The 72,089-nt window shown below is 32.7% G+C and overlaps 2 protein-coding genes across 2 annotated transcripts; one reads left to right on the forward strand and one right to left on the reverse strand.

Moving 5' to 3' along the window:
• The first annotated feature begins 2,761 nt into the window (after positions 1-2,761).
• On the forward strand, positions 2,762-7,601 carry LOC106708401 (4-coumarate--CoA ligase 3). The gene is made up of 8 exons (XM_014499896.2): positions 2,762-2,959; positions 3,940-4,150; positions 4,422-4,778; positions 5,259-5,444; positions 5,741-5,862; positions 6,204-6,365; positions 6,604-6,774; positions 6,928-7,601. Exons 1-8 carry the CDS (start codon positions 2,762-2,764, stop codon positions 7,216-7,218), a joined length of 1,698 nt encoding a protein of 565 aa, XP_014355382.2. The 3' UTR covers positions 7,219-7,601.
• A 1,104-nt stretch (positions 7,602-8,705) lies between these two features.
• On the reverse strand, positions 8,706-13,432 carry LOC106708416. The gene is made up of 3 exons (XM_045681019.1): positions 13,256-13,432; positions 9,718-9,838; positions 8,706-9,076 (listed from the first exon to the last, which is right to left on the reverse strand). Exons 1-3 carry the CDS (start codon positions 13,365-13,367, stop codon positions 8,959-8,961), a joined length of 351 nt encoding a protein of 116 aa, XP_045536975.1. The 5' UTR covers positions 13,368-13,432; the 3' UTR covers positions 8,706-8,958.
• Between the last annotated feature and the right edge of the window lie 58,657 nt (positions 13,433-72,089).

Raw genomic sequence — 72,089 nt, forward strand, 5'->3', positions numbered from 1 at the left:
TTATAAAATATATCATGTATTTTTTTTATAAATTTTTGATAAATGTTAAATGTTTTGAGTAGTTATAAAAAGGCAATTAATAAAAAACTAGTAATAAAATTAGTGGTTTAATTTAAGATGTTTCAAACAAGGTAAAGCTGAGTCGATTTTAAACGCAATTATCTTCACCTGTATGTGAAAAATAGCGCCAAAAATAATATTTCTTGTAGTTTATTTTACCTTGAGTGTACAATAACGAAATACTTCTTCCTTTTCATTTTCTTTGGAAAAAAGATAGCATATATTTGTACAGATTTGACGGTGAAACTCATGGTTCCTTCTTCATTAGAAAAAGCTAGTATTGTTATTAAGGTGGGTAAAGACTAAAGCATTTACATGTAACAAAACAACGAGCCGCTCTATGATATGTTGTTGTGTATCACTCTTTGACGAACCAGACGTGCTTTGGAAACTATGCTTTTACCTGTATCATATCATTCGTTAAAACGTTACATTATATAGAAATGCTTGAGAAAACGCTGTAGTGTATATTCACCTTTAGAAGTATTTATACACCTATTTACTTTATATCAAAGTAACAAATTAACTTCAAACTATACAATTATAAATCTAAAAATCTATATATATAAAAGAAAGTCGTGTTAGTTACACTATTTATAACTCAAGAACGGCTGAATCGATTTGACTGAAAATTGGTGGGCAGGTAGCTTAGAACCAGGAAACGGACATAGGATAATGTTTACCCCGTTTTCTATTTTTTATTCCGCGCGGACGGAGTCGCGGGTAAAAGCTAGTATAAACTATAAAAAAGCACACCCAATGTTTTGTTTTATTTTCTGACGTTGATATATTAAAAACAATGCCCACTACTGGCAATTAATAGGCAGAAAATCATACAGGTCTTTTTTCCTTTTTTGACCTGTTGCTTTATAAAAAGGAGCTGTCGCAAGTCCATCAACTTTATTTATTTTGGTATCTACCCGGACCCTAGTTCTTGTAACATGATATAAAATAATCTAATTTGGGTTGTCAAATCTTACTAATATTATAAATGATTTGGATGGATGGATGGATGGATGGACGAATGATTTTTGTTTGAAAGTATCTCCGGAACGGCTTAACAGATCTTGATGAAATTGAGCATAGACGTAGATCATAGTCTAGAAGAACACATAGGCTACCAATAAAGTTTTTTTTTTAATTCAGTACGGTTGGAGTCGCGACAGCTTGTGTATAATAAATTTCTGAAATTGATTGGTACTTCCTTAGAATACATAAAGTACATAATAAGTTCAACGAAATGTGCTTTATATAAATACGAACTGTCGCCCGCAACTCCGTCCACGAGTTACAAAAAAAACTTAATATGTAGAACATAGTCTGGAAGAACACATAGGCGTTCTTCCAGACTATGTTCTACATATGTTTCAAATTTCATCAAGATCCGTTCAGCCGTTCCGGAGATACCGCATTTATAATATTAGTAAGATTGAATACATGTTCAAAGCTCAAAGACTTTCCATTGCCAATAACTAACTGAAATACCCTAGTAACATACTATGAAAAATAGTTTATAAATCTAGACTGTTAAGCGTCTATAGATACCCTGTACAACACACTACTTTGTTTCCACTTTAATTATCTATTTAGTTGTACAAAAAATACGTTAGCTGTTTTGTAGCATAAAGATGATTTGCAGATATAAAAGGCATTTGTGACTAGACAAATATTCCGACATATTATATCTGCCACCAATATAACGACAAAATGATATGATAGCAACAAAAAAACTAACTCGTCGTCAAATAATATGCCGTTTTTACAAATCTATTAAGTACGTTTGTACGTACTCTTAAAAATTGTTGCGGAACTAGAATTTCACGTACTCGTACATATTTTAAACATTACAAATGTATTTTTTTAAACTATTACCCCTTGCCTCTACAAAACAAAACGCAGAAAGCCAATTGGAAGACAATTTCGTTAAAAGAAAATAACTACTGTCACAAATACCTGTGACAGTAAAAGTTATTTTCCACTGTATTTAAGTCTTTTACTTGAACTGTTGCTTAGTGTTTTATTACACCAACTCTATACCAAAGTACTACCTCAGTAGCCACTTCATCATTCTTAGTTAGCAACTGGCCAGTAACTATATGGCATTTTATTAAATTGAAATATTATATGGTTACAAAACAAAACAAAATAACATTGAGCTTTGAATAGCCACGTTGTGCGGTGTTATCGAAATCGTCCAAAATTATCATTTAATATTGATGTATACAAGTATGATAATTGGTAGCACTGTCCTCATTTACACAGAAGCGTAATCAGAAACCGTTTAATTATTTTAAAATGTTTAAATAATTGCAACATAAACTATAAAATTATTTTTGTATCAAGTATTGGTAATATGGGATACGAGCTAGAAAGAGAAAAAGAGGATTTGCCTTTTTGTATCCGTACTTAGATGTATGGATTTGGAAGAGGCGAGAGAAAACCGCCAAATGAAAATCTATTTGTTGGTTTTATAATAGGGTTAGCTAATATTTAAAAGGCTGTATCAATTTTTTAATGGCAAAAGACTGTCGCGTTCGTTTTGAATGATCGTCGTTATTGTACAACGCACACCGTGTAGTCACGGTCAGTGTTGTTTGATTACTTCAGTCATTGGCTGACTTTGCGTGAGTGACGTCTATAACATTGAGTTGCAATTTAAAACAGTACTTTTATTACGTATTCCATATAAATACAATTTGACATGTTTAGAACGCAATTGCTAAATAAAACATTTAAACCTGAGTATAGAAACTTACTTGGTGTATTAATTAAGAAGAAACATGTATGGACAAGTGATAAGGTTGCTAAATCTCCATTTAAAGATATAGAAATTCCAAATATAAGCGTTGCTGAACATCTGGTGAACAATTTGGAGAAGTGGGCAACGAGAACTGCAGCGGTAAAAATATTTTTTATTTACTAATTTAAATAATGTGGAATATTTTGGACTAAAATATTGATTAAAGAAGTTGTTTATTAAGAGAACAACTCTATTTACTTAAGTAAATACGAGTAAAATATTTTGGGACATGTGTGTGTTTATTTTGTGGTCCGGTGACATTTATATTCTTAGAAAGGGAAGTGGACTTGGCGGGTGAGGGGATAAATAGGAAGAGAAAATGTTTCCATTCTATTTGTCGTGTTATCTATTAAAAGTAGGACATACATCAAAACCTTTTAACTTCTATGAGCATCGGTCAATTCGTTTTTTGCCATATTTAATTGTAAAAAATGTATAATAAAAACACAAAGTAACTTATAATCCGGTATAATTTTTGATACAGCATTAGTAATCTTAATTACTCTGATATCATTATCAATATTGAATAAGTAAAACAAAACATTATTTTTGAGACTACCAGTTATCTGCTTAATTTTCAACGCTGCATATAAATAAAAGAGTGTGTTGACTATATTTTTTACACAACCAAAAGTCGAACGTCATCTTTTAAAACAGCGCAGCGTTTAAATCAGGTTTACCTTGAAGACGTCGACCTTGAAAGAAGACATTAAGGACCTAACCATAATCAATTTTTCAATTACATTTTGGTTATACAACAATGTTTCAATAACATTTTGGTTTGTGAATTTAAAATGAGACTAAAATATTCGAATATATAGAAATTAAAAAGTAAATATGCTAAGGTATGATGGGCATTAAAAATTCGATTGTCTTAAAACTTTATTTTTACAAAACGGGTCTTGCTTTTGACCTAGTGAAACTCAGAAGCGCTTTTCACAAACACTTCTGAGGAGAAAGTTTCATAAAAATCTAATAAATGGTTTAGTAATGGTCATAATATTACTATTAGTAAGTTACGTTGTAATGTTCGTTCAGGTTCAGTATTATTTATACAGACTTGTCAATTGACCTTCTAGGTATGTGGAATTACTGGTCGGAATTACACGTACGAGCAAATACATAGGCAGTCGCAAAGACTTGGAGCGAATTTGAGGAAGAAATTAAAAATAGAAAATGGAGATACAATCGGAGTTTTATTGCCGAATATGCCGGAATACCTTACGACCTTAATAGGTTCACTTAACGCCGGAGGTGTCATCTCTACTATGAATCCAAACTATACAGCATGTAAGTATTTTTATTAAATAAAACAATTATCATTTCAGATCACTGAAATTTTAAATCTGAGTCACGAATGAATGATGGTTTAGGTCTTAATTACCAACAATATAAAATTGAAGAATTTACATCATTAATCTCTCTGTCATTCGTCCTTTTTGGTAGAAAGAAAGTGTTTACACGTTGCCATGACAAAAAATAATAGTAACATATGACAGGCGTATACTAATCGATGCACACCACAATAAAAATAATGTAATGATATTTAAATAAATTTCAGATGAAATTCAACGACAATTAACTATGTCTGATACAAAATTAATTTTCACCGTCCGCGAAACTGTTGACACGGTCAAAGAAGCATTGAAACTAAGCCAAAGAAATATACCTATTATAGTAATTAATTTAGACGGGAAACTACCAGAAGGAACAATATCTTTTAAAGAATTAGTTGAAGACAGTCATGTAGACGTAAGCATACTAAAAGAAGTTAATAGTAAGGGAGAAGACCTTGCATTTCTACCTTATTCTAGTGGAACTACTGGTCTACCAAAAGGGGTTGAGTTAACTAATACAAATATTGTAGCTAATCTAATACAACAGGATACAGAATGTAGGCAATACGAGTATACAACAGGTAAGATTTTTATATTATAAGGTGACAAACAAAAAAGCGGCCACATGAATTCGCTGAAATAGCGAAGCGACCACTGGCCAATTACAGATGCGTTGCCTACTTTTAATCGACGTAGAAGGAGGTACACAGAATAAGAATATTTCCTATCCTTTGGTAAAAAGAAAAGGGTGGAAAAATACAGATAAAATTAGGCCTCGGGCATGCATATTCATCAGACGAAACACGGAATTATTTTTTTTAACGCCTGTCGTCTACGTGGTTGTGGTATTGCACTTGTTGAGCCAGTCTATTCGTACAATAGATGTTGTAGGTGTGTACCACTGTTAAGTCTTTTATCAAATTTTAAATTGAAAATAGGTCCAGAAAAATCAACTACAGTACTTCAATTGTAGTTATAAACGTCATGACCGATATTTATAATTAGACTAAAATATAATTTATGGACCTTGGAGAACACAAAAAAAATATACTTTTCCACAGAATCACACCAAGACAGTGTACTGGTCTCTTTGCCAATATTTCATTGTTATGGATTAACAGTTGTCACTCTTCATAAGTTCTCAGTCGGATTGAAATTAGTGACTGTTCCACAATTTAGACCTGAAACATTCGTCAATATACTCTCAAATTTTAATTTGAACTTATTCTACTTGTCTCCACCAACAGGTATGTTTTTATTATTTCTTAAGATTTTTTAATTCAATTATTTAAAAATAATAATAATTTTAATAACTTTAAATTTTATCATAAATGCATCCAGCAATATTAAATTTCAAGATTATGCAATAAAACAAGATTATGTGTACGAAAGTATTTTAATCTTATCGCACTTTTTTTTCGATTAATATTTCATGAATTTTATCGAAGAACGAAATTCTTTCGTTGAGAATATGACAATCAAATGTTTAATGATTATCATTGAGAAAAAAATGTTTGGTTATTACCAATAATATTTTTTACAGTATTATTCATGGGTTCATATCCTCAAGTGCTACCAAAATATTTAGAACACTTACGATGCATAACGTGTGGAGCTGCGCCTTTGCCTGTGGCAGATATTGAGCAATTCTTAAGCAAACTCAAAGTAAGGGTTTTTCTAAGATATGTTATTTTTTAATTCTACCTACGCAAGTTAACTGGAAGCCAATGCAAAATTGTGGTTCTTTATTCTATGTAATAAAAACTGCAAAAAAATTATCCTCAAAATAAAAAAGTACCTGAGCAGAGAAAGCAAAACAAAGAGTTGCGGAAGAAATTACTGAAAGGGAGTTTGCCATACGGTGTACTTGTAACATTAGTGGAATTTTCATTCTATTTTCTGATTAAATAAATAAAATACAAATCATCTATTCTATTCCAGTTACATAACATATGTAGCTACAAACAATAAGACATGTATTTCACAATAAATTTGTTATGTTTCAGCCCAGTGCCCACTTCGTCCAAGCTTACGGTCTAACGGAGACCAGTCCGCTTGCGACTTGTAGTCCAATTGGACAAAAGGACTACACAAAAGTAGGGTTCGCTTTACCTAACAGTTACCTAAGGATAATTGACGGTAACAATAACAATCTGGGACCCAATGAGGTAAGAAATTATAAATTACAGTTCTCTTCATGTGAAAGAACTATGACTATAACCTTGACATTGACGTTTAACAAAGTTGTTGAAAGCTAAACCAAATAAAAATTTCTTGTGATCCAGACTTACGCTACAATCATATGTTAAACATACCACTTAAAGGATAATTCGGAATTAAAAAAAAAGGCCAAATGCCTTAAACTTGACATTAATCCTTTTTAGAACTGTAATGTAATCTTTATAGGTAGGAGAATTAGTTATAAAAGGACCAAATATAATGAAGGGTTACAAGAACAATCCAGAAGCCAACAAACAAGTATTTTTAGAAGACGGTTGGCTGAGGACTGGAGACTTGGCAAAAGTAGATGAATTTGGAGCTGTGACAATAGCAGACAGGCTCAAAGAGCTAATCAAGGTAAATGTCCCCATAAATTTAGGCTTGGATGCAGATACAAAGTATGATATTTTTTTACAATTCCTGGTGTAATTGGTGAAGTGATTAACATACGGTGTGAACAACTACTGATTAAATGAAGACACTAAGATTGGCAAATACAATATATTTCAGGTAAACGCGTATCAAGTCCCACCAGCTGAGCTTGAAAGCGTTTGTAAAGAGCATCCTGCAGTTTTCGATGCAGCTGTTGTTCCGATACCAGATGAAAAAACAGGAGAAAAACCAAAAGCATTCATCGTTGTAAAAGATAGTGCTAAAGTGAACGAAGAAGATATAATGTCGTTTGTAGCTAAACGAGTAGCACCTTATAAAAGGTTAAAAGAAGTTACATTTATAAATGAAATACCAAAAAATCCTTCCGGAAAGATATTGAGGAGGGTTTTAGTAGAAAAATTTTGTTGATTTATATAGCTTGTAATTACAATTTGTAAATCTGTCATTATCATTGTCACTGTTAAAGTACAGTGAAATAAGGTTTATTAGTAATCTAAGTACATTTTTTTTTAATATTCAATTTGGTTTCTAAGACATTGAAATGAAATTGTGAGTCAAATCTGGGATAATAACGTAAAGCCAAATTTATAACCTGAAGTGATAGCGGCGTCGTAAATTCTTGAAAGTTATGGTTTTATATAAAATCTCGTATTAAATTCACGATTGAACTTTGGCGACATAATTTTTCTTAGTAATGATAATATGATGTATGCATAAGTGTATTTGAAACTTAATTTTTAAGTTCACTAGATTCACATAAAAATTGTTTTTTGTTGAATTTTTGGGTTAATGTCGACACATGTCTATTATATATATTGTAAATGTAAATTTCTTTATAAAAAATAGTTTTTTTGATAATTTCAGTTAAAAGCGCCTGAGGAAATAAAGATGCAAATAATTATAATTGTTTTTTTAATAAGTGTTATGTGTATATTAATTTGTGATAACTTATGTAAAGAGAATTTGGTCTTGTACATACACTTCTGGTTGCAAACATTACATCACCAGACCAAAGTATTCAATATATTATGTACTGACATTTACTTACATGATGTATTCATCATCATCAGGCTGTCAGTTCACTGATTTAATAGTATACTCGTATCTATACAATCAATAAAATTCGTGCGTCTGTAATAAATATCGAAAAAAAATCGCGAACATGGTATATTTGCGTTGCAGTTTTTTAAATTTTTGCCGAAACGGCCTGATTTTGACGGGACTTTGAAGAGAAGCTGATGTAAGAGGACATGTTCTTGCCTACTTTTTTCACTTTTTCAGTCTTTGTCTTTTTATTTAATATTTTGTAACAACAACTTTTATTATATAGGTAATTTAAATTATAATAAAAACGAAATTGCAAAAAAAAATTTTTAATTAAAAAATAAATTATTTTATAACAATTTGGCGGCAAGATAGCTTCTCGAGTATGAATTACGTTCAAACTCTTCTACAAGGAACTAAAGTATTCAAGCAGAATGACTAATGGCGTAATGTCGGGAACAGGAAATCGTTTATATGTTACGATAAAGTGTATGTTATATTCTTGTATATTCAGATTATAATACAAACATACAATTTCTATCACAGATATGTTTATATTCTTACCGTGAATTTACACTGTTGACATATCTGGTTGAAAACATATCTCTTTTTTATTCATATGGAATAAGAGTAAAAGATACGTTTTTGTACAAGTCTATAGACAATGAAAACTGACGGCAAAAGCACACACAATTCCATCAAAAAAAAAGTAAAACATAATTCCACACAATAAAAGCTTAAAATTTTAAGTTTAATATAATATTTTTTTAACAATGATGTAAGAAATCTTTAATAAATTCATTTAACTATTTTGCTTATTAAAAATTTTGTATAAATTTGTACAATTGGTAAAGAGCAAGTTATTTTAACATTTTGATTTGACATGTTCAGTTTTTGGTATTTTCCAAAACTATTTTTTCAGTTCATAGCCTTAAAATATATTTTGTTTGCCACACTAAGAGTCATTGGTAACTGCAGTCTTTCAGTGTAGATTTCGCATTAACAATCTACATTTAGGGGCTCTTATTGTCCACTGGACGTCTCTGAGTATGACAGTCAATTAATTGATTTAATTCCCAACATATAACACCACGTCTTCTACATTTAAACAAGATTATTGTCCAGTTCACATTTGATGTCTGGACAACAATCGGGGTAAGGTCTATGCAGGTCTATCTCCGTGATATGACATTTAGGGTCATCGGTCGCAACTACGCCGCATCTGAAAAAAAAAGATAAATATTAGTATTATCTATATATATAAAAGAAAGTCGTGTTATTTACTCTATTTATAACTCAAGATCGGTCCAACCGAGTTAGCCGAAAATTGATGGGGATGTAGCTTAGAACTAGGAGACGGACATAGGAACTGTTTTATCTTGTGTACATTTTTTTTATTCCGCGCGGACGGAGTCTCGGGGAAAAGCTAGTCTATATATATAAAAGAAAGTCGTGTTAGTTACACTATTTATAACTCAAAATCGGTCGAACTGATTTAGCTGAAAATTGATGGGGAGGTAACCTAGAACTAGGAGACGAACATAGGAACTTTTTTATCTTGTGTGCATTTCTTTTATTCCGCGCGGACGGAGTCGCGGGTAAAAGCTAGGTACAAATATTTGTGGCCTAACTTATATTACAAATTCCAAAGTTTGGATAAATAAGTATGTGTGTTTAAAACCAGTACAGTCTGAACGAATGTGGATGAATTTTAAAACAAATATATCTATGTTACAGACTGGTATATGTTACTAGCTTAGTTTTTTACGTTTTATATGAAATATTTAAATTTCATTTTACACTTTAAATATTCAAATCTGACGTATTGATTAAATTATTAACAAGTTTAAAAGAAATACTTACGATGCGTAATGTATCAAGTCCTTCCCACATTCGATTCTGACGCAGTAGCCAATAGGTGATATTTCTTGACCATATGGTATAACATCGTTTATCTCCCGAATGTAACAACCCTCTTTTTTTTCTGTAAACAAATGAAAATGAAGTTAATTAATTATATGCATAGAATTTGATATCCTTAAAAAAGGAACGTAATGTTACAGATGTATACGTTTTTTCAAAGTAAATGAAAAGGGATGACTATCAATACAAGGGGCACGACAGTGGCATTCTGCGTTTCTTGCATAAAATTATTATAATATTTAAAGCCAACCGAAACGACTAGAAAAAGTTTTGTTTTTGTATTTGAATTAATAATTCGACAACTCAAAATGCATGGAATGTAGACCGACTACTCGTATTTTCTATTTTATGAATGCGTTGAACTCTTTTTGTTGGAAAGACCTTGCATTTATAAATATTAAATCCGAATTTTAATATTTTTGTTCAACGATATTTACAAGTATTTTATTTTTAAATAAATATGTACCTATATTTTTTAAATTTGACATATCCTCTTTGTATTCGTTAGTTTAACTGAACTGAAATGAAATAATTTAAACCACGAACTAGAAATACGTAAAAATCGTTATAATTCGTCGAGTAGCAAATTTTGACTGTTTATAATATGCGTAGACACATGGACACATGTGTACAAGTACGGTATATTACAAGTGTGGGATTCAAAAGATATAAACAATTATGACGTGTCAATATGTTTGAATGATATCATCGTAAGGTAAACAAAATGAAACGATGTGAAGAACTCTTCAAAAATAATTTGACCTTGTATCATATTTACAATTGAGAACTTTGACCCTGTAGAGTCGAAATAAATAATATATATTTTAAATATATAAGTGCAGAAATTAATATTTCTATTATAACATACATCTAATTAATTTAAGTTACTTTAAAATTGTTTGTTCTAAACGAGGAGGTGAAAGGAAATCTTTTTTGATATTTTATTCCGACCTAAAAACTACCTGGACTTAAAACATTATCTGTCAATAATAAAAAGCTTTTCTAATCGCTATTATTATTTTTACTATGTACTGTGCCTTATTCACCCATGTGAAATATAAAGTTTCAAAGCATCGGAGGTTAAAGTACATATGTCTCTGTAGTTAAAAAATCTTGTCTCTACTCCATTTGGCAAAAAGTATGAGACTGGAAGTTGCGGAAAAAATACATTGTTTTATTTGACCTTATTGTTGAATCTGTGACGTCAGAACGCGGTAAATGTTTCAAAAATTCTTTAAGTTTTGATAAAAGCAATAAAACAAAAAAACTACTTTATTCAGACCTTCAGTTAAACGATTGTCAGATGTTTGATTTTACGACAGTCGTGTAAATTTAATGTTTTGTAATTTTTAATACACACTTAGACAACATATAAGTACAGCGTTTTTTAAGAGCATGAGGTGAGCGAGCGACGGGAACACCGATCATCAACCCTATGGACATCCGGAACACTCTAGAAACTGCTTATATGTTGCCGGCCTTTAAGGAGATGGTTAGCTCGCTTCTTGAAGGATACTAAGTCGTATTGATTTGGAAATACCGCCGAGGGCAGACCATTTCATAACGGTGCTTTGCGTGACAAATAGTTACGTAAAACAGCACTTTAAAAAAAAATGGTTAACTTATTCTGTACAATATACATCAAGCTTGTTGGTTTATTAATTATCAATTTTATTGTCATAATTAGGAAGCGGATGTGCTATCCAATTAAAGAAATATTCCAAGACAATATGAAGTAAACACTTCGATTAATTTGTTAATCGGCGCCATCTTGCCGGCGACTATTCCGATATAATTCGAGTATAATGTCATCTTGGCGCCGTCTGACATCTCGTTCACTGAATGAATGATGAGATTGAGGATTCTTTCGAAAACAAAACAGGTTTAAACGAAAACAATAAAAACGCGATTTGTGTCTGCTTTATCAATTAATAAACTGAATTGATTTATTTGCATTTATTATAATATTAATAATTTGGAAATACAGCTTTCCTTTTACAAAGTCAAATTTTTGTATTGGTTTACTAATACTTCTTTTCACCATCCAAACTAAGATTACAACCTTGGACATGATCGGATTTTCATACTCTTATTCACTAGGATATATGCGATTTGTTATTCATATGATGTTTGCATATTTCCGTAGTCATTTATAAGCCATTGAATAAAACTTACTGGCATTCATTCTATGTTTATTTTCCATACAAATATGTAGGTATTGTTAATTGACCGCACATCATTACTATGTCAGAACATTACACATTATCTGTAAGGTTATCTAATACAGTTGATGTCAAAACATAATTACGGTTATTATGAGAAAACTGTGTTACTCAGAACGTCAGTGGCTCAGGGGTTAAGCACTTGATTTGTAATATGCAGATCCTCGGTTCGAATCACGCTATGTTCCTATGTGTTTTTTGATTAACATATGTACATTTACCGTTCTTACGGTGAAGGAAAACATCGTGCAACCTGCACATATTTGAGACGAAATTCAAAGATATGTGTGAAGTCAACCCGCACAGGTCCAGCGTGGTTAACTATGGCCTAGTCACCCCTAACTTAGAGTTGGCTCCGAGCCCAATGTTACTATGATGATAAATATATGTGATTATATTAATAAACATAACGAAAATTATAAAACATTTTTATCGACATAGAAGTCAGTTAATCTTGAAAAAAAAAAAACTTCACGACCATGTACCTATCAAGTATCATGTATCTATCAAGTACTTACATATACTAAAATAATATGAAAATAGGTCAAGGCATTTCAAAGGAGTGCAAACAACAAACAATGACACAAGATTTTTATATAAAGTACGTATAATTTTATAAATAAGTTAATCAGAATGACCGTGAACTAAATATTACATTACTCGTTTCTTTACCTCAGTTGGACGTGAACTTAAAAATCGAATTTTTAAATGCTTTAATGATGTGCTGTATGACTACAATTATCGAGTTACTTAAATATACTCTTCCTTTAGTTATGTCATAGTTTTTTTTACCTCATCTTCATTAAAATTTCACTTTTTTGTCTGAGAAGTGTATAAAGATTTCCGCGAGTTTATACATTAATCATAAAAAGAATATTAAATTTAAATTAAATATTAAAAATATTAAAATTTCAATATTAAATTTTGAACTTTCTAACAAGTAACTGGTACAGTTTGAATTTGCAATTTGAACACAAGACATAAAAATATTTATGTAAATAAATATAATTTCTGATAATAAGCAATTACATTATATCTTACTAATTTTATAAATGCGATATTTTAGATGCAAATTATCGTAAGATTTAGCTTTAATTTTTAGCACTTTTTTCCATAAACTTTCACTATTTCTCAAAAAAAAATCTTTAAGTAATAATTCTTTTACACATATGTTATTCAGTTGAACTTAACCACATAACATAGTACAATAATATAAATAGAAATAGGTTAAACGGTCATAAATAAATTTGACATACCTAAATTATGGGGTTTCTTTGGAGGCTCTCCTAGCCATACTGCAGCACACGCCAAACCCACGGTCATCAGAAATACTAACGTCTTCAGTACCATGATGAGAACACTTCTCATTAGCGAATGCTCCACGAATATATCCAACACCGTATCTCGATGCTGACTGACTTGTTTGTTTGACGCACACTTGTTTTTATTTCTAAACGGCGACCCGTAGACTTGCGATGCGTCTTATCATTTGATAGCTATCGCCCGCGACTTCGTCCGCGTGAAATACAATCTCAAACCTCCATTCTTTACTTTAAACTTTAAGACGATAATTTAATAAATACTGAAAGAGAAATTAGGCCCAGTGATTCGGGACGTGTGTTGTTACCTAAAGCAGTCAACTAGTTTTTTTTTTTTTTTAATTTTATTTATTAACAACCATTTAAGTATCCTTACGAAATAAACACAATGTGAATCTATACGAAAGACAGTTTACTATGTAGTATATAGTACAAAGTAAATAATAAAATAATTAAAATAATTATGAATAATATAATTTCGCCTATTCTATTTCTGTGCCAAATTTCATCCAGATTCAACAATTTTCAACAAATTTTCATTCATTCAATCAATCATATTTTAAATAATTATTTAGAATGTTTATATATTTAGAAATATAGATATCAAGAAACCATACAGTAAATATATTGTTGAACACAAAAACATTGAAAGAAAAAAAAATTAAGGAAGTTATTAAAATTCATAATATTTTATCAACGCAAAAATAAAGTGGATTCGATATAAAATTAGAATATTAAATGGATATCCTTATTGTAGATGGTTTTCTAATTTAGGAAATCACATCAATCATAATATTATATAGATCATAATTACCAATTTAATATGTATTTTTAATAATATTAAACCTGTTTTCATAAATATTATGACTGTATATTTTAAAAAGATTATTATTTTAATATTTAGGCTGTTTAAGACGCTTTTAAGGGTTCATTGAAAATCGGCATGCGGTACCTGCCGCAGTACATGTCGAATGAACACCTTTTCTTTTGAATAAATGTATTTCTTTCTTTCTTTCCTTCTTTCTTTCTTTCCTTCTTTCTTTCTTTCTTTCTTTCTTTCTTTATTTCTTTCTTTCTTTCTTTCTTTCTTTCTTTCTTTCTTTCTTTCTTTCTTTCTTTCTTTCTTTCCTTCTTTCTTTCTTTCTTTCTTTCTTTCTTTCTTTCTTTCTTTCTTTCTTTCTTTCTTTCTTTCTTTCATTCTTTCTTTTTATTGCTGACAAAATATGACAATTTACAATGGTAGGTATAAGCTCAAGCTGTCATGGTCGGAAGACTAGCGGCATTTTTACAAAGCTGGAACTTTTCAGCAAAAACACCTAGATGAGTGAACGTTGGTCAAGTACTAAAGTTAGATAACTTTATTTAGAAGTTACGAGGCCCAAGTTTGTGAATAACATCACCTTACGAAACTGAACTTTAGCGGTAGAAAGCCCTTCGTTGTCAAGTGTCAGCTTTGCGTTGAATTCACGTAAGTTCGCCTAAAATGATAGCTTGGCCTATAATTTTATCAGTAATGTTAATATAGTTGTCAATTTCATATGAACATAAGTTGAAAATAACCTCGACATATATTGTTAATTTAACATTATTACAAACTAGCTTTTTCCCGCGACTCCGTCCGCGCGGAATAAAAATATAAAAAAAGGGGTAAAAATGATCCTATGTCCGTTTCCTGGTTCTAAGCTACCTGCCCACCAATTTTCAGTCAAATCGATTCAGCCGTTCTTGAGTTATAAATGGTGTAACTAACACAACTTTCTTTTATATATATATAGACTAGCTTGTACCCGCGACTCCGTCCGCGCGGAATAAAAAATAGAAAACGGGGTAAAATTATCCTATGTCCGTTTCCTGGTTCTAAGCTACCTGCCCACCAATTTTCAGTCAAATCGATTCAGCCGTTCTTGAGTTATAAATAGTGTAACTAACACGACTTTCTTTTATATATATAGATAAATGTGTAAGATAACAAAAACATTGTTAATTTTCTATAAAAATGTACTATTTTGTTTAAAATTATTCTTAAACGTATTGATGAAAATATATTTTTAGTTTATTTTAATATAAATATATACAGTAAGTTTTTTAGTCAACATTTTTCTAGTATTATAAATGCGAATGTTTATATGGATGTTTGTTTGAAGGTATCACCGGAACGGCTGAACGGATGTTGATGAAATTTGGCACAGATGTATAACATAGATTGGAAGATCACATAGGCTACTTATTATATTTTTTAATTGCGCGCGGACGGAGTCTCGGGTGATAGCTAGTTGCTTATAAATTTGAAACCATTTTATTCAATGTCAGAAATTTTAAAAAGTGCTAAAATAACGAAAAAAGAAATAATGTCAATGTAATAAAATAATAATAGTGTAAAATAAAAAATGAAATACATCACAACGTAACGTAATAACGTGTTAATTTTTGTAAATAGTATCGTTTGCGGGTGTCCTTATGAAGGACGTTTCTTTGAAATTTTTGTCATCATGGGATTTACATGTGATTCATCATCAACGATGTAAGCAGCCGCCAGTTTTTTTTAAACATTTTTGTGTACGTCAACGTTAGATCCGCATACTAATATTTAAAGAATTTTGTTTGTAAATTCTCGGCGTGATATTGCATTAGGTGGTTCACCTTGTTCAAGGATTTAGACGTGCACAAATGGTTAGAGTAGCGTATTTACGTATCAAAGATTGTATAAAAGGTTTGTATATATTTTTATCTTTTAAAATTTATACTTTTGTTGACAAAATAAGGGATAGAAAGACTGTCTTGTTTTCCATTATGAAATTTATATCTATCCATGTCGATAACGGTTTTGAATACATTTTATTTTAAATAATATTTCTTCTGTCATAGAGCTTATATATATTTTGTCTTTTATCATATCTTGTCACTACGTTATTAATCAATGGATTTTTTTAAACATTATTAAATATAACCTAAATAGTAAATCGAAGTATTGTGAAGCATTTAAATAATATTATTCAGACGCTACAAGAGTCAAATAATTTCTCGAAACGTGTAACATAAAATTTCCAAAAAGGGAATTAAGAACGTCGCAACCGGATCCAAACGGATTTCTATAGGGGTCAGTGCGGCGCCGCTTTATGGTCTATAAAGATAACTAAGAATTTAAGGAAAAATCATGTATGTGTTACCGGCAAATCGTGTACGCTGCCCGTGTGTAATTTGCCTAGACAAATTGTAATAATTCGCGAATGCATATCGAACGAATTAATTCACAAATTGACGTATTATATTTCACTACTTTGTTAAGGTTAACTTCATTGGCTGTAATTTTTTGTGCCCATTAAAAATCTCGGACTGGAGGGCACTTTTGCCATTGCAGCCAATGAAAATTCAGTTATACTATTTGTCGAAATATAAAAGTTCAATTTTTTTTCTATAAGTGGCAAACCACCTAAATTTTCCGAAATAGCGAAGTGACCGTTGCCCATGAACACATGCAATTGCAGATGCGTTGCTTACCTTTAATCAACGGAGGAAGGGACGCACAGAAAGAGAATAGTTCCTCTTCCTATTCATCCCCTCCTCCGCCAAATCAACCACCCCACTGCATCATTTACTCATTAGAAGGTGGGAAGGAACCGTGAACTAAAATTAGGACAATTTGAGAATGAATTCGTTCAAAATGCAATTTGTCGAGTCTTAACGATTTGCCTAGGCAAATTATAAATGGGCCTCTTACACTATGCCGGTAACACACATAAATCACTTAACACAACTTGTTATGTCCTCAACGATTTCCATAGATTCCAGTAGATAAATATTAATTATAGTTACGAGCTTTTTTCGTTTTGTTTTTTACTGTCGTAACAAAGAAGACGCGAATATATTTTTATTCGCATTCCTTTAGTTTTGGACTATCGTAAATTGCTAAATATAGAACTGTCCAATAAATATAAATTTGCAATTTTTGAATCCACTTCTAATAGATGTGTAATTCTGTTTTCAACTTTAACCCCACAATTATTGTATGTTACTGGAGGTATTTATTCTCAACTTTAAGCTGTAGTAGTCTATTATGCGTTTCTTAATTGTTTTTTTATATTCCATCTTATTGAAATCGTAACACATTTTTAAAAAGATTTATTCATCAGATGACGTGCACAGCCATCAATTTTTTCCTGCACTTAGTATAGTGAGATTGTACTTCCCAAATATGAGGGCACAGTCTGCCGGTTATAGCCATTGGTCGAGAAAATCGGTATAAACGATGTAATTGATATAGAAAAGTAAAAAAAAAAGTTAAAGAAAAAAAAAAGAAAAAAGAAAAGTAAGTAGCTGGTTAGTCTTATTTTTTTTTATAACTTTAAATATGTAAGTACTAGAATATGTAGGCATATAATAACTTTAAACTGTACAAAATCGATATTTAGCATAAAATCAATTTTCTACGAACTAATTCATATATGCACCGAAATAGAAATAAAAACTTAAAATGCAATAAGCGTTAAATAATAGTAATGTTTCCAAGTAAATTTAAATATTTTAACAGTCACAGAAAAAAAATCCAATAAATAATTCTTTTTTACTTTTAAAATATTTTTGCGTATCACCTAAAAGCAATCCATTAATATTTTACCACGGGCTATTTCTTCTCTCGACTTTGTTTCGTAAAAATCTCTAGTAACAATTGTTTCTTTGGTTTCATTTTAGATTTACTTAAGTAAAAGAAAAATGAAATGATTTTATGAATACAAAACTAAGCCTGAACAAAAAAATCACAACCCTGTCATGAGGACGCCACAGTCTCCTTTGACATTCACAACAGACCATTCTATGGTAAAGGCGCATTTTCACTAGTCGATAGAGTTCGCATGGGGGGTGCGAGAAACTTTGTATAAAGCATGCCATAGAGCCAGCATGCGAGTACATTCATTGGTGGTTTGAATGCTCTGCGTGATATTCTTTACCGCGCATTAATACGAGTACTTGTCAACTGAATTCCCACACGACGCTTGCTTAACATCAACCAATGAATTTCATCGGTTGCTGGGAATAACCGCGTACCGTATACATGCCGAGAAAAAGCAATCCGATAACGACTTGGTTTACGACTGACGAAAATCCCTCTTTAAGCGTTAACGAACTAAATTATAACTCAAAAATTATACGGTTACAATAAAAAAACTTTGACAACTCTACGATAATCCACAACGTTAATGCCATGGTATCGATTTTTTTAAATTATATTATCGTTTGCCATTACAAGAAATTATTTACGTAGAAACAATTTTGTAATGTACGAGTATATTTTGCGCGATGAATTTAGTCAAAGACCTACTTTATTTAGAAGAACAAAGACTGTCAACGGTCCGAATACAAAATTGGAAACTCAAATGGTCGTTGAACGAAAAAAATACGCTTTAAGCAATAGCTTACGTTATCCTTTGTACTCGAAAGACTGGCTTTGTATCAAAAGTTCTCTTTAAAATATAAAGTAAATACAAAGCACACTGCCTCATCGTTTGCAGATTCAGTTATTTGTGTGACATTTTTACGTTTTAAAAAGTAGCTTGTCCCTTTTATAAACATAGATTACTTTGAGTGGCCTATTTTTACCCAAGGAGGATTTTTTTTACTTTGATGTAACTATGCAAGCGAGTTCGCATTTACAGTTTTGACTGTAGGTCCTTGGAGAGGCTACAGCCTTAGCTTTTGAGCTTATTTAGACAAGTGAGTTGTCATTCAATTTGTATTTTCTCGGAATGTTATAGGGGAAAAGTCCAAGTTTGGGGGTGGTCATAATCTACAGACTTTGAGCAGCTGATCTTAAGTCCTTGACACCTCTCCCTTACATTATAGACAACTGACTGTGTTAGAAATCAGATTATTTTTTAGAGGTAAAAGCTCTTTGATGTTTTCGAAATTATCAACAAATTTTACATACAAATGTTTAGGCAGTGGTAACTCATGATGGTAACAAAGAACAGAATTGGAGTAGGGGAAAGAAAGGTGTGGGTTTATTGACATTTATATTACCACTTGTTGTTATTAATTTCAACTCATAAACAAAGGAATGAAAAAGCTTTACATCATCTTGTCACAAAACAACTACGAGTTAATTACTTCTATATTTTGTTACGAGCGACACAATCAGTCGCACTAATTACTGTGATTACGTAGAATAATTTGATTTTCCGCGGTCACCGTGGATTTATTTTTGTAAGCATTAAGATGTAAAAGTTATAGATTTCATCTTTATAGTAATAATCTCAGCGAAAAGAAATCATATCCTTGTTTTAAAAAGTTACAGTACTTACTACTGAATTAAAAGAGACACACAATTGATTAAACAATTTAATAAGAAATATATTACGAGAATATTAGTGCATTGTAAATTCTCGTTAATTTTTAAAAGGTTCATATTGTCAGGAAATTTTTACTTTAAATATGTTTAATTTAATGAAAATTCAATTTAATTAGCGAACGTAGCAAAATTGTAAGAAACATTAGTATTTTGTACTACATTATCCACGTTCTATGAGAGTCTGGTAGGCTCGACCGCAAGCTTTTCTGCCTCTAGGAGCTGCCTCAAGAGCATTATCAACATAAGATTGTTTTAAAAACAGCGCCGTTCATTAGTGAAATAATAATTTAATTAAGATCATTTTCTTATTTACCTCTCCAAACTATTTGTATATAAACAACCTTTTAAACAAATAAAAAATGTTTTGTATAAACATATGACTGGAATATTTTTATTATATTCACGAATAGCAAAGATATAAAATAAAATAACATAGATATATAAATATTATACTACTGAGAAATGCCATTATCTCCTCATAACAGACGTAGCAAAATAAAAATATAGTCAATAAATCGTCGCTATCGCTTATGTTAATTTGATGTATACAAAAAAGTGGCGCCTAAATCTCTTACATAAGTGGGTGTTGAGAATTCCAAATATTTTGCGGTCTGTATCGCACCGGATCTTTTGCATATAAAACTAATAAAAAAATAGTCTTATTTTTATGCATTTATTTTAGTTTATTAGCTGACGTCCGACACGGGAAAATAACAAAATTTATATTAATTTCAGATCTAATTTTGATGTGGGATATTATGAGTGGATTGGATACAAAGACAGAGAAAGAGTTTGGTTGAATTATGAAAAAGAAGAAATGCGGAAAAAGAGTGAATTCAATTGGTGAAGGAGACGTACAAGAAGGGGAAATATCTTCTCTGTGCGTTATCCTCTGTCGATTAAAAGTAGGCAACGACTCTACAAATGCGAATGTCTATGGGCAGCGGCCACTTCGCTATGTTTGGCGAATTTATGTGCTATCTCATTTGTTACCTTATAAAGGGTGTCTCAGTAAGAGTGCACTTTTTCATTTTAAGATAAAAACAAGTATTTTATGACAGAGTTGTGATATTTTTATTGTATTGTAAAGAAGACATGTTCCGATTAAGTATGGAATTAAAAATCTGGCAAATGACCTCCACGGCTCCGATGACAGGCCATTACTCTTTTCATGAATTTTTCCATGACTTTTGCACATATATGTGGCTGTATCTCACCGATGACGCGTTGGATTTGGTTGCGCCGTCCTGCTGAAACCACATGTTGTCCAGATTCATACCGTTCAGTTGAGGCCACAAGGAGTCCGTAATTATATTCCTATAACGAATGCCGTTTACAGTCACTGCAATTTCGGCCTCATTTTCAAAAAAGTAAGGTCCAATCACGCCGCCTGACAGAAATCTGCACCAGACAGTTACTTGTTGTGGGGTGCATTTGTTTCTCATGGATTACATGAGAATTTTATGAGTCCCAAATACGACAATTTTGTGTATTCACGAAGCCATTCATGGATCCATATAGATCATCGGAGAAAATGACTTTTTTCGAAAAATTGTGAAATTTAAAGTTGTTGAGAAAACGATGTTGTATTGATGTTTTCGGATTTTCGGCGATACTCTCGTTTACAGCAGCAATGTTTTCAGAACCGACCGGTACGTTGACGCAAAGGATTCTTATTATCATATCAATTTTTTGATCACTCTTCGAATGGTTGACGCATTAGGTGCACTTTCTCGGCTGTAATTTTTCCCATTTTTGTAATAAGTTTTCACAATTATAACGCGTTGTTCTTTCGAAAAGCGCACCTTTTTTAATAATCGGAATAAACAGAGGTGACAACTGTAAAATTTCAGACTCGCCACTTGCACGAAAAAAAAAATATTCCAATTTTAAAAAGTGCACTCTTACTGAGACACCCTATACTATAGAAGTATTAAGAAATAAAACTATACCATTTGAGTACCTCATTTCATTTGATGGCATTTGATTGTAAGTCGTTTGTAAATCGTATAAAAGGCAGTAAATTCTAACAATAGCATTGAAGTTAACAATGCTGAGTACATTGCTATTATTAGAATTGCAATTTTATATTATCACGTTTATACTTAAAATAGTCTTACTTAAATACTTAAAATCTAATATATAAAATTCTCGTGTCACAGTTTTCGTTCCCATACTCCTCCGAAACGGCTTGACCGATTCTCATGAAATTTTGTGTGCATATTGAGTAGGTCTGAGAATCGGCCAACATCTATTTTTCATTTTTTTTTTTTATCTGCGCGCGGACGGAGTCGCGGGCGACAGCTAGTAGTCAATAAAATTGCGATCCAATAAATTTGCGAATGAAACAAGAAATAAAAGGATAAATATAATTAGAATTGTAAGTATTAATCTATATATATAAAAGAAAGTTGTGTTAGTTACACCATTTATAACTCAAGAACGGCTGAATCGATTTGACTGAAAATTGGTGAGCAGGTACCTTAGAACCAGGAATAGGACCTAGGATAATTTTTACCCCGTTTTTTTTTTTTTTTTATTCCGCGCGGACGGAGTCGCGGGTAAAAGCTAGTATGTAATAAAACTCTATACGAATAAAAACTGCTTAATAATAAATAATAAATAATAAATAAACAACTGCTTAATTGTAACACTCATATAAACAATTATGTTGGAGCCTTGGTTTATGAACTAGGGCAAAGCCCTGTGTTTTAGGAAAACAAAATCGATACCGCTATCTGTCTATCCCTGTAGAATTATACCGTGATTATTTACTTAATTAAAAATAGTGTATATAATTAATGATTCACAATAGATCCAAGAAGAAAGACATGGTGATATGAAAAGAATGTTAAAACAAAAGTTCTTTATCCGTACAGAAACTTATTCTTTCAGTATTGAAAATTATTACGGAAAACAATTTATTAACACGAGTATTATAAGAATATTTAAATACTCAAGAAAAATACTAAATACTCATGAGTAAAATATCTATATCTATATATATAAAAGAAAGTTGTGTTAGTTACACCATTTATAACTCAAGAACGGCTGAATCGATTTGACTGAAAATTGGTGGGCAGGTAGCTTAGAACCAGGAATAGGACATAGGATAATTTTTACCCCGTTTTCTATTTTTAATTCCGCGCGGACGGAGTCGCGGGTAATAGCTAGTTATTTAATAAATGTGACGTCAAAAATGAGAATGTGAAATTCGAAACAAATGAAGGAGAAATTAGTAGTCGACTTAATGTAGCCACTGAAGTGTACTAGGATCTTTTTAATAAACAAAACTCTATAAAAGACACTATAGATACATATATACTAACAAAAATAGGGATCGGGCAAGACAAGATATGCTTTAATATAACGGAATAAACTAAAACATATAATTAATGGAAACATTACTGATATGTTTAAGGTTATATGAAATATGTTATCATATTGACTAAGCTTTTTTCCGGATTCTCTAAGTTTGGTGTTTAAATCTTTAGATCGTAATAATGAAATATGTAAATACCTTATGTCTTGTTAATATAGTGTCGATGACTCTCTAACAGTTTTGTTTGTTTTGTACATATTAGTGTAAATTATTATACAAAGGCTACAATATAGTCGTTGGACTAGTTGAGAAAGTGAGAGAAAATTTTTACGTTAAAAGTGATAAGTAACAACTGCAATTTATATTTTAAAAAAAAAGTAAAAGATGCATTAATAATATAAATTCAAGAAATCATCATTTTAAATGGGGATTATCAAAATTAGTAGAAATTTTCAGATTGTAGCAAAAACATTAAATTAGTAGTTTAGTATGTTATTATGTATGTAGTATTAGTAATAGTTTAATAATACTTTTTTAAAATTTTGAAACATAGTCTCGGAGCCAACGTTCAAAGTTTTTTTGCTAAATTATATTGAATGATAAGTTATAGGAAATACCCAGCTATCCTCCTATAATAACAAGTATAACCTACTAAATACGTTAATAAGTCCACAGAGCAAAGTTCTTTACGGAAAAACTTTATTTACTAAGTTTCTCGGTAAACATTTCTATTTCAACAGTCATCGTTACTTATAAGGCAATAGACATTACTTGTATTTCGTCTTACTTTACGTATGACAAAGCTTCCCTTTTATGGTCAGTCTCAAATATTTCTTGTTACTAATCTGAGTAATATGAATAGGGAGTTTTATTTTTATAAATTCAGGGAATTTGAACTATGAATAACTAAACCTCAATTGAAAAATAAAATAATCAGACTAAAGCTCTTGTGTATGATATAGCGCCATCTATTAGCTGCATTTGTTACATTTTGTAATTGTAGAATATACGACGAAAAAATTATTCAGTTATGTTCAAAAATTTTTGAAAAGTGAAATTCAAACTAGAGTTCTCCCTTAATTTCTTCCCTAATTTGCCTAACTTCCCTAATTAGTAGTTGTGTATACTATGTGATTTGAGCCGATGTCACTACGGAGAAGAAGACATAAATGACAAAAACCCGTTCAATTCGGTTCAGTCGTTTAGGCTCTTGGTCGGCGCAATGGAATTTAAATACGTACCCTCTTTCAGTCAGAAGCGTCCCTTTACATTTGTTTATATGGTGTACATGATGCTTTAATAAAATAAATTAAATCGTTTGATTTTATTCCATACTATAAACTAAACGGTATGATGAATCATCATTTACATCATCAATTACAATGACATAAGGAGTATAAAGTCCAATAAAGTCATGAAGCAATTTTTACGTCATTATTCCATTAAGTTTTATCATCGTACTGCAAATTGAAGAATCAAAAGTTTTATTTGCAAAACAATTATAGGTTATTTCTTCAATTTACTTTATAATTATTTGTACGAATAACTAAAAATTGCGTAGTTTTAAAATGACGTCATATGTCGTCATTTTATTTAGATAGATTTAATAGTGGTAGTATCGCGTTTTGTCTGATAATTGTGTTTGTCGGAGTCCATGCTTAAGCCTTCTTTCCTTGTTCACCCTTTTCTTATATACGAAAGGGAAATACATACTCTTTTTATGTACATCATCTCATCTGAAATCTTTTAACTTAGAGCAATACTGGGCAGCGGTTGGCTATTTTAGATATACCAGGTGACCGATTGCTAGTTTGCCACCTTTTGCTTTGAAAAAAATAGGCATGTTATTTTATAATTTTACTGTTTGTGATTATTAATTGTAATGCTCTATTCGAATATTAAAATGTCTCGGAAAATTTTAGTTAAAATTCAAGTTGTAATAAGCATTACTTAAGTATAATTTTCGTGTGACATTAAACAAATGTGTTATCAAAAATGAGCTTCAGCATAGAATACGTTAGGTAGACGTGTTATATGCAAATGTAACCAACTCTGATAACGATAAAGCCCCTTTTATTCGCAGTAGCGACTGTGGAATGATAATGAAGTGAATTCACAACATTTATCCTCTATAAAATCATTTTTAGTTCGTCTATTTTGTTAGATTTTGACTAAAACCTTACATCTTATTTATCAATATAAAGTAGAGTATTAAAATATGATTTTATGAATCCTGATTTATGTTTCAAACGTCTGTGGCTCAAGGGTTAAGCACTTGACTTGCAATCTGCAGGTCCTAGGTTCGAATCTCGCCATGTACCAATGTGTTTTTCGATTTTCGATTTACATAGGTATATTTATCCCACATTCTTATGGTGAAGGAAAACATCGTGGTGCAACCTGCACATATCTGAGATGAAATTCAATGATAGGTATGAAGTTAACCAACCCGCACTTGGCCAACATGGTTGACTATGGCCTAGTCACTCCTATCTTAGGATAGGCTCCGAGCCCCTCAGTGGAGACGTATAGTAAGCTGATGATAATTTATGTTTATGCAAAAGTTTTTGGGCCATAAATTAAAAAATAAATATACATTGTAGTTACAGTGTTCTATATCATACGATAACTCAGACGAAATAATCAAATGAAGCTTCAATACTCTATAGAATAGAGCACGAACTATCGATCAAAATTTTATCGGTTCGAGACCTAACAAGAAGTATTTAGAAAACCAGACAATATTACTACTATTTTTACAGTGGTAGACGCCAGCAACAACAACATCTATTGCACGAATTGGCCTCGCTCAGTGAAATACCACAACCACTCACAAGACAAACGTCAAGTGGAAGTAATTCAGCAATTCGTCTGATGAGTGTGGTGCCGGAGGCCTAATTTTAGTCCTCTTTCCCCCCATCACGGGAAGCGGAGGTGGATTTTATGGAGGAGGAGATGCATAGGATGGTTAAATATTCTCTTTTTGTGCGTCTCCTCCTTCGTCGATCGAGGGTAGGCAACTCATCTGCAATTGCGAATGTCTATGGGCAGCGGTCGCTTCGCCATTTCGTCGAATTCATGTCGCCGCTTGCTCGTTAGCCACCTTGTAATATAAAAAAATATATAAAAAAAAAAAAACTAGCACTCAATAAAATAAATGTTTCATCTGTTGTTAATCTTTACCGCATAAGTTTTATGAACCACGCCGTCGCGGGAATCTCGGCTGGCAATTTATCAAACGTCGCTATTCCTAGCCGGTTCATTTACAAGCAGTTATTCATTGTTCGGTATAACGCTGTTCCTAGATTATTCTCTTGCTTTCGTTTTGAATTATATCATTTGTTAATTTTATAGATGGAGTAATCTTTGGTAAGGTTACGGTAAAGGTCAAAGACGACGGTAAAATGTGAACTGGGCGATTAATATTAAAGTTATCATTGATAATATTATTTAAGTTTGGATAGTCAAATAGAACTCACTTCCGCGGCTTCTTTTCAAACTTTTGCCCTTTATACAAAATAACTCTTAAATATTGCAGGAGGGCTAGATCCTGGACATAAAAAATATTTTACCTTTAATTTACGAATGTTAGTAACACAACGATTTCGATGGTAATTGCATTGACATATCATTGATAAGAGTAATAATTCCAGGAATAGAAATTGGTGCAGAAATATAATACGATTGAACATCGTATTTTACTCCCATTTGACTATCTTTAGAGTGCGATCAAATATTTGCAGCATTTATAAGTAAAATAAATTTTGCTATGAATAAATCAACAGGAGTTTTTAATCTTTAAGGCATTTTTATAAGATTTTTATTTAATTAATGCAAACTATTTAAAGGTATTAAAATAATAATAGAAGGCGCGTTAATATAGTAAAAAATTTCTTGTATCTAATATTTGATGTTTTTGGCGGAAGCTATATTTAAGCACATAATAATCGTAAACTTTATTGAGCATTACGCTGAATCAAACCTATTTCTTTTTTACGAGATAAAAGTAAAATGGCGTGATAAAGTAATAAAAATTGTGATTTATTCGAATCTTAAGTGAAATATTTTTTACCCTTTGCCAAATTTTAGCACTTAATGGTAAGTTATAATATTGAAATAAAAAGTTAATATTTCATACATTATTTACACGTATATCTTTTATTTCTAATAGAAAGGACCAAAAGATAATTAGCAAAATCAATGCAACTTATCCATTTACAATTTACTAACTTCGGGCTTCACTTGATGATTTATAATAGTTCGACATTATAACATTACAAAAGCGTCGGTGGCTCAGGGGTTAAGCACTTGACTTACAATCTGCACATCCTGGATTCGAATCCCACCATGTACAAATGTGTTTTTTGAATTTTCCATTTACATATGTACATTTATCCAAATGCAACCTGCACATATCTGACAAGAAATTCAAAGACATGTGTGAAGTCAACCAACCTGCACTGGGCCATCGTTGTTGAATATGGCCTAGTCATCCCTAACTTAGGGTAGGCTCCGAGCTCCTCAGTGGGGACTTGTAGTGAGTTGATGATGATGATGATTTTAATATTAATATTATCAAAGTGAATACTGATCAGATACTGTTCACTGAACAATCGTAAATATGTTAATTAAATTTCAGTCCTAAAACAGACCAGTACTAGCTAGCCAATAATAGACGGCTCTGTAACTTAGTAATTTTTTGTAATAAATATAAATTTGAATGATAAGTGATACATCAAAGTTTGTAATTTGCGAGGGAAATATATTTGTGTCACATCGGGTGACACTCTGACGCATCTGTGACATTATTGCCAGAACGCAGCGCCTAGCGCCTACACTGCCAACCATTTGCGTTATGATGAACCATTAAAATTGCCCCTCTGGTTATTGCCAAATATTAAATCCTGAATTGCTGATTTTTGGTTATAAATTTTTACATCATACTTTTATCTGTCATAATGAAATAAAAATGATTTACAAATATATTTATTAAAATCCTACATTTTTACAAACATTCTCGTATCATTTCGAACTACGTACGCAAAAATGTTTTGTCATAAAAACTTTCTTAACAATCCTACTATATTCAAACCAACTACGTTTTTTTAAATCTTACATTTTTAAAGCTTTTTTCAACTCAATCACTTTCAAGGGTCATCTTAATGCTTAGCAAAAATGTTAAATTGACATTTTTAAACGAAAACGAAATAAAGTAATTTTGTTGCGGTCCGTTTACCGCTTTCCAATTTACACAATCCGCTCGTAAATCTAAAGGGTTTTGGGCGAAATTTTAAAATATTACCGGAGCGGCTTACAAGTCAATTTGTCTAAGATACTCCCCGGATAACAATTTAAAGGTTGAGTGATTTATTAAAGAACAGAAGTATTGAAGGAAATCAGATCGAAGTAATGGAATATTTCTGCTGTCTGAGTAAATGTCAGCAAATATTTCAAAATGTTATAGTTGCTAACGTAATAACCACTGCAATAAAATTTCTTTCTTTACTAACGACTAAGATAAGAAAAATCGTGTCATGTCTCCAGTAAAACTTTTAAGACTAAAAACGTATGTCAATATAAAAAAAATGTTTTCAGACAAAAAATCTGTAGGCTTCAGTAGTAGGTTAAGGCCCTTCTTACTCAAGGAGATGTAAATTTTCGAAACCTGGCGATTTTATATTTACGCAATACAAGGTCATAGAGGTACAGGGATGCTTAATTTCTATTTCGACATATCTATTTGTTATCGTCAAAGCCAGTTGCTTGCTACCTGTTGTCAAGATCGTTGTGAGAAAAGTCGTTGCGATTTTAAAAATGGCGGAACAAATCTATACAGTTGACATTTTGTAAATAGGCGTCAGTCGTGTTTTCGCAAGGCCTGTACTGACTAAATAGAAAACTCGCGTCAATATTATCTTTGTGTGAACAGAGCGACCGCAACGCGATACTCGCGACACAAGGACACAATTTTAGTTCCAAAATATTTACGTTGTGTACGAAGGGCTTTAGTAACACAGCGTACTTATTTATTAAATGTCATAAAAATTTGTATTCAATTTAACAAACTTAAAGTAACGAAATGTAAGACGTATTGCTAAAGAATATAATATTTTGTTACACAAACTAAAGAACGCAATTCAACGATCCCATTTAAATTTCCCGTTCTTAAAAAATTAATTTATTGAAATATTTTTTTAAAATTTCTTTTGTATTTTAATAGATTTATTAAACATATCCTATTTAACGGTCAATGACCTCACCGCCTTCAATATTGGTTTTCAATTGGAATCAATTCTTGTTGTTTTCAGTTCTTATTTATTACCTTTGTACTACTTCTACGATTTCTTAATAGGAAAATTTTATTCAAAAGAGGAAGCAAAGTAATAAAGATAAAACCGAAACTCACCTGAAATTAATCGCCTTTGCCGAACAAAAGATAGTTACAAAAAAAAAAAAGAATGTTATACTTTGGCTATAAAATATTAAAATACAGGCAAGAGAAATATTTCTATGGTAAAACCGTGTATGTTTTATTTGAACTAATACAGTAAATATTATAAAACACGTAACCACACTTCGAATATTATCCTGTGATAAGTTATTTTTTAAATTTCCTCTTTGCAGCTATAACTCTATTCATAATTTTAACGCGACTGTGAGAGCGGACGAGATAAGCTTCGAGAGTATTAAGTTAGTTAATTTACTCCCTCGACTAGGGAATTGTAAAACCTTGGGTTTTGAAATAACTTTGGAACAGACAGACTTCATATTCGTTTTTGTTCTAATAAAACTTTATCTTTCTATTTCCGACGAATACTTGCATTAATTTCATGAATAGATTTTCCGGAACTGCATATTATTTAACGCATTTTATATGTTGAAAAAAACTTAAGTAGCCTATATGTTGTTACAGAATATGTTCTACATAAATGCCAAATTTCATCAAGATTCATAAAGCCCTTCCATTTATACCTTTTAACATCCATGGTTATTGGAACGAAGTTCCTTATCGCGCGTTGTGAAAGGGGGCTAGACGGAAAAAATTCTTACGAAAAGTTGTCACGACACTTTTTGCTATAGTAACCATGGCAACGACGTGACAATATATAACGAAAATTCATAGAAATAAAATGTACTTCTTGTGAAGACTTAAGTCTTTTATGCATAGAATAAACATTGGTTCCTTCACTAATTAATTGAAAGGAACTTCGTTCCATCCGGGTGTCCCTTGACACCTCTCAAGTTTTTTATTTTTTTCAGGTTAAATTTAATTTACACGTAATAATTTTACGTAAACTAAAACGTACTTTTTGATGTCAGATTTAGTTGGGAACACCATTACGTTCCTATTGTGAGGATCACGTGTCATTGTTAATAAAAACTCTCGTTATAAGCAAACTTACCCAAAACAACATAATCCTAAAACTTTCTAAAAGCTCCCGAGAGATTTGAGAAGACAACCCGAAACTTTGCACTTGAAAGTTGAACCATTTCTTGTGCTCTTGACAACACAAAACACTATTTAAAATGAAAACATTTTCTTTCTTGGGATGTTAACATATGAAATGTTTTTTTAAAAAGCTATTCAGGGATTTCTGTTCAAATTGTGATGATTTATATTTACATTGAATATTATTGTAACCCTTCGAAAAGAACAATTTCGAATAAGGACTTAAGAAATGACAGAGTAAATCCTGACGAGATAATCCAGGTAAATTCCAGTTTTATCTCTTTTCTACATTCTCCAAAGTGTAATGTATGTTTTTTATGTTACCATATATGTACGTTATATGTATTATTTTATGTTGAAATAAGCATTTACTAAGAATGTTGACAGTAAATTCTGTGTTCGTAAGTTAATTGTTCGGATTTCTTTACATTTTTGAAAATTCTCTTTATTAAAATCTATCTATATATATATATAAAAGAAAGTCGTGTTAGTTACACCATTTATAACTCAAGAACGGCTGAATCGATTTGACTGAAAATTGGTGGGCAGGTAGCTTAGAACCAGGAATAGGACATAGGATAATTTTTACTACGTTTTCTATTTCTTATTCCGCGCGGACGGAGTCGCGGGTAAAAGCTAGTAGGAGATAAGATAAAAGTAAAGGTAAGTGATACCATTGCATTAAAGCCGGGTATATTAATAGTTAGTAGTATAGTTAGTTGGTAGTAATTTTAATTAAATAGTTAACTACAACTTATGTTTTATGAGTGTAAATTGCATTAATCATTCATTAATTCGCTCTTTTAAATTCTGTATCATACTGACTTACTTTGAGTATAAATTAATTGTAGGCTAACATTGTGACCTTGAAATACTTTTTGCTATAAGACTGTCTGGGAATTAAACGGTACGTGAGGAATAATAACTTTTTTACGATAGTACTTTTCAGGTACGCATAAGATTTTTATAAGCTTACGCCTTGTTAGAATGCAAAATATTATTTTTCTTACCTAAGTATTGTTTAAATTAATCAAATAAGTAACTTACGTCATCTTTGTTTGAGAATAAATCGAATTAAAAATAAAAAAAAAGTCTTTTAAATCATATATATAACAATTATAAAATAGAATCGATTAAGTTTTAATTAAAAAAAAATATTAAACTATTATTTCAAAAGATATGTCAATAAATGTTGAAACACGTGCATATCTAGTGCATATTTTAAAGCAAGAATAAAAAATTTAGTAGCTAAATTTTTAGGTTATTTCAGGAGTACAGATAATCTCATATGGAAACATAAAATAGTAGTAACACTGCAACTGTTACGCAACTGATATACTGGTGGTAAAAGGATTTTATTACGAACCGAATTGATTTTTTTTTTCATTTGAAAACATATCTGTTATTTCAAGTTTTGGTCGACCGGTGGCTTTGTAACGCAAACTACGTAACGATCTCGTTGATAGTAAAAAAAAAAAAACTCGCTTATATTTACAGAGAGTTTTGAATCTGTTTGCAGTTTTTAAAACATATAACATTTGATATTGAAATTCATTTACTTTTAACTGTACGATGTGTACGACTCGAATTTGATTTATGTGGATCATGTCTCAAGACTTTTTAAGACTTCATACTTATTACTTCATTACTCAGAGTGCGTTATTTGGTCACTAAATTCTACTGACCATGCATTTCCTTTGCTTAGATTAGGTTAACATAAATTTGTTAAAAGTAAGTCACAACTTCTAAGTCAAATAAGGACAGTAGGTAGTGATTCGTCTTTGGGTCAAGAAAATCGGAAAAAAAGATTTTTATAATTTGTAGTTTATGTACTATAACACGTTCACATAAAACAACGAGTTAATATTTAACTTTAAATTAAGCTCAAAATTACTCATTAAATTGTACCGCATTTGAAACCAGTTCACGTAAATAATGTCAAATCCTGTGAACCATTTGGAATTCTCTAGAGCCATGCATAAATAGATTGTCTAAGCTTAATTGAAGCTGCGACAGAACTTGTATAAATACGTATCTAAATCATAGGTTAATGTATAAATATTTAAATATACTAAAGTATTTATCTAAGTAAATACTACAGTTTCATTCAGCTACGTCAATATAATAATAAAATAGATAAAACCACAGTAGTTATAGTTACATAGTTAACATTCTGAAAAAATAGAGGTAAGGTAAGTTTTTATACAAGTGTTAGGCAGTGGAAACACCTTTTAATAAAAAAGTAAGTTAACTGTCTGCTATCTTTTGTATATTCTAAATTTAAATTTTAAATTTTATAATTTTTGTTTGAACTTGCACTCAATAGAGGGCGCTATTTCATTAATTGAAGGAGGAGCCTCAGCAGTCGGGTTTATATTTGTTTTATTAAGGTTATTTTAAGATAACCAAAATCAATTTTACTCGTATATTAACCTTTTGTAACCATTTATGAGGTACAATTATAGTATATTTTGTTGTAACATGAATAAGTTTGGTTATGCCACACTGTAATTGAGGGTTTCGACGCCCACTTGACATTCACCTAAAGTTTTAATAACTTCTAAAGGTATTATTTCAACAATATTAAGTAACAATGTTATTAATTTTAAATATTATTAACTATCACAAACTATAACAAAAACATATCCATTTTTGGCTTAATTACAGAACATTATCTCCCTGTCCGTATCTCATTCCTGAGTTCTGATATTACATTCGTTATTTCAGTTTTAAGAGTAAAATTTTAACCGTTTTCATATGCAAAGTTGAGATACGAATTAATCTAAATGACCATAATAAAGGCATTGTAAAAGTAGTGAATATTCCTTTTTTGTAACCTACTAGTCCCAGGTTAAACTGGCGTTAAATAGTAATGTACGTAATAAAAATTAATGAACTCTTCAACTTTTAACATTCACACTAAAATGGGACTCTAGAGAATAATTGTTCTAGTTTATACAGCTGTTATAGAGTTCCACTACCGAACGAAAAAATAACTATATACTGTGATTTATTTTTGAAATTCAATGCAAATACATTTTAATATAGAATTTTCACGTGTCAAATGGTTAAAGTATTATTTAATTAAATAATAATTAGTAAACGACTGCTTACAGTGGTTGAAGCATTTTTCAAAAGGTAAATTTAGGACTGCAATTAAATACAAAGTTTTTGGATGAATGCAAGGACTAAAGAAAACAGACAGAGTATTTTTTATGACATATGTAATATTTTAATTAAAAAACATAGAAAATTTATATTAACATCATTTATAAAAAAGTCAAAATCATTATTGAAAATTCGTTTAGACTATAGAGTAGAAGTAGAGGAAGAACAGATGAAAATTAAAAAAAAGAGATATACTCGCGAGTGAACTATATTGCTAAAATATTGAAGAAACCGCTGCACTATGTTTAAAGCTTGCTGATACGTCGATTATATTTAATGAACCAAGATGAGATTGTACCGAAAAAAGGATACCGGCCTTATACAAGTCAATTTCACCTTCCTATCCATTCCTTATTTGAAAATGATGAGGCTGAGGGAGGATGAGGAAAGGCTAACTAGAGGTAAATTTGTTTACAAAATTTTGGTTTGGAATTGAAATAAACTTTAAGTCTGTGTGTAATAAGAAATTAACAAACAGTGTTTCAAAATTTTTCAAAGTTCGCATTTTATTATAATTATAATATTGTTTTGAAAGCAGAATTCTGTACGCAAGAGATAAAACGGAGTTCTACACGGCTTATCCCCTCAGAAGTTTGTTTGACATTTCTAAGTCGCTTTATTACAATTTATTCAGTAGGATTAAAGAATTATTGGATAGAATTTCAAATGTTCTCAAGTTTTAAGTTTTTTTTTTTTGTTTTGATACAATAGTTTTTTCCCTAAGCAATTTTATAACGCCATGAGCGTAAACAAGAGTTTTAAAGAAGTGTTTACTCTTAAGCAGAGACTAAAACGTTGCTAAGATGTTGGAGAAGTAACATATTTTGATATTATACGGAAAAAGCGAACATTAGGTTTTTTCGTCGTACTGATTGCAATAATATTAGATCAAAAATTTGTCCCTTCGATGTTTTATTAACAAAAAATAAATAAAAAAAATACGAATGAACACAAGTAATAACAATAAAATAAATTGCAATGTAGTCATGTTTTCAATTAACGTAATTACTCATGAGGTTTGTATTCATTAATATACAATATAATAAACATTGTACGAGAGATCGCCAGTCACCAGTTTTTGCGTTTGGCGTTGCGTGCTATTGATTGACAGCTTAATTAAGCTATTGACAGTTTGTAGGGATTCGATACTTGTTGGTAGCGACACTTCGACACAAACCAACATTCTAAATTTAAAAATTTACATGTATGTTTGCAGAGCGCACTGACATCTATAAATAGACGGGCAATAAGTTAGTTAATGTTAATGCCAGTCCAATGTTAAACTAGCTACCCACCTACAGTTTTAACTGTGTTGCTGAAATATACAGTTGAAACTGACCTTTGTAGGCAAAACTGAGAACTATACAGTTTAACTCACAATGAAAAATTTGTCTACAGTCGTAAATGTACAATTCAACAGTTCAGTTAAAACTGAAGGTTTGTGAAGGTTGGGATTCAATTGTCGTATAGCAACATATTGACATCGCTCAAATTCTCTTTCAAAAAATGTAGACAATAATATTTTATCTCGTGAAGAGTGTCACGACAATCGTTATTTACGGTGATTTTTGCCTGTGAAGAACATAAAATTGATTTGAAATTAAAATTCAAATGACGTTGTCAGTCCTGCAATCTATTGGGTAAAAATATTTTGTATCTTTGCTTAACATGTTTTTTTTTTAGTTTACTTTCAAATACTGCGGACCAAATATGAGAGACGAGACGACAAATTGGTACTCACAATTCAATTGGCACTGCTCTCGAAACAGGAAACCTTAATCATTTTGCTTCAATTTCATTTCAAAAAGTTAAAAAAATACAAACTAAAATGTTACTTTGGACAACGAAATAAATCTATATAAAAGATATACAGTGTAAACTCTTTATAACGAAACTCAAGAGACTGAGACTTTTTTGTCGTTATAGAGAGTTATCGTTATATGGAGTGAACAAAAAAAACAACCAAATTAATAAGATAACATAACATAAACAATAATACTGATAATCAATATTTATTGTCTACAAATATGAACACATTTCTTCGTAATAGAGAATGGCGTATCGCTATAAAGAGTGTTTCAATATGTGGGTTTTAACGCAAACCAACCAAGTTGGGCTCATTTCAACGTTACAGTAAGTTTATTGTTATAAAGGATAACGTTATAAAGAGTTTACACTGTATCTCACTTTTTTAATCACATTACTTATTGGAACGAAGTTCCTTATCGCGCGTTGTGAAAGGGGGCTAGACGGAAAAAATTCTTACGAAAAGTTGTCACGACACTTTTTGCTATATCACCATGGCAACGACGTGACAATGTATAACGAAAATTCATAGAAATAAAATGTACTTCTTGTGAATACTTAAGTTTTTTTATTAATTGAAAGGAACTTCGTTCCATCCGGGTGTCCCTTGACACCTGTCAAGTTTTTTTTTTATACCTAACTAACCTTTTTGTATATTGGAACCCAGTAGCCTAAAAATAAAATATATTTTTCTAACTAACAGCAATTTTTTAGTTTTCTAATTATTTGATAGCGCGTAAAACTTCTATTCAGTGTTGCCAAAAAATTCGGTTGTAAAATATTTCGTTCTGATTTCTTTTATTCATAAATCACGGGAACCCTTATCCAGAACATAATCCGGGGCTTAATTATTGAAACGTAAGCTGAACCATAAATTAATTTTCCGCATGTTTTATTTCAAAATATACATATTTGTACGTATACTTAATCTTCAGTTATTGGATAAGTTATTTTTTTCTCTCTCCACCATTTCCACTGTCAGAGCTTCTGTTCGATAACATATTATCATCTCTTTGATTTTCTTTAGAAGAACAGAGAGAACAATATGTTTTGTACAGTCAGCTGCATAAATGTATAACACTTACAAAACTAGAATCTTTTGTTACGGGTCTTCGGTTTTAAACGATACACGAATTCGTTAGTAAGCTGTTATATAATGGTGTTCCAAAAATTCAAACCAATTTTCAAGCTTAGCAAATTATTATACTCTGAGATGTTTTAATTGACCGAACCATTCTCCCAAAAACTATTTTAGTACAGATTGCCACCTTGCATATTTTAAAAGGAAGAATTATAAAATTTCCCTTTAGATATAGTGCATTTCACACCAAATCTCCGTCGAATGTACGGGACGCTTATTCAATTGTAGTCCATTTGATACGGTGAACGAAAACACAGGCGATTACTCTGAACGATTCGCAATCCTCACTATTTCCTCTACAGCCATGAATAAATAGATTGCTCCGAAGCTACATCGAACTTCATCGAGCTTTATTTAAATGCAAATTTAGAAATTAACCGTCTAGTGTAAATAATGAGGTAGTATCACACACACATTAGCCTTACATTACATAATGTTCAGATAAGTTTTTTTAAGTGAACAAAAACTTCAAGAATATCGTAAAAAATAAAGCGATATATAAGAATAAAATATAGATGTGAGTACTGCCCGCAACAACTATATTTGTTGGGTGTACCAATGGTTTGGCTCGATTGGTGAAATACCACGACCACACAGAAGACAAGCGTGAAGTTGAGGCGATTCCGCGTTTCGTCTGATAATTGTACGTGCCGGAAGACTAATTTCTGTTCACGTTCCCTTTCCACCATTTTGTATAAGCAAATGATGCGAAGGGGAAGGATTTGGCGGAGGAGGGGACGCATAGGAAGGGAAAATATCCTCTTTCTGTGCGTCCCCTTCTCCGTCGATTTAAGGTATGCAACGCGTCTACAATTGCGGATATCTATGGGCAACTGTCGCGTTGCTTTTTCGCCAAACTTGACAGTATGATCGTGTTCCAACTCGTAATAAAAAATGTAGATATTATTCAAAACTTACTTATAATTTTACTCAAAAAAATTATCTTAAACTCAATATTCTTTTCCCAAATGTTATATACGCTAATCTTTTGTGCAAAATAGTAATGAGTGTATTCATATACTCGTAATGTGTCTCAACACATTAGTTTCCTCTCCAAATGTTAAGCATCATACGCTAATTATTTGTGCAAATTAATGATAAAAGTAAAGTCGTTAGTAACTGCAGAGCGGGCAGTAATTTTGAAACCGCACTCGTGGATAAACAACGCTACGTTACAACAAATCACTTTAATGTTTGCAACGGTTTAACAGCAAATAACAGCTATTATCAACTAGGCTCGAGCGTATTATTGGTCAGAGAAATTAGTACTTTTGTTTTTGGTTTTGTACATTCATACTAAATATAGAGTGAAAACTCCTATAGATCACCATAGTTAAAATAGTTAAAAGGTAAATAAATAAACAGAAATCTGCTCATATTTTAAAACATTACAAAATGTTTGTCAGTTTTACAGACAGAATAAATGCAGGAATGAAATTTCTGATGCATAGACTTATATCTATAGACGGTGCATTCAGAGCACAAAAATGAGGAGTGTTAGAAGGTTTCCAGAGGCCTTTTTTGTGGTAAATTTCCCCGTTATTGTCATTCGTATTACAATATTTACATAAAAAAGTCAATAGAATAAAACCTTAGGTTATATTTTATATCTTAGTTTTAAGTACATTTTAATAATATATTTAATGGAAATATTTTTGAAAAAGTAATAATCATTTTATAACAACAATAAAACTAAATACTTCTCTTCGTTTTTGTTAAAAATGTTTCGGATTTGTTTTAGATAAATATAACTAAAATAATATAGTAAAAATTACAATAATAAACATTTTAACATATGTTTTAGTTTATTCTACTTTTAATTTTTATACACTACATTTTCCCAAATTTGCCAACTGACCAGTTCGTGCAGAAAATGATGATGATGTAATCCCGGCCGATATCGGCCACGGCGACAGTCTTCAGCTCAACTCAGCTTCAATTTTGTTTGCAAAAATCCTTGTACAGTGTGGACATGAGAGCACACCGTTCGTACAGAAGACTTCATATGGAACGTAATTACAAGGAATACAGAGTAACATTTTGGTTTATAAGACCGGGATAAAATTTTGTTGATTGGCGACACAAAAGTGAATGTGGGCCGAGGATTTGTAATAAGTAGTAATGAATGTAACAGGTGCAAATAAATGTCGCTGTGAGATTCGGTATTCCGTTTTTTTATATTCGTAAAACCTTTATGTTGGGCTTTAATTAAAATTCCTTTTCATGTTAAGAACAAAAGGAATTTTTACATTCGTTTTACTACTTGTCTCTTAAGTTATTGTTTTTGGTTATATTAAGTTAATTTACTCGTTATATTATGGTTAGAGTCGGTGGCTCAGAGGTTAAGGACTTGATTTGTAATTCGCAAATCCTGGGTTCGAATCCCGACATGTACCAATGTGTGTTTTCGGATTTTACATATTATGTACATTTATCCAACGTTCTTACGGTGAAGAAACACATCGTGATGCAATGTACAATCGCGAACCTTCCCGGTGTTCCACCTCTAGGGCTATAGTCGTTTAAACGTTTCGTACGCATTGAGACTACGACGCGGAAACAATAACCAATAGGGTGCAGCCTTTAACTCTAATGTTCGAACACGGTCTGTGAATGGTCAGCGTTGTAACAATAGACTCAATAAAAATATTATTTTCTTTGTTGTCGTTCGAAACGAAAGCAGCGTTACTTCGGACTCCATTAATTCATTTTAAAATTATTCTGTTTTAAAATAAACAACGTAAATCATCGGAAGTTTTAATTTTTTTTCTACCAATATTTACTTAGTCATATGATAATTATAAATTAAAAAAATTAAAGTATGTTTTAGAATTATAAATAACAATAAATATTTATAATTTTAGCAACATAATATTGTATAATTTACCTTGTGTTATCTTTCTTGGAAACATAATTATGATTTAAAATTTAACCTGATTTAATAAATTTATTTGAGTTCAATTAAATTATATTATTTTTAGTGACATAACATGTGTCATGTCGAATGAAACGACGAGCTTAAAACATTAAATAGACGCTATAAAATAAACTTGAATATGTTTGATTTTGTTAAGGAATGATAGTATTCGAGTATATAATAAAAAATCATACTTAGAGACTCTTTTCTGTGTGGTTGTGGTATTTCACTGATCGAGCCGTCTCACTCGTTGATGTTGTCACGCTAACAATTAATACCAAAATCATAATAAGCGCTCTCGCAGCAGCTTTATAATTTAAATTTATAATTTCACGACTTGATAATCGCCCATGATTAGCGCATGCCTATCAAAAGGTGATACATATTTTCAAAATGTCTTAAGTCATTAATAAAATATGTTTAATGATTACTTTAACCAAGATATGTATACCATACTATAACATTGAAAAATATATGATATGATATAAGAGAATCTTTTTTGATTCTCCGTTCCGCGTAGAAAGTCCCATTTACTTTGTTCTAACATTGCACTTATGTTGCAATTTAGATATCACGACAGTTACCCTTTATCTTAAAACCCGCCTATCGTGTCTGATCAGCCGAATCCGCTGAATGATAATAAAATCTTTTACAAAGAAACATTTCTCCTTGGTATCAGATGCAACAAATTATGTTTTATACGGCTGTGTGATCATTAGAATACGGATCGGATTATGATGTTTTTGTTACGGGATAGACTACAAAAAATATTATAGGTGTTCGAAGAAAAACATTTTGCTATTTGCAGTTTATGACAGTCTAAATTACTATTTAGAAAAATATTTGCAAAATTTTCGAAGAATGCCGCAGCAATAACAAAAGATTACTATCTTGTTATTGCTGCGGCATGCTTGTATCATTGTTTACTGTAGAAGCATTTACTACTTGCACCTGTTGAGGCGGCTTTTTACCAAGTGCAACCGATTCAAGGAATAAAATAAAATAGACGTGCCGGGTTGCCAATGTATGAATATTGCATGCCAAGTAAACATTGAATAGTTAATATAAATATATTTCAGTATTAAAAAAATGATTATAGTGAGATTTTACTGTAACTATAAATGCAAGCGTTTATAAATTTTCAGTGAGTAAACTATGGTATTGACTATCTTGACTAAAAAATATAATTATTTTTCAAATCATTTATTTCTACTTTAATATGAACATTTTAAAGAGGAAAGAAAGGTTGTTTTTGAAGAATGATACATAAAATGTGAGTAACATAGATTCAGCGTCTTCAGCACATTATCAAAATCTTTGATAATTTGCAAACTATAGCCATAATAGGTGTTTCATACATGTGCTGCGAAAACTGGAAATATAAAAAAAAGATAAACAATATTTAAGAACATGTCAATATCGGTAAAAAGTATAAACTGTAGTTGTTTGTCAACTTGTTATGATTCTGAATAAAATTAAAAGTATACAAGAAGTTGTAATAGATTTTTATTTTTTGTGCGGTTGTGTTGTCCTAACTGCTATCGTAAAACAATAAACAATTTTAAAATGAAGCACCCGTAATGCCGCTCAGGTGCGCTAAGCCTAAACAATAAGAATAATAATTGTAATTACCATCTGTCCGGGGGATTTTAGAATTCACAAAAAATGTTCCAACTAGTTTAGTTGTAAAAAAATGAACACTTGCGCTAAGAGATGTGCGCGCAAATTACAATATTAATATTGATATCCTGTGATTCGCATCATCGCGTTTATACTTTAATTTATTAAATACATATTTTTAAGTATAAAAATAAAACAAAAATAATTAATTCTTTAATCTCACTAATTCATTCATTCAATTAAAAAAGTTTTGGGATGGATGGATGGATATTTACAAAAGATATCTTAAAGAAACTCGATTAAATTCCGCCTAGATGTAGAATTTAATAACAAGCTTTTTTCTCAATTCCCTGCGGACAAAATTTCGGACCAAAGTTAAAGATGAACTTAAGCTAAAGATCGAGCAAAGAGTCAAAGTATAAAAGGTTGACATATGATTAAGCTTAACTGTTACTACATACTAAGTTTGTTAGTAATGGTAATGGTAAGGCCTTTAAGGTTTTCTTTATTTAGATTTAAATAAAAAGCTTATTCGTATTTCATTCATTTTATTATATAATAAATATGGTTAATAATTATAAAGTGTATTGGGTTAACATCGTTTTTACACAATGTTTACGTTCTTAACATTAACATTGAAATAAATTATAACATGAATCTATATAAATAAAATTGAAATAAAAATATTTTATACTAATATACGAGTACATTTTATATAAATATTAGAAACATACGACTCCTATGTTATACGTATGTTTCTAATATTTAGTCGGTCCACCATTCGCAGCTATGACGGCATCGCACCTATCTCGCATAGAGAGGACTATGTTTTGACATAAGTCTGATCCTCTAAATGATTCCCAAATTTTTTCACAGTGGGCTACTAGCTCTTCTTTGCAGCGCTCATTTCTACTGTCCCACTTTTGGACCATGAGCGCCCACAAATTTTCAATAGGGTTGAGATCCGGCGACTTTGATGGCCACGAAATCGTTTGAACTTCGCTATGAGACTCAAACCAGTCCCTGACCACGCGCGCACGGTGTATCGGACAATTATCTTGTATGAAGTTAATTGCAGGAAAATCTTCGACGGGATACACCGTGCGCACTGTTGGTAACATTACGTCTTGTAAAATCTCTCGGTATACGTGGCCATTTGATCGCCCGGGTATAAAAACTAGCTCCCCGGGTCCCGCGGAACTCATCCAACCCCACATATTTACTGTTATTCTGCCCGACTGGGTATTTGAAATTACATTTTGAGGAGCATACCTTGTATTATTTGCTCGCCATAAATTCTGACGTCCACATTGATTGGACTTAAAACATTTTTCGTCAGAAAATATGGCGTTTGAAAAATCGAAATCTCTAAACTCTCTAGCGAAACGTAGTCTTGCGGTGCGATGCTCTTCTGTTAATGCAATTTTTTTAGCTGGTGTCCTATTATGGACACCGTTTCTGTGTAGATGATTGCGAATGGTTTTTACCGAGCACTCAAATTTTTGAGCAAAAACTTTTGTAGCAGTGAAGGGCTGCTCGGAGTAGTGTTGCAACATCTGATTTATTTGGGGCTGCTGCACAACACGCAACGGCATGATTCGTACTCGATCTAACAGCGAGCCTTCGTTCTCGTAGCGCTCCACCCACCGGCGTACTGTAGCTCTCTGTAAAATAACTTTTATATTAAACGAAAGACAGAAAAATTAAAATTAAAACATATGTAGCGTAATATATCTGTAATTCCAACTGTTGCATCTGATTTTTATTTTAGATAATATGTTTATAAATTGATTTAATAAGTTAACTAAATTAACAGATATTTGTATATTTAGCCATTATAAGACAATAGAGAAAGGTCTTGTTATTAAGTCTAGGCTAAAAAATAGTTTTAGATAAGAAGTGTTTAAGTATATAAAAAAGTCAATGTGGTTTGTGATATTTTTTTCTTTCAAGATGTTTTAATTTACCTTGCGTTGCCGGTTATAATCTACCTTGGGTTAAGCTAAACCTAAGGTTATAAATATATTTGTATACACATATAAATTTGAAATATTTACGCTGTGTAATCTTTACATTACGAACTTACGGAATTGCTGATATTATGGCTTTTAATTAAAAATCGATAGTATCAATCTATTATTATTTCCAAAAACATAGTATATAGTCTAATATGGTATATTCAAAAACATGTAGTTTTTAGTTTTTGAACGACAACTTGTAACAATCAGAGAACACTAAGTGTATTGTAAGCAAGCAGATATAAACGCGTTCAAAGTAATAACGCTAATCAAAAAAAAAAACCTACAATGAATCAAAGAAATAAATACAGTTCTTATTTATTCAAAAGTTTTGAGTTACATATTTATAACTAATCAATTACGTTTAATTGTCTATAAAAACATGTTACTTACTGCAACATTAAGTTCATCCGCTATTTGAGAGATGTTGAAACCTTCCCGATGCAAAACGATGATTTGTTCTCTTTCTTCAGCAAGAAGATTACGCGGCATTATGTTAAATGATTACAAATTAAGTCCAGGGTTCTAGCAAAGGTAAACGTAAGGCGATCTATCAGTCCGGAAAACAAGCAGAGGTCACTAATAGGCACAAATCACAAAAGTCCAAAAAACAAACAGAGGTCGTAAAACTTAAAACGCATAACAAAGACAGCGGCAGCAACAACACGCAGGGATGCAGAGCAGTACGCAACTGATTGTTTTTACTATTATCCAGTCGCTTGCGCAACTCATTGCTAACTCATTGGCTATCCGTAAAAAGGGGGCGGAGTTTGTTTCGTTGCACGGTGCAAGGCATATTTTCGTTAAGTGGAACACCGGGAATTTCCGCCATTGTACATATCTGCACATATCGCAAACATAACGCAATTGAAGTTTTTCTAAAAATAGATTCGTAAAAAAAAAACTTTCGTAAAAAATACATTAGTTTGTTATTACTTACAAGAATGGAAGCATAAATCCTTAAAATACTTTTCAAGTAAAATATCAAAATCTTTTTTATTTTTGCCTTTGAAAATATTTCAAGGTACAAACCCACATCACCTCTCAGAAACACCTGAGTCGAAGTGTCGAGACGAAATGAAAATTTTATGAATCTGCCTACGTATCTGACATCGGCAGACAACGAAACATCTCCGTACATCTAAATTAAATTCACTCTTACTAATATTATAAATGCGAATGTTTGGATGGATGGATGTTTGTTAGAAGGTATCTCCAGAATGGCTCAACGATCTGGCTGAAATTTGGTACAGATTAAGAACATAGTCTGGAACACATAGGCTACTATTTTTTTTTATTAATTTCGCACGGGCGACAGCTAGTGTCAAATACAATAAAAAATCGGGGGAAAAATTTGAGAATAGAGCTGCTTTAAATATTTAATTGATATAATATTTTGTTTTCAATTAAGTGACTCTAATAAAGACTCTTTCTAATATGACGGCGCATACGATGAGGCGCCGTCTAGTAAACTTCAAGAACTAATTGAACTAATAGGAACTATAAGGAACTATTTGATACCAGTTATAGACGCCACAGTGCTGCCATCTAGTTGATTATCGCATTTGATCATTGGACGAGTCAAATAGACTACTGAATAAACAGTGTTATAAAACAGTTGATATTGCGAACTCAAACAATAACAAAAACATTGATTTGATAGAAGTTGTACCAAATACCAAATTAAACCTTTATTCATATTTGTAGAATTTCCTGTAGTATACTATAGGAAAGTGTAATGAACCGTAAACCCATGTTATGCAGTTTTTATATGTAGTAAGTTAATGATAAAGCTACGAGTGTTTAGGAAAATTATTTTACAAAATATAACAAACAAGTTCAATCTTACAAGGAATTCACATACGAGAGACAACATCGTCGCTTTCCACTTTTGAATGAAAATTTCATTTTATAACGCAGATGCAACAGAACTTTTTGATAACACATTTAAAATTATGTAACATGTTTCCTGATGTTTCATAAAGCAAATATTTTATAGGCAAAATATGTTAGGATATGAAATAAAAATTGAATTGTTACGTTATTTTGAATAAAGTATAGCGGTTAAGATATTCCTTTAAATTATTATGGCATTAATTAAATTGTATGCTATGCTATTATCGACGTATGAAATTGTTGTTCTTAGAAAAAAGAATGAAAAATTATGTGGACAGCATTTTTTTTCTCATTGTATGAATAGCCAGCCTTGTTTGTTCGGCGTAGAAACTATCAAAACACCTTAAACCTGCCCTATACTCTTACAAAACAACACTAAAACCTTTTATAACGCTACAAATTTGAAAGCTCGGAGAAAATGTGCAATCTGTACCATTCCACTCGCATAGAGATTTACGGGGAACGCTCGGTTTAGCCTCAATTTATAGACATCTGTTGGATTTGGTTCAGTTCAATTTCACTGAGAGAGACATTTTAGACGACAGGCATGATTTCATGTGCTGACAATTTGCTCAATTGCAATATAATAAATTTCAATCTTGTAACAAAAAGGTAAATAAATGTCGTCTTTATTTATAATCTGTATCCGATAAACATTAATTAAAATTCTTTACAGTTTATTTCTTATCAATTAATAATTAACTTACAAATAGATGACAAGTAAAGTTAAAGTTAAAGTTCCGTGTCACTTTATTCCCTCCCATTCGAATTATCGTGGGTTTCTGAGATTGAAATTCCCGTTTAAAACATATTGCTATCTAATATTATAAAAGATAATGGGCAGCAACAGCTATGACGATTAGTTTTATACAGAGATTTTGGTCTCAGAAATTAACGGTAAGTCTCACTAGTGATTTAGCATCAAAAGTGTACTCAGTACACTTTAATTTAAATTATTACTTCTATTTCAAACACGTATTGAATAATTCCTCGTAAATCGATTAATTACAAAAGCAAATGCTGATTACAGCAGTCTTTTGTTTTACTTTAATTCTTTAACAATATTTTTTTCTTCCAAACCGAGATATTCATAGTCCGTATTTATTTACATATTTTATACAAATTATTTTTTAAATTAAAACACCCTGTAACGCGCTATTTGCTTAAGAGAATCAAGCTTATAGTAGAAACTGACGATGACTGTCATGGAATATTTTTTACAAAGACAGTGAAACTTTTTTCACGAAATAATCCCATAGATTTTTAAATCTCGGCCTCTGGATGCACCTGAGCTACCATTTCATAGATAAATGAAATTGTGGAGCGTATTTCATGCAAACTTCCAGTCTTCCTATCTGAATTCTCTCTCTAAAATTTTCTTTATGGGCCCCATATACAAGAGGTACACTTTTTCTTTTAGTGCAACCATTTTTGTTATAGGTTTCCTGTACTGAGATTTACAAAAACGTATATAAAGGAATTTTTCTTTAGACACGAACTTTTATATCCAGAAATACCTATCTTACTTTAGTAATTAGTTACTTGTTGTTGGCGGTATTATTTTAATTCCGCGAAAAACTTGAATTTAAAGATACATTATAAAAAAATGTAAGAACATTCGTAATAGGATCCACCATGTCTAAACAAGGTTGACTTTCTAATTTACAATAACATTTGGATTTACGATTAATAAATTGTACATTCTCACTAATATTATAATTGCGAATGTTTGGATGGATGGATGGAAGTTTATTTGAAGGTTTCTCCAAAACGGCTCAACGGATCTCGATGAAATTTGGCATAGATGTAGATGATAGTCCGGAAGAACACATAGGCTACTTATTGCGTTTTTTTTATACCGCGCGAACGGAGTCGCAGGCGGCAGCTAGTACATAATAAATGCGAATGTTTAGATTGATGTATGAACGTTTGTCAGAAGATATCTCCGCATCAGCTCAACGGATCTTGATGAAATTTGGCCCAGTTGTAAAACATAGCCTGGAAGAACATATAGGCTATCTTTAATCTCAGAAATAGTTACGGTTCCCGTGGGGTACGTTGATTTACATATTTAATCGATAACGCCGCAACATTTCAACATCATCATCAACATTACATCTTTTTGAATTTTGGCAAAGATATAGAACATAGATTCGAGTAACACATAACAAACTTTTCACTTTATTTTTTTAATTCTGGGCAGACGAAGTCGCGGGTAACAGTTAGTTGAATATAAATGTGTTTTCCCTTAGTTAGGCAATAAATGTCACTCTGTCATTGTTTACAGTGATAGATGATATGTCAAAAACTTGACAGCTGCGAGTTCCACTGAATCCGAAATGTGATTGTTAATTAAATTACTGATGACATATATTTCATATCGTCCCAGTTCTCACAATGGAAACAAATACGTGATTCCTGACGGCTTTCCGTTTGCTTTGTATAACTTGATTTATACATCATTTGAAAAATCAAAAACAAACAGTTTTGTTATGCACTGTACGAAATTTAGAATGTATGAAGAATTCTAGAACGACACACGACAGCACCCGACAATTCAACTTGAAAATGGGGATATAAACAATTTTTTTTTTCTAAAAAAATATTACACCAGTGTTAAAAAGTATTTTTTGACTTTGCAAGACTTGCTGGGTAAATCTATTTAGTAAAATAATTCGTAATGTTTATTAAAAGAACAAATGTGATAATTATAAGTAAAATGTAATTACTGTTAGTCAGCGAAACGGGTATTTGTAATTACTATTTCAAAATTCGCAACCAGCCTGCTAAGTAGATTATGCTTCACTCGGAAGACTTATGATTTAAATTCTGTGTTCGCATTTTAAGCCGTGAAATGTTACATTTTGTTGCCTAAATTATTAATGCGACGCGGCAGCAAAAAGCCTTAGTAAGTAAAATATAATAAAACATACTTTTATTCGCATGAATTACATCATCATCCTGTTCTTTTCTCTACAAAGGGTCAGCACAGAATATACTACTCTTCCATATTGATATATAAATTCACTCCCTACTTACTCATGTAAACTTTCACGTAATTCCTCGTCATCATATATACAAACATTGTATTTTTATCTATAATTTTTTAGCAATGTGGAAACAGGGAAAGAGTAAATTGATAAAAAATAATAATAATTCCGCTTGGACGGAGTCGCGGGCAACAGCTAGTAAAGTCTATAAAGTCAAGAAACTGCAACATGTCTTACGTTTTAAGAATTTGAAGCTATGATGTTTCCTAGCATTTAGTTAAAACAAAACACGAAAATACATCTTACTGACCAAGACTCTACTGAATGAAATAGCGCCATCTATTGATTTAATTATAGAACAAAGATTTAATTATCATCTTTAATTTAAGGAAAATAAAATGATTTAGATATGAAAAAAGTTGCGGTTCGTGGGATTCGTCTTCGTTTTACACTAAATTAGAATTTTATTTCGTACGCCCACTCCTACACTTCGGGACTGCTTGTGACACGGAGGAAGAAGTCGAATTGAATGAAACCTAACTCGTCAATAACGGTTCAGTACTTTATGTCCTAACGTCACAAAGGAACGACATATTCATACAAACGTACATACATAAAAACGAAGTAACATACTTGTGAAAGACATTACTCTATTGTAAGTCGGGCAATAAGAAAAATTGTTACGAAATATAAAACAGTTTACCCCATTTCATGTCCAATTTTTTAATTTAATTAAACAAGAATTCTAAAATCTTCTAACGCACGAAGGAAAAGTGATCTTGATTAATAGGGATTTTCTCAGACTCCCAGGGCACGAGTCGGAACAAAAAAAAAAGATAAATTCGATACTTCTCTGTGAAATACCGACAAATTTTCTCCTGGGTTTAATTTATCTGCTTTATTTGACGCAAAGCCGATCGTATTAATTTTGTCTTCTTTCAATCCCTTGGTTATACCTTATTTCTAGGGATGCTTCTCGCATTATTAGAATTCACGAAATTTTCGACGAATCTTATCCAATATTTGTAATTGAAGGACTAGGTCCAACTAATACCGCCTTATTATAAAACGTGGTCTAACAATAAAACCTGGTTTAAACCTACATTCGAAGTGGTTTATTTAAAATTCATATTACAAAACTTAGTTTAACGTTAAACCTGGACTATCTATGGTAACAACTTTAAACCATTGCGTTCCCAGGTTTAACTATTTAGACCACAGATTTAGACTTATGTCAAAAGTGTAAAATTTAAGGTTATTCATTTGAATTTGCTATCCGCTTAGTTACGAGTTTCGTGCCACATCGGATTTTTGTTAAAAATCTGATTTGGTTAATTTAATGGACATGGAAGACATTGAAGATATTGAAACATCTCCAATATTAGAAATGTCACGTCAACCTAATAAACGTCGAGTTCGTTTGGATCCTTTTGTCGAATTGTCGAATGAAGATTTAAGACAAAAGTACCGATTTACTAAACGTTTTGCGGAAAAAATAGTGGATCGAAAAAGTAACGCACGATTGTGCGACTAATTGACGCAGTATTTCCTAAAATATTAAAAATTAAATAATTCTTCCGGATCAAAGAAAGTTTTTAAACGTAGTAGTAAATGAAGTAGTAGGTAATTAATTATTTACTTTCTTCTCAGAAGTCCAATTTGCAGATCATTTTGCATATCGTTGATCCATTTTCAATTAGTTTATTGACAATTACACACGGCAAAGCACACACACAAAGCAAAGATCGCGCGGGGCGGGCACTTTCGAAAGAATTCCGTTCGACGTGCTTTATTCTATTCCATTTTATATACATACCCGATAAAAGATAGCCAGATGTTACAACTTTCGCAGAAACGGAACGTTTATTATCGAATGACATTTAGTGAGCGAATGATTATCTGTCATAATCGATTGACCGTGGTTCAAATTCTTAGTTTATGAAGTTCTGCTTTGGTCTACGTTTTGTAATACGGATTCATTTAGACCATGGTTTTAGAGATTAAGCTAGACTACGTAGTTCGGGTTTAAACCAGAGTTGTTGAGATTTTTTGTAATAAGGCGGCTAAAGTTTTGTTAGTTTTAGCTGTAACTAAATGTTCAACCTACTAATGAAGTTTTTCAATTGTTGAAAAAGAATAATTGACTGTCCAAAGATTATATAGTTTTGTAGTTTTGTTTAATAATGTTACATACAACATCATCAGCTGATTATTTGTCCCTAGGGAGGGCCTCGGAGCTTACCCTAAGTTAGCGGTGACTAGGCCATAGTCAACCACACAGGTTGCATCACAGTCACTTTAGATTATCTATCTCTAAAACTACCTTTATCTTCTTCTTTCTCGAATTCTTTAAATCGTTCATAAATTTCTTGAAAATTGTATTGGTTAGCGGTTAGCAGTATTTTTATTTGATTTTTCTCAAACGATATTGAGCAAACATCGTCGAAACTTCACAATACTGCTTCGACACACATCATCAAATACTCTTACCAATTCGAAAATAACCTATTTCAAATACACTCGACTTTTGTGTTTAACTTAACTTAACTTATAATATTAATTTATAGCCAGGAAAGGATGGTTTTACTGTCACTGCAGAAATATATAATTCACTTCATACAATGGGTATTGTCCGAGGAGTAACACCCATCTCTAATATTCTATTACAATACAAAAGACTATACTTTATATGATTCTCAGATTATTTCATTTTCACATATTATATTGGTAAGAAGTAAACACCTAAATTGTTTTTTGATAGATGAACGTTAATCTTCAAAACTAATCTCGCGTTGAACGAGCTCCGTTCCCACAATGTTGAATCGTCGACGCGACTCGTCTATGTGGTCAGTACAGGCATACCGACTACATGTCAACTGTATTTGCTCAGCCTTCTTGAAAATTGCAGCAACTTTTCTTGTGACCATCTTGGCATACAGGTTGCGAGCGACTGTCTGTGGCGAGGAAAGATAGAAAAGTCGTCGACGTGTATACGAACCTCATTAACGAGCAGACGAACAACGCTTAGCGACTAAAATCTCCAGGGTTCGAAGGTTAACATTGCCTTGTGTAAGTAGGTTCCTTATATAGCCTATAATATACCCGTTTTCATCATTTACCTTCAATCAGTCCAGCCGTTATAGCCACAAAGCCGTCAAAGCCGGATAGACAGACAAAAATTTAAAAAATTGGATTTTCGTAATTTTTTTAGTTACATATTTTCTCTGGCGTTCTAACAATGTAAAACTTCATCACAATCTGTCCAGCGATATAGGAACGCGTGAGAAATTAACATACGTTTAATATTATTATTCATGTGGATGTGTAATACTTACTTAATTTAATTATTTAAACTAAGGTTTTGTAACACATAAACTAATTAACGTTAACTATACGCGAGTATAATCAATATTATTTAGTTTATAACCGTATACTTATTTATTAATTTCATAGTATTTATCTTATCTGTTATTATTTAATCATTAGGAGGTTAGCGTAGTTTCGACTGTATTTTGTCCGGCATTAGTTGTGGCAGCTGTACTATTTGTATCTTCTGCTGCGATTGGAGTCTCATCACCCCCGGTCAAGGCACCGTCACTCATCGGTAGAAGTGGTGTAGTCATCTTCATCTTGTTTTCACACCCAACGTATATGTTGACAGAGATCGGGAGCCCGTATGGTGATCTCAGACGAAGCACGACGTTGTAGTATCGGATGCCACCTCTGACGACTTGTACTTGCGGTCCTCTGCCGACTCCTAAACGGTCTACTACTCTTAAATATGTTATCTGTAAACCAATAGAGATGTAGCTTTTAGTTACAAAAAATTATCGGACATTCCTTTGTTTTCAATAAGTAGCTATGATTTCCACAACTCAATGACTTCCGCATTTTTTCCGTGACATCAAATAAACAGGTAAGTGGAGTAAAGGTATTTCCAAACCGCTACGGCTTGGGTTCCTTAAAGAAGCGAGCATATCAAGTAGTTCCTCTGGTATAACGTTGGTTCATGGGCGTCCATCACCTCGGTATTCCCTTTGCTCATTTCCCCCCTTCTTTTATAGTTAAAAAAAATATATTTCATGCTTTCAGCTCTTATTTTATAGATAGGTACCAGAAATATTTTATGACTTCTCCAGGCCACGGTATTAAGCTATCTATAAAGCGATCAACTACAGTTTCTTTCGCCATATTCCGATGTTGCTAAGAAAGCAATGCTTTTGACTTACCGGACATTTAAAATGTCTTCCATATTTTGCGTAAATATATCCATAGGGAACTTTCTCCTTATATAAGCGATCTTGAGCTACCAAGAAATCATTTCTTTTAAACATACCCACGTAAAAATCTCTACAAATTATTGTGTTACTAAGAATGAGTAAGGATAACAAGTAATATGGAAACATTGTGTAAAATCTAGTGAATTAAAAATTAAACTGGTTATACATCGTGGAGTATAAAAGCGTTAAAAGCGTTTTAAAATTACTTAAAACGTTCTGAGTAATGAATCTCAACTCAATTATAGTTTCTAATTATATTTCGAGGTGGAAACGTATTTTGCGGTAATTCATTTTCTGAAATAAAACCTTTTAAATTATTTTAAAGAATAGACAAGAAAGTTTTTGGATGTTTTCAATGTTTTGCAATCTGGTGTCAGGATATTCTAAAGCGTCAGGAAAGTTTTACGAAATTTGGCGTTGAGCTAGTAAAAAGTTTGTTTTGGAATTCCCTCTTTGTTGAAAGTGTATTTGGATACTTTTGTTTTGAGAATTATTATTGCAGGATTTTCAGTATAATGTATCATTCCATGTGGATTTAGTTCTCATGATGAATGTAATTTTCCAATATAATAAGGGATTAGGGACTTTTTCAAAGGTTGTCATGATTCTTGTAAAAGTCTAGCTTCTAACAATATTAAAAAACGTGAACGTGGATGAACTCTTTGGGTGGTTTTCGTGATTTTAAAGAAAAAAAAACATATGTCGACCATTTCACGTCCTATGATTCTCAATTCTATTTTGCATCAAAATATGATCGATGGTTTTGGCTAACTGCCATTCTGCCAGAATATCAATCAAATTTTATTAAATATTCACATACATGTGGTTTTTATTTATGAAATATTTTAAAAGCAAAATTCACAGACCGTTGAATGTTGACCAGACCAATGAACAAATAAAGAGACTGTAAGAAGAAACTGGGCTCTTGTAAACTACTAAAAGCTAGTAGTTTCTACTAGGCTACGCATCTGTTGCAAGATGCCAACTTTGTGCGCAAGTTCACACCTTTACCTAGTGATTGAAAATCTTGTGATAGGTATCAAAAATGAAATACAGAAATATACGTAGGAAAGACATGGCAAAGAGGGATTCATACATTAAGATTATCATTGACATACACACATCGCGACGGAAACGTTGCGGCTGTGCAATCTGTTTTGCTATACTGTGTCGGTCAAATAGAATGCCACTGTCCAGCGCAGGCGTAAGTATAGGGCGCAGTTTCATTGCCCTGGACGAAAAAGGGCGCCACGGGTCTGCAAATTACACAGTCTGACTTTACTCCGGGGGAGGGAGGAGGGTGCCCCACGCATGGTATAAAGGGGACATCAGTACTTATGGGTACACGGTGATTCTGTGTCATTTTAAGGTTTTAAAAAGTAATCATTGGTATGACTAAAGAAAATCAATAGAATAATCAAATTTGTACTAAATTAAATAACACAATCTGGATACTAGTTACAAAATCAACCTATTAATTTGAATTGAGTATAATTTTGTGAAAAAATTCAACGCTAAAGTTAAATTAATTTTCTCTGAGGAGTTTAACGGAACTTCGCTACACTCCGCTAGTTAAATTTAATTGAAATTTATTTTAACAAAGTATTTATTTGCCGGGAATTAAATTGGAATTTAACAATTATTTATCGAATTGTGGTTATAAAAAGATTATCATGTTAATTGACGTAACTTATATCTGATTTCTAGTAACGTGATTTGTATATATATAGGTATATGTGTATACATATATTATTCGAAAACTAAACCATGTAAATAACATTTGAAGGTCGTTTTTGGAGATAGTTCAATGAATTGGTCAATCTAACGCTACCTATAGCATGCATATGCATGATCCATAGGGATTAAGTAAAATAAATAGTACTTCTTGCGAATGGGTTAAATATAGGATAGCGCTCGCATTCGAGTACCGTTTTCATTAGTCTTTGGGTCCGCATGCGCTGGGCGATAGTCCTTCCCTTACCGCGCATAACACTCGTAAACTGAGTCCTCGGACGACGCTTGATTTATATCAACTGATAATATTCATTAGTTATTAGCTCGCATACGTGGACTCTGTAGCTATGTAACTAACGAGTTATCGACTAATAAAACTGCGTCCTTACGTCGTTCATCTCTCCCTATATCTTATTCAAATATATTTTTAATACCAATAAAGTTTAAATGCATTTTTTACACTTATTATTATTATTTGACACTTATTATATTCTTTATGTTCATATTTTTCTAGGTAGTTTTTTTCTCTATATTAACGTAATTAGGAATTGTCTTTAACCTTTTATATTACTTGTTTATGATTATAATTTACTGCTATTGATATTTTTATATCACCAGAACAATAATAGGAGCTTCTTCGAATCTTAGCGTGCAATAAAGTTTGTAACAGCGAGACAGTTTTTATGATTATTATGGCTTTAAAGGCTCTCCGAAGTTATCCTATTTCGCGAGGTATTCACTGCTAAATGCAGTGTTTCATTACTTTTTCTCAATTTAAAAAGTAATCTTCGGCTTTTGCTAACGTTTTTAAGATGGTTTATGTTAAGGTAAAATTTTGGCTATATTATTAAAAGATATTAGGACATTGAAGCGATTAGACTTAGCAAGCGAAAGTTTTAATATAACGTTATTTTTATACATTAGATTTTTGATGTCCAGCTGGGACCTACGGTTTTGGTCGCAATAACCGATATGTCTATGTCGGTTCTCATAAATATATAATTTAGAAGATTTACTATCATCATCAGCTCACTATCCTTCACAGCTGACGGACTTTGACCCTACCCTAAGCCAGGGCATAGTCAACCACTCTTTTCAAGTTGACTTCTTCGCAGATATGTGCAGGTAGCATCAAGATGTTTTCCTCCACCGTAAGAAGCTACATAGAAAATTCGAAAATCAAAAAACACATTGGTATATGGCGGAGATCGAACCTGGATGTATTATATTTCGGTCCGATCTAGCGATAGCTGTCTCTATTTGGACTTAAAATAAGAGACTAGTACTCATTTAGTATAACCATTTCATTTTTTCCTATGTCACTGTGAGACAGTGAGATAAACAAAGAATGGAATCATCCTAATACCTTTTCCAATCTCGACCTTTTGTTCGCACCTGCGACTTGCTGTCAGAGAAATAAATGCATTTAGAGCGTATCATACAATAAGACATTTCATAAAGTTATATTATATTGGTGAACAAAAAAACATTTGACACAAATATATCCGTCCATAACAACAATAATAACAATATTTTAACACTGAAATAACCAAGCCAAAGACTATAAAAAACATTATTTAATCGACATTAAAGTACACATACAGAATCAACTTAAGCTTACTTAATATTGATTTTTAAATTAATTTTATTTCATTAATCTTAAACATTGTGATAGTATTTAATAGCTTATTATTTTACGTAAATAAGGTTTATTTCATGAACTATCGCCGTTTATATTAATACTGAAATGAAGGAAAACTATTTGGTAGAATACTTTTCGAACTTAAATAAATTTCTCAATCAAGTAAGAAAGTTCTTTTATTTACTTCGGTTAAATAGCCTTCAATATAAAAATATTTAGATGTTCATTAGAAGAAGAATAATGTTGTAAATATCATTAAGCGATTGTGAAACAGTTGGTATTTAGGAAAAGTATTATATTGTAAATTATACACATATGCTTTTTAAACAGAGTTGTTTGGAACATTATTTTAAACTAGCTGTTGAAGGCGACACCCTCCGCGCGGAATTAAAAAAAAACTTACGATTAGTAGCCTATGTCTTCTTACAGACTATGTTTTATATCAATGCCAAATTTAATCTTAAGGCGTTCTGGAGATACCATGAAACAAACATTCAAACATCTAAACATTCGCATTTATAATATTAGTAAGATTGTTTTTTAATGAAAAAATTATTGTATAATTCATAATTTGGTGATTTAGGTAAATAATTAGTGAGATTACAAAATGGTAAAGTTTCGATCGATGATATAAACCTGATGTCACAGTTCTCGTAACTGCAAAGAAATTAACTATTTGTTCTCCGTTCTTAAACAATAGTTTAATAACATTCACACAACATTATATAGAACTACAATATAATATTATTGAATACAATAATTGTTGCTAATTTGTTTTATAAAGGGACCGGAAAAAGATTTCATTGTTGAAGAGGTTAATATAAACTTGATAATATATTTAAGAGCGGTTACTATCGAAGCATCTAATACTACAATACAGTTAAGTGAACAAACATATAGACATGTATTCATAGAAAAGTTAATCTGGAAAAAGGCACGTAATTACACAATATGAAAATAAGCGAATACATAGGATATTTAGCTATCAAAACAATTATAACCATGTCAATTTTACAACGAGCAAATTTTTCAAGACAAGAATACAAAAAGTTGAATATATTTTATAGGAACGATGACTTCAAGACGAATTATGAACAAATAGCAAAGTATTTTAATACAACAGGAAGAAGTAGACCAGAAACTTATTGCCGTCATTTTAATAATTGTATTGAATGTACTAGTGGTACATTGTACCCGTGTAGTTGGTGTCATGATATTGGCTGCGTTTCGGAAACAGAAAGAGCATGTAAACTTCGCTATAGTACTAATTTGTCAACTAATTCAAGCGAACAAGAAATCAGATGTCCTTTCATAAGTCATTCGGGTCCAATACTACTTCCGGCTGATGTACGCACCAATATTAAAGTAAAAATATTCTCACCAGATCCAGTCATATATGAAAAAGAAATCGTTTGTGAAATTAAATTTAAACAGAAGTTTATACACTTGAAAGGTATGATAGTGAAGAATATAGTACATTGCTATCCTGTGCAATTAAATGTTAAACGTAATGGAGATATTGAAACGGGACTATTACGTATCTTGTGGGATGGTGTTGATCCTCATTCGAATGTTTTACCAGTTGTTGTTTACACTTGTGAAAATTTAGCACAAGATTGTGATTCTTGTAGGACAATACCACCAGAATACGGATGCGGTTGGTGTGATATTTATAATGCTTGTATTCTAGGAGATAAATGCATAAATAATTTTGTTAAATGGGCTCTTAACAGATTATCTTGTGACGCGTTTAATCGTAAACTATATTATGTTTAATTATAAACAACACAAGGTTAGAAAACATTCATTATATCTAGGATAGTTATTCATAAACTTGACCTTCTATTACCTATTCAATAGATATGTTATTATCACAAATCGTAATTTCAGTTTATAATTTTTAAATAAGCATTGTTTTCTATTTGACTTTTATAAACAAGCTCTTCTCAAATCTCCTATAAAGCAATTGTTCATAGATTTTCGACTAGTAATTAGAAATTATCCAAGTAAAGTGGTAAACACTACAATATTTTTTGGAATCTTGCTACAAAATTAGTTTTAACATGAAACAAGATTTAGTAAATGTTAACATATTAAGGGTCAGTGTTTGCGTACTATTATTAGTGACATCAGTGAAATTACAATTTGAGATAGAAGAAATGGATGATATATCTACACAGAAATCGTGTCGGTCGATCCAGTCATGTCGGGACTGTAAGAAAAGTGATCTCGAATGTGAATGGTGCCATAATTTGGGATGCACGAAATTTCCTCATCTTTATTGCCCTAAGAAAATATTACTTACGTATTTATTCAACAATAAGAACAAAATTATTCAACACGATTGTACGAAAATTGTAACTAAAGGACCTCTATTTGTTCCTGCTAATATAAGACGTGTTATAAGTTTGGAAATAGTAATGGATGATGTAACAATATTTAAAGAAGAAGTTTTATGTGTGATTCAGATTGAACACAAATTGATTGAATTGCATGGTTTTCTTATTAATAGTACTGTATTTTGTGATTCAATTTCTCTTCAGTCTTCACGTAGTGTTGCTTTAGGGTCTGTATACTTGAGGTGGCAGAGTGTAGAACCATTTTCAAATCGTGTTCTAATCATAGTGTACAATTGTCAGAAATTAGCTCAGAGTTGTGAACAGTGTCAAATTTTAAACAAACGTTTCAATTGTGGATGGTGCGACGACTCGTCTATGTGTTCGCTAACAGAAGAATGTCCAAAAGGTTACGCGGCGTGGACGGATGATAAATATAAATGTCCAAACACTGAAACTATGTAGACAACATATGATAAATGTATTAATTATATTATATTACGATGATAGTCGTTAAGGATTTTTTAAGTACTTAAAGTAATGATAATATTGATATTGATAATAGATATGCCGTATGACCTACAATGCAACGCTCAGTATTTGTGTCATAAACTTTCATTAAAAGAGTTTCTGAGCGGCAAGCGTTAATACGCCTCATTTGGTATAGCATCTCTAAGATCCATTTCATTACGGTTTTAAATGCTTCGTAAAATGATCTCTATATTTTTTACATATGTTAATAGTTTTACATCCGATGCCACACATCATTCAAATTTTTTTTTATTTATTTTGCTTACAATATTTATAAAACCATAAAAAACGATTTGGTCAATGAGATGTCATCACAATTTCATTTTTCTAAAATCATTGTGCAACTTAATTTAAATATAATTTGACTAGATAATTAATTATTTAAATATTACTAAAATTTAATTAAATTTCTATTTATAATTTCTTTACTAAAATAAAGCTATTAATTGTTCAAAATTTCGAAATTTAATTATATGATATTAAAGCGTACACTGTTGCTGTTTAATCATTCTATCTTGCCTAAAGAAAATTAATTCTTTAATAAGCTACAACGAAATTAATTATTCATAAAAAATATTTAAATTAAAATAGAATGTAAACCTAAAATAGTCTATTATTATTTTTATTTTCGTTGTTTCTTTCCCTTTTTTATTCCATACAGGTGACCACGAAAACTCTATTTTTGGACTATATTAATATTCTTGACATAGCTCTGTGATTTCTTTTTCTTCGTATTTTTTTAATGAATGCTTTGAAGCAGCTAGTAAACAAATTAAAGGAAATCTTTCAGTCAATAGTTTAGAACTCATAAATAGATACATATCTTATTTTCTATATCACAATGTACTTTTAATTCTTAATGTCTTTTAAAATTCAATAGTACTTGGCAGAACTTGTTAGTTTAACAAACGACTCAAGACGGAGTCCCATTATGTGTAGGAATGGTCTGTTTCATTAAGACAATGGGTTTAAATTGCGGCGGTTAGATAGGCAGACAAAGAATGACATAGTTTAAATTATAAGCAGAAAGCGATAAAATGTTGTATCTATTATTTAACATGTTTTAGGCAGAATTTAACCAAACTGGAGTAAGTTTATACTCGTCAGTAATAATCCTACTGAGAATATTTGTTGTTACAGCAGATGTTATTTGACATTTCTCTCTATTATACTACAAAATTGAATTGCTATGGCATTTCATGTCACATTAGAAGACACAATAGTACATGGATTTTTTTTTTGGTTAACAGATTATTTTATTTTTTGTTCTTTTAAAATAAAGGATAGCTATAACGAGATAGCTTACTTCGCAAATGTGTTGGAAAAACGGAAACCAGTATATCCAAGGGAAACAAATTTCAAAGAGTAAAATTTTCCTCAAACCTATACTATATCTACTTGTAACATTATGTAAGGGGTCGAATCCGCCCTTGGTGTGATAAGTGTGTGTGTTATCTGGTCTTATGAAAGAAGCGTTGTTACCGCGGTTAGTTCTGTCAGAAAATATGTAAAGCCTACTACTACTAATATTATAAATGCAAATGTTTGGATGAGTGTTTGTTAGAAGGTATTTCCAAAACGACTGCATGGATCTCGATGAAATTAGGCTTAGACGAACAACACAGCAAAAAAAAAATAAGTTTGTTAGTCTTATGTCATTACTAAGGCCCAAAAATATCTAATACTACTATCAAAAGACACTTTATAGTATTATATAGGACTAGTTCAAAAATCGCTTTCGCTTACTATCTACACCACATAACTATGAATAGACGGATAAAACAGTTGCATGGTTAATTCATGCCAACGGAAATAATGGACATTAGTCAACGACACACAAGACATGAATGTATGTATATACATATTTCCGACTAGATATTAATTATACACATGGTTAAAGGAAAACATATTCTAGTTGGAACGAAGTTCCTTATCGTGCGTTGTGAAAGGGGGCTAGACGGAAAAAATTCTTACGAAAAGTTGTCACGACACTTTTTGCTATATTACCATGGCAACGACGTGACAATATATAACGAAAATTCATAGAAATAAAATGTACTTCTTGTGAAGACTTAAGTTTTTTATTCATAGAATAAACATTAGTTCCTTCACTAATTAATTGAAAGGAACTTCGTTCCATCCGGGTGCCCCTTGATACCTCTCAAGTTTTTTTTTTTAATGTAACTTCTTCAAGACAGACATAGTACGGTTATAGCCATAGGATTATTTAGGCGAAATTATTGACTGGATTAGGGTAATTTATAAAGGAAAATATAAAGCATAAACAACAAAGAGCAAGGTTTAGTGTCGTGTCTTCTGTCTTTTTAGGATACTAATTTTTAACTGTGCGTCTTGACTGCAGTGACACATGTTTTGACACATATTGCATCCCTCACATACTGTTTGAATAGACAGAGATAGCAATATATGTCGGAAAAAGAACTTCGACAGTCAAAACCGGCTGTAAGATATTACATTTGTAATGTTCCCTCGGTTCGTTTTGTTTTATATATACAACAGTAAACAGTGAAAACGGACCGAGCCCAAATGTTACGTTCTAAATTGTTACCGCAAGCAATTAACAAACAATTTTAGACTTGCCTTAATAGCAAGATTTTATATTTAATGAATTAATTAATTTTCGGTTACAAAAAGTGTACTTATAAAAAAAAATTGCGCAAAATTAGTTAATATTCTTTATCATACGTCATTTTTCTACCTGCCTTCTTTATTATAATTTAAACTAGCTGTCGCCATGGACTCCGTCCGCGCGGAATCAAAAAAAAACTTAATAAGTCTATTTGTTCTTCCAGATTATGTTCTACATCTGTGTCAAATTTCATCAAGATCCGGTGAGCCGTTCCGGAGATACCTTCAAAAAACATCCATCCATCCATCTAAACATTCTCATTTATTATATTAAATAAGAAGTAAGATATAATACCTGCTTTATATTAAGCAGATTGAGAGAGATTACAACATGTTTATATACAAGTATTTCAATAATTCTAACTCACAGTTATATGTACCAATATTCACAAATAACTAGTTTGTGGTAGGCTCTTTTGTTTTTCCAGTGAGATGATTACTATTGCAGTTCTCAAATATATATTTAAAGACTGACAATGATATCTGAACCGGTGGGCATAAGTCAAACTAAATAATTATAGCGCACTAGCGCCCCTCTGTCAACGTCAAAAATGTCACAATATTTTCTTTGTACGTTTGCTGTCATGTAATTTTTTTCTTTTTTATAATTTTCCATGTCTAAGTTGGTTTTATATATACCGAATGAAATAATCGCGATAGCAGTACCTCTCACACCGGTCCAAATATCCTTGATTGGCTATGTTGAGTGTTATAAACTAATCATTTTTTTATCGTTTCGTACGTTAACAAATATTTACTATTATGTGTGTGTGTGTGTGTGTCTGTGTGTGTACATTGTATTTTAATAAGTTTTAGTCTGGCGTAGGCGGGAGTGAATCTCGTTTCGTCTCCAGTGTATCGTAAAAGTAAAGTAAATAAATAAAGCTGGGAATGAACAGAGGTTCACTTTTAAACATATCAGTTTATTGCGGTCGTCTCTGCACACACAGTGTACCTTAAAGGGACTACTGTAATGAGATGAGTAATTGTTTTTCTCTACTGTGTTGTACTAGTATAATGTACTCCTTTCTGTAATCCTTACTAATTATTAAAAATTCCAAATAACTCCTGTATCTCTGTCTATCTCGCTGTCACACCAAAACTACTGAACTGATTTAAATGTAATTTGGTACACAGATAGTTTAGAGCTTGAGAAAGGACATAGGATACTTTTTAAAGCGTAAAAAAAGTTAAAAAAGTGACGTTAGTGGAGTGAAAAGTTTGTACTGAAATATGTAAGCTTATAAGATTTTTTTAAGTTGACGATAAGACATAAAATATTAAAGCTATTCAGATCTAACACGGAATTATAACAAACACTATTCTATGCTGACAAAGTCGCGGGCTAATCTTGTAAATTAATAAGTCTCCGGCTGATGTATGACAAATGACTTAAATAATATGCAATTTTCATATCGAATTCTTTACCAAATTTGGCAGATTATTATTAAAGGCCGACGTACACGATTTGCCGATGACAAATACATTTCTTTCTAGACTGTCTGTAACATTTATTGCTTTACCAGCACCCCGGAGTTTATGTTGCTCTCTTTTTTATCATGCCGTAGACGGGTTAACAGGGAGCCTATATAATTTACAGACGTGTGGCACTCCTTGAAAGCGCCCTGGGTCGCCTCCTAACCGCACCCTACCCTAACGCCGGCTCTGTTAGTAGGAAAGATTTGCAAATCTGTCTTTTATATTGTAATTTGTAGTTAATAAGGATTTACGGATATTAAAGGCTCAGGTTTGTTATATTACGACTCACACAAACATGTGATGGAGTTGGAATAATAAATAATATTTCCAGTTTGAAGTTAGAAAATAATATTAAATAAGGGTAGACGAAGAAAAAGAAAGCCTTGGGCGAATGTTGTAATTGTATTTTAGAGTAAGTTAAGCTTTGGAGGCTTTGGGAAGGGCTTTCAGGATGGTTTAATTTTAAGTTTGAACGACTCTTGTTCTAAACTTGTTATATGTTGGCTTATTACATTGTAATTCAATTAAGTGACTAAATTTTTTAAAGAAAAAAAGCAACGACAATTTCTTGTTTGTGTACGATAATGTGTTTTGCAAAAGCAGTGAATTAGAATTTATTTTTATGTTAAGGTTCACATTTTAAGTTTATATATATATTACATATCCTTAAATAATATATAATTAATCTTTAACTAAGTGACAACATTTTTAATTAAATTTATTCGAACTAAGGCCAAGAATTCGGCCTTTAAGAAAAAAAAAAATGAGACTGAAAAACCTTATTCGTCTAAATCCCGTATAATTAGATCGTGCGATACATGTAGCCGTGGTTAATAACTGTTTTAATATTTAAATTAATCGTTGACCTCTCGTAGAGAGGGATCATATAATGAGGGTAAGTTCAATTATTCTCATTTAGACCGCTACAACGGTTCCCACTTCTCCAATTACTGTTTACGAGTATTTCACTTTAAGCTTCATAATTTTTGGATCAACATACGTACATATATATGTTACTGGCCATTTTACCTATTGGTTATTAAAAATGTGAGTAATAAATTCATACTTATAGTCCGACAAAGTTATCTGACCCGGTGGGCATAAGTAAAACTAATAATATTAAGCTCGGATTTGTCTATGTAATAAAGTGTTACGAGAGTCTTGTCTTACTGTAGCTGTTTTTATTGTTTTTTATATTATGTCGTTTCCGATGCCTATGTAGTTTGACATATTTCCTGACAGAATTTACAGCGATAGCAGCGCCTTTCTTACTAGCTCAGACAAGCTACATAATGACATAATTTAAAAATTATATTTATCTATATACATTTCTTTGAATATGCCAAATTCCTCGGAATTATCAATTAGTTTGAATAATTCTTCTTGCATTTGAAAGCCTAAGATTATTTTTAAGTTCTTAGTAGCTGCAAAAATAATTTTATGATAAATAAAACTACAGGCCATTACTAATTCGACGCCCCCAACGAATAATCCCGTAATGCACTCTTACCAGGTTTTTGCTTTTCCGTCGAATTCGGCATCTAAAGGTTCTATTACACGTTGTGAATTTTTTTTTACATTTTTCTTAATGTTAATTTCGGAGATAAAAAGTCATTATTGAAAGAGATTTTTTTATTTCCGGTATTATAATTTTTCCTTCATAGCACAGAATCCGCCCGGAATATATGAATGAAAATTAAATACAATGAAGCTATAAAATTAGCTTTGTTTTGGTATCTAAAAGATTCTTGTACAATAATTATTGATGAAGTTATTAAAGAAATATGGTTTTTTGCTTCTCCTGAAATTTTTTATTTTTCCTATTATGGGATAAACCCATCGGTTGGGGCGTCGAATTTATCTATACAAAAACAATATCACAATCCCTCTTACAACTTTTAATACATATGTAACAGCGCTTAGAATATGTGGAATGACTTTAACGTTTATAGATAAATTTATTTTTTCATATGAACGTAGATCTCAGAAGTCTCGGATATCGCTTCATGCTCCATTTACCACTAAAGAGGGTCCCGGGACTTTGTTGTGACGTTTCCTTTTATATAGCGCGCTGGAGAAACAAATGTTATTAAATCAAGAACTGAATTCAAGTAGTGAAGTTGAATAAGTTAACATAGCTTTCTGATACTATAGTAATACAAGGATATCTGGTGCGGTACGAGAGACGCTGCTATCGCAGTTAGTTATGTCAGATAATATGTCAAAAACCTATACCGCCATAATAAATTACATAAAAGATAAAAAAAAAACATGACAGCTACAGTACGAAAAGGATCTTGTGAATTTTTTTCGACATTGAGCTCATTGGGCACGTGAGCTGTCATAATTTAGTTTGACTTATAACCACCGGGTCAGAAAATGTTGTCGGTCTATAGTAACTGTTATTTCAATTATTGATTTGCGATTTGCGATACCTGGAATACACTTAATATTCTCACCACATTTCTGTTTACAAATGTTTTATACATTAAATCATTAACTGAAAATTATATAAAAATACTAGCTGTCGCCCGCGACTCCGTCCGCGCGCAGTTAAAAAAAAAATGAAAAATAGATGTTGGCCGATTCTCAGACGTACTGAATATGCTCTCAAAATTTCATGAGAATCGGTCAAGCCGTTTCGGAGGAGTGCGGGAACGAAAACTGTGACACGAGAATTTTATATATTAGATACAAATTATTGAATAATTTTTTTTACTGCAATTTTTATTTAATTATCCAAATAAGTTTTATAATGATCAATAAGATCGTGTTTCAAAGTTATTTACTTCTCAGTACCTTTCCACTGTGTCTAATAAATAACTAAATCTAGGGGGTGTCTAAAATTACGACTCTCAACTTTAACTAGTGAAAAGTCGTGATTCACTAGAGTTTGGAAACAGTCTTGTAACGATATTGAGCGGATGGGAGTTTAAACTTCACAATTTTGTATTTTAAACACGTAGTTATTGTAAGTTAGTAAGAAAATTATTCTTCTTTGTTCGTTACTACGACAGACACAAAAAACATTTTGTATAAATTACAATTTTATATTTTCTACATGTCATTTAGTTATTAAAATCAAGATATTTTTATAAAAAGATAAGAGAGCAAACTAGTAAGCAGAACAGTATTGAGTGACTGAGTGACCAAGTGTCTATGGGTAGAGACATCAGCTAAAACATAATGTGTAAGGGTGAATTTCGACTATCGTAATACGTATGATATTAGGATATGGTCGTCCCTCTCATTCTATTCTAACAAGACAGTAACAGCAATAGTGTTCGTACACAAGTGACACAAAATTCTCAGTTAAAACATATATTTTCCTTCCTTAATTAGAGAGATGAGAAGATGATATTAGAGTTAATATTTCATTATCTTCGTATTAAATACGTTTTAATAATAGTTAAAGTCCTTGTTCCTTAATAAGAAACATCTGAATGTGAAACAAGTTCTATAAAATGAGCGTAACAATTTGTTTCATATTTTGGATTTTAAAAGCATTCATAAAATTGTGTTTATCTACGAAATAATTTCACGCCTTTAGTCAAAAAGGCTTTTATCTTTTCAAAACTTTGCAACTGGAGATATGATTCACGGTCACTTTGTTGACAAAGAGATTTCATTATTTATTATATCGTTTGGAAAAATATTTAATTCGACAAATACTCCAGTATCGTTGCAGTGAGAAAATTATTTTTTTAATCGTAAATTAAAGTCTAAAGAACAAAAACTATAAGGAAAATAATTTCAAGCCTAAAAAGCAAAATCAAGTTGTTTCAGTAAATTCTATTAATAGACCATGAGTTTTGTAAAATGTAACTTTCTGTTTACATACGTACATAAATGAAACTTTCTTTTTACACATAAACTAGGCCTTAAATTTGTTTTTAAAATTAATTACTGATTTTTACTCTCTTGTTTATTATCTTTTTTTTCACAACTTCACAAATAATTATTGAGCTATTAATTCACGTGTATATGAAAGTTTTTAATCTTTTATCACACATAATAATGTTGCTTGCGTTCGTGACGGACTGTAATTAGCCACCAGGTGGCGCTGATAATGGCTATAAAACTTATCGTATTCATTGTTCCGCCTTAACTGCTTGCTCCGGAAATATATATTTTAATTACTTATACTTCACGTTATTATTTTTACTTTTATATGTTCAAAAATTATAAAAATACTAGCTTTCGCCAGCGACTCCGTCCGAGCGCAATTAAAAAAAAACTTAATAGGGGTATGAAAAATATATAGTAGCCGATTTTCAGACCTACTGAATACGCATATAAAATTAGGTAAAAATCGGTAAAGCCGTTTCGGAAGTACGGTAACAAACATTGTGACATGGAAATTTTATATACAAGATAACCCTTAAAATGTTCACTATGGTATCCCTTTTTACAAATAATGAGTCATTCCATATTTGTCAAACATGTTTGAGTTTGTTTGATCAAGCAACACATCAAAAATTTTAATTAATATATGGAGAAAGCATGAAACAAAACTCTTAGTCTAAGAGCCGTTGGAATGTCGAATTTCACCCATCTAATAACTATCAAATATTATTGAATAAAAAAAGCTGGAAGGTGACCATAGCAACTTCGCAACGACCAAAAAAATCTCATACAGTTTGCACCCGTTTGAATCGTCTTGATGAGTTTGTCTTTCAATAGTAACCAGGATTTGATAGTGGAGCTCTAAGGAAGCGCAATCAATTACAAACTTGTTTTTTAAAAAGGTTTTTTAATTTTAATTTTTTTCTAGTTCTTAAAATTAAAAAGACTAGATGTCCTACAGAAAAGTAAATTTATGGATCCAAAGTCGGTTTATCCTCTAAAATTTATGACACAGCTCGTTTAAAAATTCTATGTTTCTATTTTATGCTGGGAGACTGGCAGAGAGAGATAGGAATATTTTATAATTTTACAGAGTATGGACTTTATAAATTTGTATTTTAGTCTTCGTGGAAACTTGTTTAATATTCTGAGTTGTCAGAACGTAATCCACATAAAACATAAAATACACCACATAAAATTTAATTAATAAAAATTTTACTTTGATGATCATAGTTGTGAACAGAAAGAAATAAATAATTTTTACTCTTCAACTTATCAGTTTGAATTAAACTTTAAAAAACAAATAAAGAAAAACCAAAAAAAAATATCTTAAGTTTGCGAAAAAGTTCAGATTTTTGTTACTGATCTGATTTTTTTAGTTATTGCTTTGATCTTCATTTTTTAACCTAACTAACTACACTTTTAATTTAGATTTTAAATAAGAACAGAGAGACTGAATATTCGTCTTAGATTTTTTTTTTATCTTTTTCTTTACTTCGATCTTTAATATTGTTCTTTTAATTAATTTTACTTTAATATTGCCCAAGCTTGTGATCTATTGAATTTAGTCAAAAGAGAAGATTTTATAAACACAGTCTTAATAAAAACAAAACAAAAGTGCTCTTAAAAAGGAATATTTAATGTATCACTGTTTTTATCATTGTTGTATTGAAGGTTGAAGCAAATATCGTTCTAAACAAATTCAATCAATTCCAAAGCTTTTCATGTTACTAAACTCATTTCTTATTCTGTTTTTAAAATAAATATTCAATAAAATGTTATTTTAATATATATCTTGGTTTCATCATATTTGTTAATGTTATTTTTTGAATCTTTTTCAATCAGACTTGATATACAGAAAGACAAATTGAAATTATCCAGCAGTGAACTAACACAGGTTCTTCATCAGCCCACTATTCGTTCCCATTGAGGGGCTCGGAGCCTACCCTAAGTTAAGCTAGGCCATCTTACTATGTGGGCGGAAGAGGCGTGGGAGGCTTTCCGAGGTGGCAGCTCTCACGCCTCGACACGGACCTAGCGGAAGAGGAGGCCGTGGTCCGCGCATGGTCGGCGGACCCCCATCAAGGATTGGGGGTCGAAGAAAGGGCCGTCGGGTTCCGCCGGGACCTGACGGCCATCTGCGACGCTGGGATGCCCCGGGCGCGACGCTTCGCGCCCAGGGAAGGCGTATACTGGTGGACGCAGGACCTTGCGGTCCTGCGCGCTGCCAGTAACGCCGCACGGCGCGCCTTCACCCGGTGCCGAAGACGTCGGCATCGGGTTGACGGCGAACTGGAGCACCTTCAGGCTGAAGTGCGGGCAGCCAAGAAGGTGCTCACCGCCGCCATAGGGGCCGCCAAGGACGCTGCTTATGCGGAGTTCTTGGCGACCCTTGACGCGGATCCGTGGGGGCGCCCGTACCATATGGTACGAGCTAAACTAAAGAGGGCGCCCCCCACGGAGGATATGGAGCCGGCCGTCCTCAGCGCGGTGGTTGAGGGGCTGTTCCCTGACAGCCCCCCATTCGAACCACCGCGCATGGCACCGCCAGATGCGGAGGAGGAGGACACCGCCCTTGACGCTCCTCTGGTAACAGAGGAGGAAATGGATAGGGCGGTTGGCCGGCTCAGGGGCCGGAAGGCTCCGGGACCGGATGGGGTGCCCGGCAAGGTGCTCCCCATCGCCCTCAAACACCTCGGGGCCCGCCTCCGCTGCCTGTTCAGTGATTGTCTGGCAGCGGGGCGCTTCCCTGGGGTGTGGAAGGAGGGACGGCTGGTGCTCATAAGGAAGGAGGGTCGACCCGCACACTCTCCTTCCGGGCACCGGCCACTCGTGATGCTGGATGAGGTCGGGAAGCTGCTTGAAAGAGTAGTGGCTTCCCGCATCATCCAGCATCTGGAGAGGATCGGGCCGCAAATCTCCGAGAACCAATTCGGGTTCCGGTCGGGGCGATCGACCTTAGACGCCCTGACCGCCCTGAAGAGGTTCACGGAGGACGCGGCCCAGAGGGGGCAGGGGGCTATGGCGATATCTCTGGATATTGCCAACGCCTTCGGCTCCCTCCCCTTCGCAGTGATAGAGGAGGCACTCCGATTCCATGGAGTGCCCCTCTATCTCCGGAGGGTTGTAGGACACTACCTGCAGGGGCGGGTAGTGTCCTACATAACAAGGCGAGGAAGGGAGGAAAGGCGGATGGCCTCCGGTGTTCCCCAGGGGTCTGTTCTAGGACCCCTGCTATGGAACATCGGTTTTGACTGGGCCATCCGCGGAGAGGTGCTGCCCCGGATGGCGGTTATCTGCTATGCAGACGATACGATGATCGCCGTCCGGGACACCACCTGGAGGAGATTGAGGCGGAGGGCTGAGGCCGGAGCCTCCCTGGTGACCCGGAGAATCGAAGCGCTGGGCCTCCGGGTGGCGCTCTCCAAGACTGAGGCCCTATGTTTTAAAGGGCCGAGGTGGAGGGTGCCGTCGGGGGCAACACTCCGGGTCAACGGGGACGAGGTCGGGGTCAAGGCCAGTATAAAGTATCTGGGCCTTGTCCTCGACGGGGGGTGGCGTTTTGGGGAGCATTTCCGGTCGCTAACCCCCCGGCTCGTAGGCGCGGCAGCAGCCCTCTCGAGGCTCCTTCCGAACCTGAGGGGTCCGGGTGTACAAGCAAGGCAGCTGTACACCATGGTCGTCCGCAGCATGGCCCTGTACGGCGCGCCGATATGGGCAGAGGCCCTAAACGCGTCGAACAGGGCCCTCCTCCGCAGGCCGCAGCGCGTCATTGCAGGACGTGCCTGCAGGGCCTACCGCACGGTAGGCCACGCGGCGGCCTGCGTCCTGGCCGGTACTCCCCCATGGGAGATAGAAGCGGGAGTGCTGGCTGAGGCATACCGGGCGCGGGTTGAGCGAAGAACCCGGGGAGAATCTCTCGCCCCGGAGGAGCTCGCCCACGCCCGGGAGAGGAGAAAGCGGAGGACCATGGAGCTCTGGGTGGAGGGCCTAGCGGACGTCGAATATGGCGTCCGCACAGTAGAGGCCATCCGCCCACAGCTCCCGGAGTGGTGCGGAAGGGGCCACGGGTCCCTCACCTTCCGACTCACGCAGGTGCTGTCCGGACACGGTTGTTTCGGACAGTATCTGCGTCGGATCGGAAGGGAGGAGACGGCGTCGTGCCATGGGTGCGGCGACGACGAGGATACGGCGCAGCACACACTGGAAGTGTGCTGCGCCTGGACAGAAGAGCGCCGCACCCTGGTGGCGACGATAGGTGGGGACCTCTCACTTCCTGGCGTTATACGCGCCATGTTAGGAAGTGAGAGGTCCTGGGACGCCGTTGCCTCCTTCTGCGAAGAAGTGATTTCGCAGAAGGAGGCACAGGAGCGGGAGCGCGAGAGAGACCCTCTGGCGCCCCCGCTCCGACGCCGTAGAGTGGGGCGAAGGAGGCGGCAATTCGCCGCTGCCCTTCGCCCCACAAATATGTGAGAGGAGCCCCCCCCCGTGGGCGACAACGCAGGCGGGGTCACGGAAGTAAGCTCACGCGTTCCCGTGGCCCCGCCATAATGCGTCGGAGGGCAGTCAGGTTTTAGTGGGTATTCCGGTCGCCTTCTGCGGCCGGCGAGTCCCACACTCCCTACGCCATTGCACAGCCCGGCGTAGGGGTGCGTAAATGCATTTCCTGACGTTAAAAAAAAAAAAAAAAAAAAAAAAAAAAAAAGGCCATCTTACTATATAAATGCGAATGTTTAGATGGATGGATAGATTTTTGTTTGAAGATATCACCAGAACGACTGCATGTATCTCGATGACATTTGGCATAAGAGCATAGTCTGAAAGAACACAGGCTACTAATTAAGGTTTTTTTTCTGCGTGGACGGAGTCGCGGGCGATAACTAGTTTAGTTATATATCTGCTAAGCTTAAGAGGTCTTGCATATACATAGTAATAATTTGCATCAAGCTATTGTTAGTATAAAATATAATTTCGCGCGACGCTGAGTCCATTATCGTACGTGTTAAGTAAATGAAAATTCACGTCGCGAAAATCGGAAACAGCTTCTTAAATATAAAATTTAAAGTTATGTTCAAAATCTTTACCTACGTTCTAACTCTAGTAATTTATATTAAAATCAGGATTGAAAATAAAATGCTAAAACACTCACGTATATTTGTACGGTGACGGCACCGACTAGTTTCGAGCCCATAGAAGGCCCTTCATCAAGGTGAGTGAAACTAGTCGGTGCCGACAATCACCGGACCACACAAATACATAACTTTATAATAATGTCCCACGAAAGTTAGGATAATTTAGTAAATGTTTCTATTTTTTCGTATGTATCACTTATGAAAATAGCTATTTTACCGACCAAGGAAAAAAAATGTAAAAATATGAAAAAAATGGTTACGAAACAAATAAGTACCCGTTTACCAATCAAAATTAAAAGACGTACTAAGTACTTTATTACTGGCAGGAAAACTTGTAATCAAATAAATGTAAAATAATTACTATTTCCAACTTTAGAGCCGTATGTTCTTTTCGATAAGAAGTACATTGCTTACAAATCGGTTCATTACTTAAGATTAAGGATTAAAGGATTAGGCTTACAGTAAAGTGCC

The sequence above is a fragment of the Papilio machaon genome, chromosome 14, assembly GCF_912999745.1.
Source record: "Papilio machaon chromosome 14, ilPapMach1.1, whole genome shotgun sequence".
Classification (NCBI taxonomy): domain Eukaryota; kingdom Metazoa; phylum Arthropoda; class Insecta; order Lepidoptera; family Papilionidae; genus Papilio; species Papilio machaon.

Bases quoted from the DNA above. Each gene is read 5' to 3' on its own strand.
- LOC106708401 (XM_014499896.2), top strand. From the start codon at position 2,762: ATGTTTAGAACGCAATTGCTAAATAAAACATTTAAACCTGAGTATAGA. The intron at 4,151-4,421 runs GTAAGTATTTTT...AATAAATTTCAG, and splicing joins GAATCCAAACTATACAGCAT to ATGAAATTCAACGACAATTA. The intron at 5,445-5,740 runs GTATGTTTTTAT...TATTTTTTACAG, and splicing joins CTACTTGTCTCCACCAACAG to TATTATTCATGGGTTCATAT.
- LOC106708416 (XM_045681019.1), bottom strand. From the start codon at position 13,367: ATGAGAAGTGTTCTCATCATGGTACTGAAGACGTTAGTATTTCTGATG. The intron at 9,839-13,255 runs GTATGTCAAATT...ATTTGTTTACAG, and splicing joins AAAGAAACCCCATAATTTAG to AAAAAAAAGAGGGTTGTTAC. The intron at 9,077-9,717 runs GTAAGTATTTCT...TTTTTTTTTCAG, and splicing joins GACTTGATACATTACGCATC to ATGCGGCGTAGTTGCGACCG.